This window comes from Corylus avellana, chromosome 4 (genome assembly GCF_965113065.1).
Source record: "Corylus avellana chromosome 4, dhCorAvel1.hap1.2, whole genome shotgun sequence".
NCBI lineage: Eukaryota > Viridiplantae > Streptophyta > Magnoliopsida > Fagales > Betulaceae > Corylus > Corylus avellana.
This window is the reverse complement of record NC_142493.1, coordinates 5,365,186-5,423,167: the sequence shown is the minus strand read 5'-3', so window position 1 is coordinate 5,423,167 and position 57,982 is coordinate 5,365,186. Positions and strand designations below refer to the sequence as shown.

The 57,982-nt window shown below is 35.1% G+C and overlaps 6 protein-coding genes, 1 long non-coding RNA gene and 1 other non-coding gene across 11 annotated transcripts; 5 read left to right on the top strand and 3 right to left on the bottom strand.

The window, feature by feature from the left end:
• Window positions 1-2,965: 2,965 nt before the first annotated feature.
• Window positions 2,966-4,308, top strand: LOC132177905 (aspartic proteinase CDR1-like). The gene is made up of 3 exons (XM_088515487.1): window positions 2,966-3,039; window positions 3,130-3,345; window positions 3,486-4,308. Exons 1-3 carry the CDS (start codon window positions 2,966-2,968, stop codon window positions 4,306-4,308), a joined length of 1,113 nt encoding a protein of 370 aa, XP_088371613.1.
• Window positions 4,309-6,829: 2,521 nt separating this feature from the next.
• LOC132179654 (dehydration-responsive element-binding protein 2A) lies at window positions 6,830-8,458 on the top strand. Its single transcript, XM_059592409.2, has 2 exons — window positions 6,830-6,948; window positions 7,386-8,458. The coding sequence occupies exons 1-2, from the start codon at window positions 6,923-6,925 to the stop codon at window positions 8,074-8,076; spliced, it is 717 nt and encodes a 238-aa protein (XP_059448392.1). The 5' UTR covers window positions 6,830-6,922; the 3' UTR covers window positions 8,077-8,458.
• A 4,642-nt stretch (window positions 8,459-13,100) lies between these two features.
• LOC132179545 (B3 domain-containing protein At3g25182) lies at window positions 13,101-14,433 on the top strand. Of its 2 annotated transcripts, none has more exons than XM_059592284.2 (3): window positions 13,101-13,323; window positions 13,422-13,696; window positions 13,835-14,433. In XM_059592284.2, the coding sequence occupies exons 2-3, from the start codon at window positions 13,440-13,442 to the stop codon at window positions 14,316-14,318; spliced, it is 741 nt and encodes a 246-aa protein (XP_059448267.2). In that variant the 5' UTR covers window positions 13,101-13,323; window positions 13,422-13,439; the 3' UTR covers window positions 14,319-14,433. The 2 variants fall into 2 exon arrangements, with proteins under 2 accessions (XP_059448267.2, XP_059448268.2); XM_059592285.2 differs by having other exon boundaries at window positions 13,101-13,327.
• A 1,607-nt stretch (window positions 14,434-16,040) lies between these two features.
• Window positions 16,041-19,153, top strand: LOC132179753 (uncharacterized). Of its 2 annotated transcripts, none has more exons than XR_015911988.1 (4): window positions 16,041-16,212; window positions 16,588-16,687; window positions 18,798-18,833; window positions 18,961-19,153. It is a non-coding gene; the product is annotated as an uncharacterized LOC132179753 (long non-coding RNA). The 2 variants fall into 2 exon arrangements; XR_015911989.1 differs by having other exon boundaries at window positions 18,944-19,153.
• Window positions 19,154-27,622: 8,469 nt separating this feature from the next.
• On the top strand, window positions 27,623-28,374 carry LOC132177904 (signal peptidase complex subunit 1). The gene is made up of 2 exons (XR_015911962.1): window positions 27,623-27,757; window positions 27,941-28,374. It is a non-coding gene; the product is annotated as a signal peptidase complex subunit 1 (transcript).
• A 2,940-nt stretch (window positions 28,375-31,314) lies between these two features.
• Window positions 31,315-49,503, bottom strand: KEA3 (K+ efflux antiporter 3). Of its 2 annotated transcripts, XM_059591138.2 has the most exons (20): window positions 49,143-49,503; window positions 48,036-48,161; window positions 47,772-47,922; window positions 46,892-46,993; window positions 45,895-45,975; window positions 41,488-41,589; window positions 40,071-40,148; window positions 38,357-38,425; window positions 38,128-38,178; window positions 36,557-36,670; window positions 36,380-36,481; window positions 36,140-36,274; window positions 35,220-35,401; window positions 34,990-35,125; window positions 34,449-34,520; window positions 34,235-34,336; window positions 33,225-33,386; window positions 32,997-33,086; window positions 32,671-32,832; window positions 31,315-31,873 (listed from the first exon to the last, which is right to left on the bottom strand). In XM_059591138.2, exons 2-20 carry the CDS (start codon window positions 48,155-48,157, stop codon window positions 31,580-31,582), a joined length of 2,307 nt encoding a protein of 768 aa, XP_059447121.2. In that variant the 5' UTR covers window positions 48,158-48,161; window positions 49,143-49,503; the 3' UTR covers window positions 31,315-31,579. The 2 variants fall into 2 exon arrangements, with proteins under 2 accessions (XP_059447121.2, XP_059447120.2); XM_059591137.2 differs by having other exon boundaries at window positions 47,772-48,161.
• Window positions 49,504-51,763: 2,260 nt separating this feature from the next.
• Window positions 51,764-54,184, bottom strand: LOC132177839 (peptide methionine sulfoxide reductase B5). Its single transcript, XM_059590308.2, has 3 exons — window positions 53,788-54,184; window positions 52,245-52,401; window positions 51,764-52,160 (listed from the first exon to the last, which is right to left on the bottom strand). Exons 1-3 carry the CDS (start codon window positions 54,111-54,113, stop codon window positions 51,996-51,998), a joined length of 648 nt encoding a protein of 215 aa, XP_059446291.2. The 5' UTR covers window positions 54,114-54,184; the 3' UTR covers window positions 51,764-51,995.
• A 1,023-nt stretch (window positions 54,185-55,207) lies between these two features.
• LOC132178651 (peptide methionine sulfoxide reductase B5) lies at window positions 55,208-56,849 on the bottom strand. Its single transcript, XM_059591131.2, has 3 exons — window positions 56,507-56,849; window positions 55,610-55,769; window positions 55,208-55,514 (listed from the first exon to the last, which is right to left on the bottom strand). The coding sequence occupies exons 1-3, from the start codon at window positions 56,842-56,844 to the stop codon at window positions 55,326-55,328; spliced, it is 687 nt and encodes a 228-aa protein (XP_059447114.2). The 5' UTR covers window positions 56,845-56,849; the 3' UTR covers window positions 55,208-55,325.
• Between the last annotated feature and the right edge of the window lie 1,133 nt (window positions 56,850-57,982).

The window sequence follows — 57,982 nt, the reverse complement described above, 5'->3', positions numbered from 1 at the left end:
AATGATAGAAACTAATGATAGAAAGATGCTTTCATCTGAATAATTGAAAATTTATAATTGTCATTCCATAATAAAAAATGGCAACAGGATTGATAATAACAGAAAAGGTCTTGGACTAGGAGGAGCATAAAGGCACACAGTAATACCAAAAAAGATACTAGGACTAGTAGGAGTATAAAGGCTCACAGTAATGTAGTTAATGAGGAATGAACATTCTGGTTGAAAACTATTTTGAAATTCATGCTTTTCAATTGACAGAACGATTATAAAAGATGAACATGAAACTTAGACCAACAAACTTATAACCTGCATATATGTCTCCCCAAATTGAAGCACATAAGGAGGTATTATGGGAGCTGTCATGCTGTTAAGCATAAGATCAAAGCATATGTTTCCAGTTAAAATCTCTACAAGAAACAAATATAATATGCAGGTCAAGCATGAGAATCAAATAAAGGTCAACCAGCAGACGAGTCAAATTATTACTTTTCTTGGTAAAAGTTAATGATTGTAGATATACATGTTATAAAGAGAATAATAGAACTCATCTGCAAGGGGTGCGAGGAACCTTTCTACAGTGATAACCTTTCACAAACAGTTTGAAGGCATTTCCTTTTAGTTCCAGACAAGGGGATGAGGGTCTGATCTAAGGCCGTGCAGCTGATCCCATTTCCCTGACAAACAAATACCAATTCTCAAAATAGCCACAACCTTGGAAGATAATATTTAGCAAAAGGGAGGGCAAAATAGTTATTTTAAATTGAGTTTGTGACAATTGGGTGATAAATTAAAGTAAAGTTCTTGGGAACCTCTTTCAAAAGTGAGTTTGGGAATAAACATCGTTGCATGCCTTTATTACTATCGTAACCTTATATGCGTCCTCATTAAAAAAATAAAAAAAGTTAACTATATTTATTATCATTGATGCTCTCACGATGTTTCAATTTTTGCAATCGCTCTTCAATCTATTATTGGAATTGTAATGTTTCCCTTTCATGACCTAAAAGAACAAAAATACTCTTGGATAAAAATTACTTACTTTTTTTTTTGGTTTAAAATACTTTTATTTTTAAGGGAATTTTCATTAATAAAAGTTGCAAGAATCTTTGCATTTGAACAAAAACTTGTTAATTACATGGGGTATTGCAGTGTGGGTGGCGGATCTCATGTAGTTCTGGGAAGTATTCACTGAAATATAATTTTTCTTAGAACTAGTACAGGATTGGGAGATGGAGTTGATTTCCTCTTTCTTTGAGACATTGTATTCTATTAGAGTAAGGCAATGAGACGCATATAGAATTTGTTGAATCTCTTCCAAAAGGCAACAGTTTGAAGTGAAGTCGTTTGATCATGTGTTAACCATAGGTACAGGTTCCCTGTTCCCTTGGACAAAAATATGGAGAATAAAGGCTATTTCGAGAGTACCATTCATTGTGTTGACGGTAGCGTTAGGAAAAAAATTAATGTTGAGTAATTAAAGCGGTATGTGTAAGAAAAATGTGGAATCTATTGAATACCTTCTTATTCATTGTGAAGTTGCAAGAGAATTATGGATCTTGCCCTTTAGTTTGTTTGATATTGTTTGGGTTATGCCTAAAAGGGTGAGAGAGTGATGAGTTTGGAGCGTTGTGACATTTTGGAAGTGTGGTGGCTCCTTTATGTTTAATGTGAAATATTTGGAGAGATTGGAATGCACCGAACGTTGAAAATAAAGAAACTTCAGTGGTAAAGCTGAAAAAGATTTTTCAGCAGCTCCCTTTTCATATGCATAGCATTGTTTACTTCTCTGTGGTTTTTCTAATTTTTTGAACCTTTGTTCTTCTTTATCTACTAAATAGGAATTTCTCTTGTATAATTATTGTGTATTAAGGTTGTAACCCTCTGCGCTTCTTAACGTAATTAAATTGCTTTCATATATATATATATATATATATATATATATATATATAAAGAATTAGGTTGCTAGATTACCCTGATTGCATTATGTTGCAATTTGCAGTTCTGTATACCATTGTTTGTCCTATTATTCTATTACTATGACTATATATGTAGCATTCAGTGTAGCTTATTTTAGCAGCTGGAGTTTTGCAAACAAATTGTGCCTTGTCATTCCTGCTCTAGAAATGCTCTATAGATTGCTCTAGAAATGCCATGTCTATATACCATTGTTTGCCAATTCTCTTCCTTCTCTTTTTTTTTTTTTTTTTCTCCCCTTTTTCTTTGTAAATACCAATCTATGGAAGCATCTTTACTACTCAATCTACAACATCTATACCACACTATTTAACATAAAATTATTATGATTTTATATTAAGAGTCATTGAATTGGTGATGTGATTTTTCCATTTTTCCAAATGGCTAAATCTTAAAGAAAAAGTAAAAAAGAAAACAATGGAATCCAAGGAGTCTAGTTGATGTAACCGTTTTCTTTTTAATCCAATGAACTTGTCATGTCTTTTTTCAGCGGAAGAAAATCTAAGTTGTTCAAAGAGGGTAGAGTCAAGTGGCATAAACAGGCAGATTGAATGTGTGGTCACTAAAAAGTTCATCCTTTGTAAGTAATCTATTATGGTGCCCTAACCATGTTTTTAGTGACTTTTCTTTAAAGCTCTGTGATGGCTTGTCTTGCAGTGGCAAGGGACCAACACCAACCCATTCAACCTATAATTTCATCTTTTCTTTCTACTCGTCTTTTCCTCTGTTCTGAAGACATTGAAATGGGTCTTGTTTCTTCTCACACTCACTCCTAATCATTCCTTTCCAGTGTGGTTTTCTCTAAAACGCTTTTGAAATTCAAAATCTTTCCTTTTTCTTGTTTCAGGACATGATCATCATCACTCTTGAGAATCTGAGGAGGGACTCTCTTGAGATATGTAAGGACTTCAATAAAATCAAAGAGAAGGTGATCAGACCTGTGGGTGAGGATCAAAACTAGGTAGACCAGCTGCTAACTACGAGGATCTTGATGGGCTTGGATGAATTCTACAAGAAGAGAAAGCAGTACCTGGAGGATAAGCCATTGGAGTCAAGAAAGTCCAGGTACTAGAATTCAACATATATGGGACTCATGTGTATAGTCTCTCACTCAATCGGTAGAGACCTCTCCATTCACATATATCATTGTTACAGGTTTTATAAACATCAACTACATACTCACTTTGATCTCTCACTGTATTACTACAAAGATAGTTTCAAGTACTGTAATTGTAGTAGGATTGGGACTCAAGTTATCTTGTGTGCTTACCAGGAAACCGAAGAAGCAGAGAAAGAACCTGACAGAGATCAAGCAAGCGATTCCGACCCAAATGCCAACCGAGTTCAAGGACAAAATCACAGGGTTGCAAGGTTCGAATATCAAGCTTAATCACTGATATGAACCCTATATCAGTGATGGTCAATTCACCAGTATCCCATATATGTATATTAGTAAGAATTGACCATCACTGATATAAACCCTATATCACTGATGGTCAACCCTATATCAGTGACATTTCTTGTCAATCCGAAACATCATGTGATCAATGTTCTCCTGAAAATCAGTGCATGTATGATTACAGGTATGTAGATGGTTCCTTCACCGAAAGTGTTTATGCCAAAGAAAGTGAAACCATGACTTCCACCTCAGGAGAAAAAGTTTCCTTTGACATTAGTTTTGGGTGTAGTCATAACAGCAGTGGGGAGTTCAAGGGTTTCAATGACCACGGGGTCATAGGAATCATTGGTTTAGGGCTAGGGGGTTCATCCTTTGTTACTCAAATAGCTTCCGTCTTTGGCAGTAGGAGCTTCTCCCATTGCTTCACCACATTTGGCAGTGATCCTAACCTTTCAAGCAAGATGAGTTTTGGGAATGAATGTAAAGTTTCGGGTGTTGGCGTGGTTTCAACACCTTTAATATCCACCATATCAGAGGAATCTTTCTATTATGTCACACTAAATGGAATTAGTGTTGGAAATAAATATTTGCCCTTTCACTCTTCTTCCGTTTCCACAAAAAAAATGATTCTTGATTCAGGAACTCCGCTCATGCTTTTCCCACAAGATATATATGACCGCTTGGTGGCCCAAGTAAAGAAGCAGATTCCATTGAATCCCATTGTGGATGACCAATACCTTTGCTATAAATTTAGTGAAAACAATTTGGAGGGACCAATATTGACTGTCCATTTTGACGGTGCAGATGTGGTGTTAACCCATATACACACCTTCATTCCCCATGAAGATGGGACTTCTTGCTTTGGAGTGTATGTTTCTGACACTAATACTGGTCAATTCAGGGATATATGTACATTGGTAAGAAAGTGCCATTGATAGAGCCAGGCCTTCAGGAATCAAGCATCTTCTTGAAGAAGTGGAAATTCGGTAACAGCAGCAGCTATGTGTTGAGCAACCCTTGGATGGATGCTGCAAAGAGAAATGGGCTCAAGCCAGGAAATAATGTACAACTTTGGTCCTTCAAAATCAACCAAAATCTCTGCTTCGCCCTCATTAAGCTAGGTAATTAGTTCTGTGCTTTTTGTTTCTTGTCAGGTCTTTTCATTTGGGCTTGTTGTAAAAGTATAAACACTACAACTTAACTCGTTTTCTGTATAATTAATTTTGTTGTTCAGTTTAATTTTTGAGGTTGTCTCAGTGATCATATCCATTGCATTCTGCATTAATATATTGGTTGAGGTAATAACAGAACAAATTTAGTTATATCTTTTGTTCCTAACTCTACAATGTCAATCACATGGCAACAGTTGTTAATGGACAATAACTTGAAGATAGTGAGGATAAAAAGATAGGAGAAAGGGCATGCCCCAAGCTTCCCATCTTAGGACAGAAAAAGTATCTAGTAGCAGCTTTTTCTAAGAAAGTTATCATGAATTTAGAGTATCTAGGTGACAAATTCATTTAGAAGGAAGCCAGACCACCAAAGTGAAGAATTTGATTTAGGCTCAAGAGAAAATAGGGACCAAAAAGCAAAATCATGGTTATATTTTTTGCTAACACTATCACACAGTGATCATTTGGAATTATATTAAAGGCAACCAGTGTCTAGCAATACCTCAATTGTCTCCAGCACGACATGATATGAATGTTAAGATCAACTTTTCAGGAATCTCCTGTCTGCTGAAATTTAGAAATCTACAAAGCCTTTTCTTTTCTATTTCTCCAATAGGTAATAATTCAGTAGAAAGCAACAGTGCATATAAACTAGAAACTAATAAAGCACCTTTTTGCTTGGAGTACCATGGAACATATAGAATTGATGGTTCTGTAACAAGGTTTTGGTCCAACTAGGTTGATATTTGCTTAATCTATGCATTTAGATTCGTGGCCCAAATATGTCCTGTATATCTAGAAAACAAAATGTAATGACAATAATGATATATAGCATCAAAAGAAAGTAAGAGAACTTATAATCTAGATTTTACTTCCTAAGACCACTTGATTTGATGGGAAATCTACGGATGAAACTTAAGGATCTATATCTCTAGCAATTATAGGTTGGACCCTCACCAAAAAAGGGCAGAATGTTTTTATCCATTAATAAAAAAAATTAAAGGAGAACCAAAATATCTCCACTCAAAATAGTATCTCATCACAATAATACAAAATTTATAACCAGTCATTCAGCCAACTTTTTTATTCCCCATGTTTGCTTTCCAGCTTCAGTTTTCCCATACCTCTGACTCTTGTTCTAAATCAAAATTAAAGGTTTTAACAAAAAGCTTCTTTTGAGCTCCTGAGATCTGCACTTTGAAGTAGTTGAAGGATTCAAGCAAACAGTTAAGGCTTGAATTATTATTAGTATGGCCAGTCCATCCAACACAATGCAGTGGCCAAAGTGAAGTGCAATTAGCCACACTTTTTTTTTGTTTTTTTGATAACTAAGGTATCCGGGGCTTTATCCCGTCTAGATTTGCGGGACACCGTGCATCGGCCACACCTTAATTAGTATGAAACTACTAAAAATAAAATAATTTCTGAACATTTATAATCTGATGATCCACCATTTTCAATCACATAACATGCACGTAAGGTTTTAAACTATCACATAACGACCTTCATATGCCGGTCATGCATGACAATCAAATAAAGGTCAACCAGCACACAAGTCAAATTAGTACTTTTCTTGGTAAAAGTTAATGATTGAAGATGTACATGTTATAAAGAGAACAATAGAACTCATCTGCAAGGGTTTCGAGGAACCTTTCTTCAGTGATAACCTTTCACAAACTGTTTGAGGGCATTTCCTTTTAGTTCCAGACAATGGGATGAGGGTCTGATCTAAGGCGGTGCAGCTGATCCCAATTCCCTGACAAACAAATACCAATTCTCAAAATAATGAAAATGCAATTCACAGCCACAAGACAACCTTGGAAGATAATATTTAACAAAATGGAGGGCAAAATAGTCATTTCAAATTGAGTTTGTGACAATTTGGGAGTGTATACGCTGACCGGGACCGTTGGTGGCAAAGCCAATGAAAACCCGCGCATGTGCCCTTATTTCGACCGTTAGCGCAAAACACGGTGAGCACCCGCTGCACCATTCCGACAAACACGGTGAGCACCCGCTGCACCATTCTGCCAAACACGGTGAGCGCCCGCTGCACCATAGATGGGGTAGTCATTATGATTTCGAAATGGGTTTATGTCCGTTGGCGGTATAACGCGCCTATCAGACCATTGATGGGGTAAAATAGTAATTATAATTTCAAAATGGGTTTGTACCATTGATGGGGGTAAAATAGTAATTATAATTTCAAATTTTGTTTGTGAACATAAGTAATGAGACGGAAGAAACGCAGTACTCACTTTCATCTCTTTTTTGCCATGTTCTCTTATGTTCTGAAGATATTGTGCTCTGTCTGTGTCTTACGCTTTGTGTTGTGGGTCTGGTTTCTTCTCACCAACCGAACTTTTCTTTCGCTGTCATGTCTTCGAAGACCACTACTACGAGGTACATTTTCTTTTCCCTTTCTTGTGGGTTGGGTTTTTTGGGGTTTTGAGGAGGAGTGGTGGGTCTGCTAGTGTTGTTTTTGTGTTGTTTTTCTGGGATTTTGCAGAGGAGTGGTGAGTCGGTGAGTGATATTTTTGTGTTTTTTTGGAGTGGTGAGTTTGGGGGTTTTGTGGAGGAATGGCGAGTCTGTGAGTGTTATTTTTTTGATGTTTTTATGGGGGTTTGCGGAGGAGTGGTGAGTCTGTGAGACTGAGTGCTATTTTTGCAATGTTTTTCTAGGGTTTTGCGGAGGAGTGGTGAGTCTGTTAGTGATATTTTGGTGTTGTTTTTCAGGGGTTCCGGGAAATTCTATTTTTGTCTTGTTTATCTCCGTGTTGTTGGTTAGGGTTTTCAAAGATGGCTACTTGTGAGTTAAATGTGTTCTTTTGCTTTTCCAGGAAGAGAAAGTCACGGAGTAGAATGTCCGTGGATGAGACTCTTGCCAAGTGGAAAGAGAATCAGATTCAGCTTGAGTCTAAACCAATTCTGAAAATTCAAGGGATTGGGTCTAAGAAAGGATGCATGAAAGGCAAGGGAGGGCCTGAGAATTCAAAATGTAAATACAGAGGAGTGAGACAGAGGACGTGGGGTAAATGGGTTGCAGAAATTCGGCGTCCAAATGGGGGAAACAGGCTCTGGCTTGGTACTTTCGCAACTGCTTATGAAGCTGCTCTTGCTTATGATGATGCCGCAAAGACTATGTTCGGTTCTCGTGCTCGCTTCAACTTTCCAGAAGGGTTCAATTCAACGACTGCATCAAACAACTCTGCGGTCTTTGCTGTTGACGAGAGCACACCTGTTTCCCCCAACTTGGGGAATGAGGATGTAGAAAGCATTGCATTTGCTGACAATGATGCTGCATCTGTTGAGGACAAGAATGAGGCTGGGAAAGGTACTAACATGGCCAGCTGTACGATACAAGAAGATCTGACATGCCATTTCATGGATGAGGATGGAATATTTGATTTGGGTGACATTCCCGATCTTTCCGGCGATGATTTCTTTAGCAACATCGAATCGCTATTTAACTTCGATTTTGATGCTGGTCATTTGGGATTTCTTGGTGATGACCAATGCGGAATGCCATAAGATCTTACAGACAGCTGCGAACTCCATATGACAAGTTGCTAGGGGTCTCAATCATATGGGTAGGCACCTTCCAGAGTTAATTAATGGAGTAGTATAAGAAGGATGATAGGTCTGAATCATGTCAATTTTGTTTGACATGCTGATTTTTATAGTTGATTCTTTAAATTTTTGTAATTTTTTTGTACGTGATTCTCTAAAGGTTTTAGATTGGGGAATTTAACTGCCTTTTTTCTCTGTAAGTGATTCTTTATAGGTTTTAGATTGGGGAATTTAACTGCTTTTTTTTTTTTCCTCTGTAAGTGATTCCTTATAGGTTTTAGATTGGGGATTTGGGGGTATATAAATTTACATGTTGTAAATGAACGACCTTTATGGGTCAGGATAATAAACGAAGTTTTAGTGGTGTATTTTTCTTATTGCTTGTCTTGCATACTAGACACTTTGTTCAACTCTCTTCTCTTCCTACATTGTTAATGTTTTTGGTTTGAAGTTTAATGATCTGTAATAAGAAAAAAGGAAAAAAGTTTTGAGTATATTTGTTTGTTCAATGAAATACATAGTTATATTAATGGTCCTCTATTTAATTGCTATCTCTTGTTTAAAGCTCTATTTTCTACCATATATGGATATGTACCCTTCATTTATGCTTGGAGTTTATATAATTCAGAGCATCTTAACTTTGTTTCTATCTAAATTAATTTTGTATACTTGCCTGGAATAGTTTCACTGTTCTGAACCTAGTGTGCCAAAACAGAATGCACTTTGAAAACCACAAACTAATTGCTAAAACATTAGATTGAAGTAAGGCTCCATTGCCTTCTTTTTCTAGCAGTTTGAACCCCTCACTACTGTATTTTGCTTTTGTCTGATTCTTACATGCTTGAGATTCCTTATTGAAATAATTAGAGAATGGGGCATTTACGTTATTTCTAAATGGAGACTTACTTCAATCTAATCTTTTCATATATGTAAGTACGTCAACTTGTTAATTCTATGCACCACCCAAAATCCACCCAGCAAAGTTTATTTACATAATACACTTAACTAATTCTTGTGCCTGGTTAATTCACATGAAACTATTTTGTGGATCCTTAGCTTTGTTACCTCAGCAACTGATGCGAAAGGAATTGTCCATGCATATTTTTAGATCATCTGTTGGCATTTATCTTCTGATTTTCTTCCAATGAGCTCTGGAACTTTCAATTGCAAAAGAATAGTTGACAACTAAGTAACTAGTACAACACATTCTTATGCTAATTGTTTTCAAATCTGATAAGCACATTCTTTTATTAGTAAAAGTCGTAGCATCAGAACTTGTTTCATTGTGGTTTTGTTTGATACTTATATTATTAGCCCAGTTATTTATTCAATTTGTCACTTTCTACTATTTTTATCTTATACATGCATAAATGCGTGTCCTTTGTGCTTTTGAATGAATTAATTATTTATCAAAAAAACATACATAAATGCGTGCGAATGTACGCAAGTATTTGCTATATTTGAGTGTGTGTTTATGTATGTAAATATAATTTTCTGTATCTTTATGATTTTATATTTTGCCATTGGTATAGTTCCTTTAACTTGATCTTGTGAGGTGTCACCTTAGAGCAGCTATGCGGAGACAGGGTGATTTCTACAGTATCTTTTTGTTTTCTAAACCTTGGTTTATGTTATAATAAAACCATTTGTTGCCTTCGAATTTGAAGGAATTCAAAAACTTTCATTTTATGGTACTCTCATTCTAGGTGTCTAGGGCATATAAATTTGACTTTGATGTTTTCTATATTGCTTTTGTGTCGTCGATTAAGTTCCTCTCAAAGCTTCATCCCCTAAGTGGTCACTTTAGAGCAGCTCTGCAGAGAGAAGGTGATCTTTATGGTTTGGTTCCTGTTCCTGTCATGGCTATTTTTGATTCAAAGCTAAGCAACCTCTGTAAATCCATTAATCCAAAGGTGGAGTCAAATCCATTCTTGGCAATACCATTGATTATGAGGGCTGCTACAAGATCATCTGGCCTTGTTGCTTTTTCTGAAGAGCAGCTTTGGATTCGGAGGCAAGATCCATACCCTCCTGAGATTATGGAGTGTAGATGTTTCTTCAACTGGCTAATACATGGATATTATTGCCAAAAAACTTGGTTTTACAGATGCTACTAGTGTTCTAGCCTCCAGGTAGGTGGAAGATATGTAATGGCAGGGCCTAGGAGGATGAAAGTTTTCATTTTATGAAGTGGATTCCACGTCTGAGTTTTCATTTTGACAGGACTGTTGGTAAAGCTTCTTCTGAGGCAAGAGTGTACTCTGCTGCCCACCAGTCATATCTTTTGGATATGTCATCAGATTCTCTTAATGTAAAAGAAGCTCTTCATTTTGAAGGATCCTTAAATGCAAGGGCAAGTTATTTCTGTGGTCAAGGTATACATGGTGATGCAATTTTGGCATCAATTGGATACACGTACGTGGAAGTCCAAAGACCTTTTCTATGAAGACATATCTGTGCAATCATATTACAGGTCTCTTCTAACTTCATGTATTTTATTGAGTTTATTTCACAATGTCCTTTCTTACAGTCTTCTCTATAACGATACTTGTGTGTCCAATGCTACCTTGTGTCATATCTTACCTCTTTATAATTAGCTCTTCTTTTTTGGAGTTACCATTTTGCTAATCTTTCCTTTGGGTTTTGTAGGGTCTAGGATTTAGCATTATGATGATTCTATTAATCATTTCATTGCTCCACTTTTGGTTCATGATAAAAGAATGAAAATTACGAAAGTGAAAATTCTTTGTTGTAAGTACTCCTTTAAAAAAACTGTCTGAATCACCAAAGTCACACAAGAAGTTGCAAGGTATAGATTCAACTGAAGAGGAGATAGAACTTGCAAATGGAGGTGCTATTATTGCTACGGGTGCTTGCGAATCAGCTGTCACCTATCAATGTGAAGTAAAAATATTTTCCAAGTGTCAAGTTTTGATTATAGAATGTTTCCCTAAAAAATATTTTAAGAAGCAAAATGATTCCATCCAGAATACTTTGAAACTTCTTTCGTGGTTAATATGCATATTTCTGGGACATAGATATGCCTTTAGAGAAGCTAAACAGCACTGCCAATATCCTCAACATTTGGATTTGTCATGAAATTTTTTTGAAGGAGTTTGCTTTGTATCGATCAATTCATAATGTTTACCACAGTGAGACTCAAGGCATAAAATTTCTGGAACCAAATAGTATGAGTATGCTAAATACTATGCCAGGACAAGGGGTTCTCTTTAAACGTTGAAGGTCCTGATTCTGGTGTCTGCCCATCCAATGGGTCCTTGTTATTGGAGAATATGGTGAGTACTTCCCGTTTTACTATAAAGAGTCAGTAAGAACAGTCTTTGTTATTGTTAGAAAAAGATTCATGACTGTCTGAATATGCAGTGCAACACATCAGACAATCTCATGCTGCTACTTTGGTATACAAGCATTTTCCACTAATATTTTTCAGTGTTGATATCTTAAATTGAGTTGATCTCTGTTTTCTTTTCAGGTTGACTTTTTGGATGTGGTTCTGGAAGTTTATTGGATGCTTTATTGAATCATCCGACTTCTCTAGAAAAATTTGTTGGCATTGATATTTCACAAAAGAGTCTAAGCCGTGCTGCAAATCTCTGAACTATTTACAGCTGCTGAGTTTTTCAAGTGGAGACTTTCTGTATTATATCCTAAAAGTTTTGTTTATGTTCACTCCTTGGTTAGATATTAGGTTTATTACCTTGAGGACTACATAATGGAAGGTTTTCTGCTAAAAACTTTGAATATATTCGAGGGTACTGGTTCCAATTTTTGATAGGTCTGACTAATCATTAGGAGCCTTGTGAAGAAGATGTGGTCATTGTTGTATGTCATGTTTATTGTATTTAATCAGTTTGTGGGAAGTAAAACAATATATATTAGGCATGCTGGAATGTGTACAGCTCGGTAGTTTTTGATTTCTCTTACCAGAATGATTTCCTTCATGTCATGCAAAACTCTTCTCCACTTGTTTAGGAATTCTTTTTTTACATTAAAGTAGAAATTATTTTCATCCTTTTTTAATAGTGAGGATAATGATCTCTGTATTTTCTTTCTACTATGATGTTTCTTTACTTTACAGTTTTTTGTTTTTTTTTTAAATGTTGTTAATGAAATTTTAGAATTTGGAATTTTTTTTTTAACATTGTAGGAGATCCTGATTTGTGTTCAGGCATATGAAGGTAGAGGTGGGTTTTTTCACCCATACTAGAATTGAGGGAGTGCTTTTTCTTGTTTTCATGAGAGGCGTGGGAATGATGGCAGGAGAGGATTCTGATGGTAAAGAGATTGGTGTAGGCAGTTTTGTAAAGGCAAGAAAAGCCATTGGTTAAACCCTCAAGAAGGGTGGGAAAGGTGGGGGATATATGGGGGAAATTAAAGAGCGCCAGAGTGAAAGTCTTGTGGGACTAATTAGATGTGAATGTGAACTGCTTGTAAATTCTACAATGCCTTGCTGTAGTTTGATCTCCTACAAGATATCCAACAATTTCAAAGAAATTGTAAATTTAAAATTACGTAAGTTCGTATGGTTTCTTGTATTGAACGGTTTGAAAAATGCTACTTATTAAAAAAACAGCACGTTAAGGTCAAAAAGACTTTTATTGCGAAAGATTTATTCTTCACTCTTAAGAACGCTCATTCTTTAAAAACTAAAAGACAATTTTTGAGTTAAAAATATTTTACAACATAAAGAGTCTGTTTGAGATTGCGCTAGGGAGCTTCAAAAGTATTTTTGAGTATCTAAAAAATTGTGTTTACCAAAAGGTTGGCATGTTTGGTATTTCTTTGAATTTTTTTACTCTAAAAATGGTCAAAACCCACTTTATTCCTGTAACACAATCCCGACGTGAATTTACATGGATTCTATCCATATTTCCCACCTTTCGCTCTCTGTAATTACCCCCACCTTTCCCATCATTGGCTGGGTTTGACCAATGGCTTTCCCTGTCTTTACAGAACTCCCATCAGCATCCTCTCCTGCCTTTCCCAAGCCTCTAATAAAAACAAGAGAAAAAGCATTCCCTCAATGAAAAATCCCACCTTTATCTTCATATGCCACGACCCAACTCAATCATCCTATAAATAAGTACCAGAGGAACAAACCCAATACTCACTTTCATCTCTCCTTTCTTCTGTTCTGTTTTTTGTCTGGAAACCTTGTGCTCTGTGTCTCTTGATCTGTCTTGAATTGTGGGTCATGGTTCTTCTCATTCCCAGTCATCCCTTTCCTTTGTGGTCTTCTCTAAAACGTTTTTGGAATTAAAAATCTTTCCTTTTTCTTGTTTCAGGTAGAAGAGGAAGAAGACATGGCCATCACTCTTGAGGGTCTGAGGGGTGACTCTCCTGCCATATTTGGGGACTTCAATAAAATCAAAGAGGAGGTGATCAGAGCTGCGGGTGGGAATCCAAACGAGGTAGAACGGCTTCTAACCGAGAGGATCTTGATGGACTTTCTTCAATTTCACATGAAAAAGAGAAAGCAGTACCTGGAGAAGCCTTTAGAGAAGAAGAAGAAGAGGAAGCCATTGGAGTTGGCAGCCAACAACTCTGGAAGAAAGTTCAGGTAATAGAATTCAATATGGGACACGTGTATAATCGGTAGAGAGGTCCACTGCAGTAAGAGATTAAACTACAAAGATAGCTTGGAGTACTGTAATTGTAGTAGGATTGGGACTCACGTTATCTTGTGTGCTTACACCAGGAAACCCAAGAGGCAGAGAAAGAACCCGACAGAGATCAAGCTGGCGGTTCCCGACCGACCACCCTACATGCCAACCGAGTTCATGGACAAAATCATGGGGCTGCAGGGTTCGAACATCAAGCTTGTGATTCAAAAAGTATTGACCGACACTGATATGAAACGTTCTCAGGACCGGCTTTCGATTCCAACGGGCCAAATGAGGTATGACTTTCTAAGCAGTGAGGAAAAAGTGAGTCTTGAGAAGAAAGAAGCAAATGGGATACATTTCAAAGGCATGGAAGTGCCATTGATAGAGCCAGGCCTTCAGGTATCGAGCATCTTCTTGAAGAAGTGGAAATTAGGTAGCCGCAGCTGCATCATGTTGAGCAAGCCTTGGATGGATGTTGCGAAGAGAAACGAGCTCAAGCCAGGCAATAATGTACAACTTTGGTCCTTCAGAGTCAACCAAAAGCCTCACTTGGCCCTCATTAAACTACCTAATTAGTTCTGTGCTTCTTGTTTCTCATCAGTTATATTATTCATTTGGGCTTGTTGTAAATGTATAATCATAGAAACTTAACTTGTTTTCTGTATAATTAATTGTTTTGTTTTGTTTAATATCTGCGTTTAAGAATTTCTGAGCTTGTCTCATTGATATCTCTTGCATTCTGCTCCTTATTATCCTGATACTTCTGTTTCTGCCCTTTCTTGTATGGATTCTTTAATGTCCTGAACTTGGTGTCCCATACCAATGGTTCGTCTATATTTTTAGTGACTTCATTGAAATTGTGATTTTAATCAATGTGAGAAAAAGGAAACATGGTAAATCAAGTGTGTTTTAGTTTATGATAGAACCATATCTTTAGTAACTTTATTAGCATGAGTCTCACACGAGTAATTCTATAAGTCATTATTGTGTTCCTCTTGTGTCACTCCATAAATGAGGTGGTTTTTAAAATCATTATTTGATCAAAAGTCAATAATAATCAATCATAAGCTCAATGATGATTTTATAAGACACATCATTTTTAGAACAATACAAGATGGACACAAGAGTAACTTCTAACATTACTCGTCCCACACCGTTCCCCAATGAGAGTAATCATAATACATTTATCAGTAATCTTTTGGAGTGCGAGTCCTTTTGAGTCTAAAACCAGAGCTATTGAGTGCTTCTTCTTTTAATTTTAAGAATAAGGTCTCTGGATTTTTCCCATATTTCAAATATGTCATTTTGTCACTTTACTTTTAAAGTTAACGTTTTGCCATATGCAATGCGTGTCTCATTTAACACGACAGTATCCACATCGGCCACTAATATTAATGCTATTTCAGCAAAACCTAATGTAAATGCCTTGTAAGCCAGTACCATTATATATTTTTTTTTTAAAAAAAATGTTTAGCTTTCCCCAATTGTAGATTATGGCCTCCACTGCACCATTGCTGAGCGACAAGAGTATGTACTATGTAGCCTTTCAGTTAAGCACCTAAGCTTAAACTCAAGCCATTAATTGTGAACATGCACTCCTCACATTCACATATATGTTGCTTCCGTATAAGATGGTAAGATTATACAAAAGATCACTTTTAGCATTTTCCATTGGAGGGTATATATATTTACATATTCCAAGCATTATTCTTAAAAAAAAAAAAAAAAAAATTGGGTAAATTCCAAGCAATGTTCCTATCCCCTCATTCCTTATGGATTTTGGGGAAGTTGCAATGCAACAAAGGAAATGTAAAGAACCGTATAATTACTTTGACTACGGCCCCAGTGGCGGAAAAAAATTATTTTCACCTATCCAAGACACGCTGACACGTCACCAAAGACTCTCTCTCTCTCTTTCTTTCTTTCTATCTCAGTTCTGACGCTAGTCAGTCTTTCTTTCATTTCCTTTTGTTTTTTACTCTTTCTTCCACGTTCTTGTTCCCCATATGGAGTCCGCACACATGCGTAAACAGTACGCACGCCAGTAACATAACATATGCCATGTGAATTGTGATTTACAGCACGCCGGCGTGCTAAGCACATTGGACTAATTTTATTTTATTTTTTAATTTTTAATATTAAAAAAAATAAAATTGGTCAGCGTGCATGTGTTTATCTTCACCCATGCCACGTTCGCCCAACTTAAAAAAAAAAAAAAAAAAAAAAAATTGAAAAGGACGTGCGTGTTTTCCCCAAAACCATTCCCTCCTACCACACAGTTCATTTCCCCCCAAAATTTTCCCCAAACCCATTCTCCCCCACCGGCACCGTGCGCCCCAAAACTTGTATGAGAGCTCTCCCTCTCTCACGCCTTTCTCTCTTTCTCTCTTGTCTCTCTTCTCTCTCACACGAGTTTCTGTACGTCTTTGCAAGAAAGGAATGGATTACGAAACAAAGGATGTGGTCTGAGGTAATTCTCTCTCACTCTCTCTTTCCTTGTTGTGATTTTCTGTAGATGTGAGGTTTTGTAGAGATGCTTGGGTTGGGTTATTACAAATTGATGTCTCGTGGTGACCGGTCTTTAGTGCATTTCTTGTTTGGTTGCTGAGAAATTGAAGGAAAAGAAAGGGCTTGTTCAGTGACTTTATCGAAAATCAAAATATTTGTGTAGGTTTTTAAAGTTTCTGCAATTTGAAATTCGTTGATTTGAGTGGCCTGGGAGGTTGTGATCGATCGGTTGCTTCATCATGGATTGTTTGTTTGTTTGTTTTTAAGGATTTAAAGTTTTAGTTTGTACAATACCGTTAATGTGGTGCAAAATAATACCCGGGCATTCATATTGCAGTTCCATGAAATGTGTGCTAAAGTAGGAGTAGATCCCTTGGCCTCCAGCAAGGGCTTCTGGGCGTCGGTCACTCCTCCATCAGTTGCTACCCCAAATTGTGGTAAGCTCACACTCCACAAAATTTTTCACTTTGAACACTAATCCTCATAAATTGTAATTGTAATGGGTGTGTTGAGGTTAATGTGCTGGAAATGCAGAATTTACTCTGCTCCTTATGGAACTTGTCTGAAAGTCTGTTTTGTTGATGATATGTTGCAGGTTTTTTGTGGTTTGTTTATGGTTTTGAGGATAATATGTTTCCTCTATAAGGGTGTTGCTGCAGATTTTATATGTGGCTTGTTTGAGGATAGGGTCTTTTTCCTTTGTTTTGTTGGTTTTTGTTTCTGATTTGAGGCTATTGTTTAGCCCTCTGTAAGGGTTTGGTTTAATTGTTTTGGGCTGTTGGCTAGAGGTTTTCTGCTGTTTGTTGTTTTTTGGCCTTTGTGTAGGCTGTTTTCAGTCTGTTAATCAGGCTTGTATTAGTTGTTGATGTGTTCTTGGTTTGTTTGTTAATGAAGTTGCTTATTTATCCAAAAAAAAAAAATTGCAGAATTTACTGTTCATAGCCTTGCGCATTTTATGTCTATAGAATTCTGAAAATAAAATTTGTTGCTGCCTTACAAGAAAATAGAAGCAATTACAAATTGTAAACAAGTAAAACTCTATGAGTTAAATAAAATAAGTACAAAGCAATTACAAATTGTAAACAAGTAAAACTCTATGAGCTAGATAAGATAAGTGTTGTTCACGATAATAAGTGATTGTAAGAATTATCTAATGCTTGAATTGTTGTGATCTTCATCTTTATCATTCTGATGAGAGGTTGAGTTGAGGATGTCTCTAGTTTGATCTTTATCTTTATCCTTATCACTCTTATGAGAGATTGAATTGGAGATTTCTTTAACAATGTTTAATTAAGTTCTATGTCTTTTGTTAACTTAATATGTTGTTAGTTAACTTTGTAATGTTGTGTTGAGTTGTGTGGCTGAAAGTTGTCCTTGTGTAAGCTTCCTATTCCTATTGGATGTACTCCCATGTATAAAAACTTGCTTGTAAAGAGAAAAACATGATTGAACTCCACTCATCTCATTAATTACGGAGTGGTGGAGCCTGGGAAATGTCTAGAATAGGTTCCTTATGTTAACTTCTAAATAAACAGAAAAATTAGATGTAGATTAAACTCTTCCGACCAAAGTAATACTTAGGAAGTTCTTGGATCTTAAATGGGGAAAGGATAATCTTGACAAATCAACAAATAGCTGCCATATCAATGAAGGAAAAACATGGAATCTCTCTAAAGCAGTGCCTTTTGGGTCCACTTCTATAAAGTAAACCCTAAATACCTGTAGTCACCCGCAAACCATTCATAAATGGAGGGCTATTAAAATGGAGGACATTGGTAATTGTTTCACACCCATGTGTTTGCTTTTGTTATCTTGTTGATGAATGATATATAAATATATACATATATTGAACTTGCATCGCTATAAATGCAAACAATTACAATATGATAGATGTGCAACCTTTTTTTTTCTTGAGTTTGGGGTTTCTTTTATTTATTTATTTATTTTTAATCAAATATTAAAAAATGAGGGATGTGGTCAATGATGAATGATATTAGAGAGTGGTGGTGATGATAGTAGTGATGCTGGGGGAGTTTCCCGAGTGAGAAGCGTGTGTGTGGTGGGGTCCAATCTTAAACCTAAAATGGCACATGTAACACTTCAATTATTGTCAATGTTTATATAGTGAGAGATAGAAGGTGGGGGTTGTTTGTGAACTTATAATAATAGGGCCTTACTCTATGTTTCTAGAGAGACAGAAAGTGGAGTTTCCATATATTTGTTTTATTCATTACTTTCGGGATAACATGTGTTTGATAGTAATAATATTTCTTTAGGACAGTAGGATTTGAATTTTTCTATACTAAATTCTTAATAATGTCAACATGATGGTTATCCTTCAGAGACAATGATAGTGTAGTTGTCTGATGATAGAGACAACTACATACAACCTTTTGAGTATGTAGTTGTCTAATGGTAGTGTATAGTTTTTGTAGTATCAATTAGTTGGAATGGTGTATAGTTTTTGTAAGTATGAAATAGTTGGAATGGTGTATGGTTTTTGTAAGTACTGAACTTGTGAAATTATTTTTGTATGGTTTTATTAAGCGTTGAATAGATGGACGCCACTTTCAACTACAAGAGGTACCTATCTATTTACTATTCCTACCATGTATTTCCAAATCAATTATTTTGCTCTAATTTTGGTTCAAATATAGATTTTTTTTTTTTTTTTTTCCATGATGTTGATGTAGGATAGTGGAACATGCAGGTTCTTCAAAGGCAACTGTATCCCATCCCCTAAGCTCCTCACAACCACCTGCATACCAAAGATTTGATGTTAGCAAGATCAAGAAGTGAAAAGATGTAATAGCTGGGATAATTCAATGCCGTGTTGACGTAATTGATTGGTTTAGCCAGATGTTAGTGAGAAATTTTTTGTAAAGCTGACAATTTTTACTTTTTTTTTTTGTATTCATTTTTATTATAGAATTTGTCTTGTTTCAAGCTTATGGGTTGTTGGTGTATTTCAATTCTGACTACATTATTGCACAATTTCAGATTCTCTTATGCCGTGTACACAAAATGGAAAAAAACCTAAATGAGCAGACATCAAGAAATTAGGTTTTTACTTCAACAAGAGCATATCTCACTCTATATATGGATGAAATTCTTTCAATAGAAAGAACAAAGCTTTAAGCAAATATTTTTTGCAATTAGGTCTCAGAGGTTTGTGACACAAACTTAATAAAATGTGAAACAAACTTGTATAATGCAACCATAAAATGTACATAAATTGTTCTTCTGTCATTATCCTCAAAGGTACAAAGTACAAACAACCAAAAACATTACAATTCAAGAGAATGCCGCAACAAACTTCAACGTCATTTAGGGGAACAATTCATGAGAAAGAGTAGCACAACCCATGTATGAACTAAGTTAGTTTACATCAATTTCTCAAGTCTACAAATTTCAGCTTGAGTTTGAACTTAATAAGTGTGGAGGGCACCAATAGATGGGATCATCTAATGTTGCAGCAGTCTCCCCTGCAGCTGAAAAATAAGGGATCGCCCTTCGTTTGGCAACTACAGGATGTAATAATTCAAACTCCAAGCTAAGTTCTTTTAGTGCTGATCTGACAAACTAATTTATAAGAAAGCTGAGATTTCCATGATACACATCAAATGACCAATTTAAGGTGGAAAAGGCAGATTTCAAGGAAGATGTGGATCTCTTGTCATCAACATCATGCTTCCGCCCAGCACACTTATCTGCAAAGAAGTTAAGATGGAATCAATTCTACCGAACTTACAGAGACTCAAAGTAGATGAGCTAAGACTTTGCTTAGTTGGGTTAACAAATTGGCAAACCAATAGAAGCTTTGCATTTATCTGCAGAAAGAAAAAGAAGCTCTGCATTTACCTGTCTTCTCTTTCTTTCTGCAGATAAATGCAGAGCTTCTAATGGTTTGCTAATTTGTTAAGCCTCGTTGGAAACAAGTTTAAGCTCAAAAAAAGTCTCTTTGGTAAAAAAAACCTCTTTGGAAACAAGTTTAAGGAAAAAAAAAAGAGGCAGAAATGCTTCACATTCTTCCTCCATATTTGCAGAACTCTGCCCTATCAATTGCTGAAAACTTTCTTGGATATTACAAACACTATTTTGTAAAAATATGTTGCTTAAACAAAATAATAATCATGGTAAGATTTGTAAGAGCATATATGTAAAAGACAGATAAGACTAATTACATCGTATAATATGGTACATCGATATGTGTGGGATAATGGCCATGGGCTAACTATACATGTTAACTCTATGATCAAAAGTGTGGGTATGTTATATGGGTTTTGAATCCAATGTTGTTTTGTGACTGGCGTGGCCATGTTTGATTGGCGGCCTACTACAGAACGTGCATCATTAGTAGCGTGGACCACCCGAGGTCAAACTCGGTCGGGCTACTAGTTATTAGACTTACCTTTGTATTATTTCCTCTCCATTATGTATAATTATGTGGTTTAGCTAGCTTAGCTGAGTATGGATCCGGGGAGGCGCCTAGTTGTTATGACGGATTTACTCATGATCGTTTTTGAGGACTTAGACCCTATATGGCTCAAGTCAATTTGGGATGCCGATGGGTCTGTTCGTTTGGAGTTGCTCGAGATTATTTTTATGCTTTATTTAGTTAAATGTAGGCCTTAGTATTTTCAGAACAATTCTCATGACATGTATTATTATTTTGATGACTGGTTTTTGAGCGATACATTTGGAGATCCAGTTATGTTATGATGCTTCGAGTTTAATCTCGTTATTATTATGATTGTGGTTTGTAAATTATTGTTATTTCTGTCCCTTAGTTAAAAGTCTTCCACTGCAGTTTCTCTTTGGAGAGAATGAGATCTCTGAGTCTTGTTCTGAAAGGAATAAGGTTAGAAGGCGAATTATAGAGTCAATTATCAGTTAATTAATTTTCACTGGGCATTACAGATATACTCTAACATTTCCTTTCAAACTTAAGGTGTAAACTTATGAAAACTTGAGTTTGTTCTTTGGTCAGTGATGGAGGTCGAGATGGTGGCCGGAAACTCATTGGAGTTGGAGGCGGTCGAGGGAGGTGAGTGGAGTTGATGGCGCTAGATTTGACATTGGCTACTCTTGAACTTGAACTTTGCCTACTATGGTCTAGATTTGAACTTCGGCAACTTTTGGCCGGCATGGGCCAACTGTGAGCTGATATGGACTTAGGTTTTAAAAAATACCACAAGTGCCAAATAAACTAGGCCAACAAATGGTGTATATATATTAGTGCAAAAACAATAAGATAGTGACAAAGTGATTTATGCGGTTAAGTCTATAACGTATGTCCACATGATAAGCTCAAAGGCTACATTAAGCTCTTATTTCTCTGAGTGAGTTTACAATATAACATACTCTTATTTATAAGAGAATCATGTTGGATACAAATAAACTTCTACTCTCTAACATTTGTCATTTCATCTATGCAACCCTACTATTCGACCCGCCTACTGAGCATCTTCCTGGCCAGAAAAAAATAAAATAAACTGATCATCACAAACTTAGTAAGTAATGATTCCAATACATAACCAAGATCTAGACACACATAACCAAAATTTTAACATAGTCCCAATCAACATATAATGCCATCTTTGTCACTTTGAAACTACCAATATAAATTCAAGTACTAGTAGTGAGACTAGCTTGGTGTATATAAATTAGATAACATAAGGAATGAGCAACAAGTCCTAAAGTGGTGGAGAACAAAAATAAAAATAAAAAATTACACTTGACCCTCTAAACTAACATCACTTTTGCAAAAAAAAAAAAAAAAAAATCCTCCAAACATCAATTTTCGACAATGGACCAATTTAAAACTACCATTTGTTGCTATTTACGCCCTCCTTTAGATTGTAGCATTAAAATGAATGGAAAGTCAGCATGAGATGGGCACATGAAAAATTTTAACTTGAAATGATCAAATTTTCCTTAAGTAAAAAAAATGTGAAGGTGATTGAAGAATAATTTAGGTATTTTAAGTAAAAAAATTGATCGTGCGAATCACGTGTGCAACTTTAAACCCACTTTAATAATAGGGTTAATAACTTTTTTGGTACCTGAGTTTTCACTTTTTTATTTTTTTCCCCTTGAGTTTTAAAACATGACAAATCTAGTACCCAACCTATGGGGAAAAGATAAAATCAATACCTCTGTTAGTTCCGTCAGTCCTACTTAACGGGTTTAGTAGGAAAATCAACAAGGAAAGCTTAGAACTAGTCTATGAAATTACCCGAAAGAACTTGGACATGTAATAGTGTCTGAAATAAAAATAAATTCTTGTTAACTCGGCAACACATTCTTTCCCTTGTTTTCTCTGCAACCAAACAGAGGCAGCTCGTTTTTTTTTTTTTTTTTTTTAATTATTTTTACTTTTTAGGACACGTGTCGTATTATGGGAGTGACACGTGAAAATTCCGTTAAGTAGGACTAACGGAACTAACGAAGGTATTAATTTTGTCTTTTCCCATAGGTTGGGTACTAGATTTGTCATGTTTTAAAACTCAGGGGGAAAAAAATAAAAAAGTGAAAACTCAGGTACCAAAAAAGTTATTAACCCTTAATAATATAAAAAAGTAACAGAATATGTAAATTGCAATGCAATGATAATTTGAAGCAGCTAAGTATCATAATTGATAATTTGGTGTTTTTACGAAAGAATGTGTTAGTTTAGGGAGATTAAATATAATTTTCTCAAGAAAAAAAAAAAAAAAAAAACTAACAATGAACCTTTTACTGCTATCCTAAAAATGTATAAAAATGCTAAAGTGTTCTTTTACAAAATATGAGAAAATATTTCCATATATATTATGGAACAATACCTTCTCCATAAGTGTGTATTCATATCCGTGAAGAGAGAGTTAAAGCAGTTACGAACCTTTTACCAAACTCAGAGCTCATCGATTCTAGACATGGATATTTAATGTTTCTTCATGTGCATTTCATAGCAATCTACCATACATGCTACAAGATATAGGCCCAAATGTTGACGCTTGACGATACAAGATCTATAGCACTTGTTTATAATATCGTTAAGCATGAAGGGATAATCTTTAGGATGCATTGGGTCCTCAAAAAGGCATAGAATAATATTTTCAGCAATACATAATTCATAATATTCTTCCTTTGCACACAATTTAAGTGTGCTTAGAATGCAACGGTGGATGTAAGTTATATTCTTATCATCAAGGTGGAATGGATGAAGGTTGGTTGGTGGTGGAGTGGGAGCTGAAGAAAGAAAGATAGGGTCATTAGCATGCACTACGAGTATTATGAGGATAACCAACTCCATAATCACCAACATAAGTTTTACCATATGTTTCATAGCCGTCATATTTCTCCCACTATATGAATTCACTTATTTGTACGTCAAATATATAAGCTATTTAGAGGGACTAAATCATTGATCATTACAATTATGAAGAGGCGTTTGAAAAAATGAATCTATATGTGACACTAGAAAATAACATACATAATAAAGAAAAAGGTAGAGGCAAAAGTTAGCAATAATCGGAAAGTTAGTGATGCAAAATAAAATTAAACACTTTTACATAAATTTACAAAGTACCTAATAACCTCTTTTCATTTGAGATAACAAAAGGAATGGGCTACAAGTCGTAATGTGATGGAGGATAAAATTACAAAGGAAAAAAATTGAACTTCACCCCCCCAAACTAGCAACTCTTTTGCAAAAACACCTCCAAACATCAATTTTAGACATTTGGCCAATTCAAAACTACCATTTGTTGCTGTTTGCACCTTCCTTTAGATTGTAGCATTAAAATGGATGGAAAGTTCAGCACGATATGGAAACATGCAAAATGTTAACTAAAGTACACTTTACCCCTCCACCCCCCCCCCCCCCCCCCCCGCGCCGCCGGGAAGTTTAGGATTTGACATCCAATGTTTCAATTTTTGCAATGCACCCCCAAACTTTCAATTTTTTGCAATTCGACCAATTTTATCCCAAAATTCCCATATTGCCCCCAATTTTTTTAATTTTTTAATTTTTTATAAAAAAAATTCGGTGGCCATCTGAAGATTTTTGCACCCCAATTTTTTTTTTTTAATAAAAAAAAAATTATGGGCAATAGGGGAATTTTGGGATAAAATTGGTCAAATTGCAAAAATTTGAAAGTTTGGGGGGATGCATTGCAAAATTGAAACTTTAGATGTCTAATTGAAAATTATCTCAAACTTGGAGGGAAGGTAAAGTGTAATTTTCTCATAATTTAGGTATTTTAAGTCAAAAAAATTGCTCATGCGAATCAAATGTACAACTTTTCATCAACTCCAATAAAAAAAATCTAACGTACTATGTCAATTACAATGAAATAGTAGTTTGAAAGAGTTAATAAATAATAATTTGGTCTTTTTGCAAGAGAAGGTGTAAGTTTAAGGAGATCAAATATAATTTATCAAGAAAATAATTAACAATGAACATTTTATTGTTATCATGAAAATATATAAAATGCTATATATATTGTTCTTTTATAACATATGAGAAAATCTTTTTGCATATATTATGGAACAATATTTTCCTACTCCACACTCTCTAAGTGTACTTTCAATGAAATGGTGAATATAAGTCATATCATCATTATCAAGGTGGAATGGATGAAGGTTGGTTGGTAGTGGAGCGGTAGCTTAAGAGAGAAGGGCATAGCCATTAACATGCAATTTGAGTATTATGAGGTTAATCAGCTCCGGTATCTCCAAAATAATCGAACATTTCCTAGTCATTATATTTCTCCCGGCCTAAAAATTATTTTATTTGAACGTCAAATACATAAACTATTTATTGGAATTAAATCCTAGAATTGTTATCGCAACTAAATAATTTGAGACCCTTGAAATACAAAATTCTTATTCAAAGAGACTTTTTTTAAGAATTATAGCTTTTGCAAATATGAAAATATTCTAGCAAAATAACTCTTTGTCAAATAATGTCCTTTGGGAGGAGAGTAAGGTTTTACAAGTGTTTTTTTATGCAATTAATATGTGACTCTGGAAAAATTTAACTATTTTTTTTTAAAAAAAAAAAATGACATAAAAGGTCATGTTAAGAGGTATTATCATCAAAGCTCTAGGACATTAAAAAAAAAAAAAAAAAAAAAAAGGTATCATCCAATATTAACTGCTGAAATAGCTCTGATACTATGATAAAATAATGAACATGCGGAAATATGAGCAGAAGCAAGATAGAGAAAGAACACAAAGAATTTTACGGGTGGTTCTGTGTTAGACACCTACGTCCACCACTTGGAATAACCCTAAGGATTACATTGTGTTCATTAACTTTTTTGTCTACAATACAAAAGTTCCTATTTATAGTATTTTGAAATAAAAGCATCCATTTAAATAGTATTTTGAAAGAAGTTATTGGTTTAAAAAAAGTGGTATGTATGTAATATTGAAGTACCAAATGTAAATCATCATGCTATTCATTTATTCAAAGAAATTATACACGGTGAAAGTTACAAATGGAAGTGACTTGTCGATGTCACATCTATAATAAAAGAGAAATAACAAAAAATAATCAAATGAATCATTATAATTATGAAGAGACATTTAAAAAAAATGATTAAATTTATTTTACTCTATGAAATTTTAAGAGTTTTTTAATTTAAACTTTAATATTTAAAAATTAGCAATGTATCCTCCTAATGTTTCAAAAAAATTCAATTCAGGCCCTCCATTACTAATTTCCGTCTAATTGGACGGAAATCATCTCACGTGCGTTTCACGTGGGATTTTGATGCACTATATTCCAATTTTGCCCTCATTAAAACTTATGAAATTACGTAATTAATCTCAATTTCATAAGTTTTAATGATGGTAATTGCGTAATTTCATAGGTTTTAGTAAGGGCAAAATTAGAATAGAGGGCATCAAAATCTCACGGGAAACGCATGTGGGATAATTTCCGTCAAATTAGACGTAAATTGGTAACGGAGGGTCTGAATTGAAATTTTTTGAAACATTAAGGGGTACATTGCCAATTTTTAAACATTAGGCTTCAAATTAAGAAACCTCTGAAACTTCAGGAGGGTAAAATAAAGTTTCCCCTAAGAAAATGAATCTATATGCGGACAAAAGAAATAACTAATATTAAAAAGAAAATATGTAGATGCAAAAGTTAGCAATAATCAAAAAGTTAGTTACTTAAAATAAAATTGATCATTTTTTACATAAATTTTCAAAGTACCTTAATAATGTCTCTATTCATTTGAATTGCACATGATCACAGTATAGAATTCATAATCCATAAAATAAAAGTTGCAACCTTCCTTTCAATTGTTTTTCCTTTACATCTACTAATGGTCGTTTTACTATTTAAAAAATCAAAGATTGTGAAACAAAAGATTTAACAAGTCAATGTTTGGCTCTATGATTAGCTTGCGCCACATTAACATATAAGATATATTAAATTTTCATTTCTTGTGACATGTGAGTGTGTGAATCCTGTGTGCTAAAATGGTATAGTGGTTCAACGAGCCGATTTTCTTTAAATAAATCTTATAGAGATTAAGGGTTACATTTAGGTGTAGGATCTTTCATGTCCCAAATTTCAGTGTGTTTGGGTGATCATGTATAGTATTGTGGGAACTAGGGGTGAAAAGGCGGGCAGTTATTAACCACCCGCTAACCACCTTTATTATATAATATATATTTTTGTAATAATAATAATAATACCTATAACATGATCAATTGACCATTAAAGACTTGTTCGAGATTGCGTTTCAGGGGTCTAAAAGTACTTTTAATACTCAAAAAGTCCGTTTAAAAAAAAATAATAATAACCATTTAGTAAAAAAAAATTAAAAGCGCTTTTAAGGGTTCAAAAAGCCTAAAAAATTGTCAAAACACACTTTTAGCAAAAACATAAAAATGACGTTTTTGCCCAAAAGCTCTTTTTGACTTAAAAACTCTATTTTTCAAACGCAATCACAAATATGCTCTAAGGGGCCTAAAAATGCTTTTAACACTCAAAAATCCGTTTGAAAAAAAAAAAAAAAAAAAAAAAAAAAGGGTACTTGTTTGATAAAAAAAATTAAAAACACTTTTAAGAGTCCAAAAAGCCTAAAAATAGTTAAAACGCACTTTTGAATAAGTTTTTGTCAAAAATTGCTTTTTGACTTAAAAACTATATTTTTTAAACGCAATCTCAAACAGGTTCTAAAGTGAGCACTTAAGTAACTCAACCCGCCCCGCCCATTTTCTCTAAAAAAAAAAGGGGATCCGGGTTGGTTTTTTAGTTACCCGCACGGGTCGGGTCGGATTGCAGGTTGTTTTTTAAAAAAAAACCACGGGTACCCGACCGGCCATGCCCCGCCCCGCGTTAATCTCCCTCAGTTTGTCTCACGCAGCCAGCCAGCCAGCCAGTCACGCCTCCTGCCTCCATCTCCCTCTCTCTCAGTTTCTCTCAGACTCTCGAGTAACTCCAAACTCCGGCTTCTCACCGAATCAACCTCTCTCTCTGTCTCAGCCATCGACCTCAGGTAACAAAGTTTGATTTAGGTTTTCTTCCTGGGAAACCAATCGGACACCTAGGGTTTCACTCGAAGCTTCTCCCTGCGTAAAGTTTTGTTCTTATATCAATTAGATTGATGATCTAGAGTTTTAAGACAGAATCGGGCAATTTATACAAAATATAATTTAACTTGTTCTTGGATTCTGGTTAGATGGATTGGCAAGGGCAAAAGCTAGCGGAGCAGCTGATGCAAATACTGCTATTGGCATTCGCGGTGGTGGCGTTCACAACGGGATATATATTAGGATCGTTCCAGATGATGATCCTAATATTCGCTGGGGGTTTGGTTCTGACCACATTGGTGACGGTCCCCAATTGGCCCTTCTTCAATCGCCACCCGCTCAATTGGTTGGACCCAAGCGAGGCCGAGAAGCATCCGAAGCCGCAGCAAGCCGTGAATTCCAAGAAGAAACCCGCCAAGAAGTAGGTCAGTTGGGATGATGATCTTAGTATTGGCGTTTGCTAGGATTAAAAAGTCAATGTTCTTGTGATGTGCTTTTCTAAAATTGGATAATACAGTGTACTCGATTGCCCTTGAATTTTGAACCTTTAGACAATGGGTAGAAAGAATTTTCTTTTGGTTTTGATCGGTTTTGATACTGTTTTACATTTACTGATTTTCTAGTTTCGAGAGTTTCGTCTCCATTCTTTTTGTTTTGTTTCTCTGGGTAAAAGAGGAAGTGAAGTTTTTGTGGCTTTTGCCTTCCACTTGGTCATAATTTTGAGAAAACCATAGATGTGCTCAATGTGATACATCTCTGTAAATAGATATGCTATGGTTGATTACCTATTGAAGACTTGATTCCCATGGTAGTTAGAAATATGACTTGGGGTATCGGTTTTATGTTTTAAGTTTTATACTGTTATACCCGTCAGGGTGCAGCCTACTGGTCAAAGGGCGGGCTTGCGTGACTGAGTTCGATTTTGCATTAGGAGTTTTCCTGTATTACATGATACACGGTTCTAGCGTGTGGGGTTTGGGGTTGTGTATCTGGGGAATAAACCCAAGGTAGGTCCGAAGGGCCTTGTCTTGGTGAGATTCCAAGTCATTTAGGGGGCAAAAAAAAAAAAAGATTTATACTGTTCTACTTATTTTTTGGTTTGGATGTTGCGGTTGGTTGTTTAGATTGTTGTTGAGATAAAGACTAGGTAGATAATTGATAGGGTGTCCAACTCACCAAATGGCTGTAGTTCGAGGGTTTGGAGGCTGAGGTTGTGGGGGTTAGATCTCCTGGTGTGGTGTGTTTAACTTACTGATCACAAAATTGATAGGTGTTTAACTCTCCAAAAGCAAATCTATCCCCAATCACTACAAAAATTCCTTAATTTTGTGATGTGTGAACAGTGCGTCATTAAAGAAAATGTCACTAAAATGCGTCTATAGTGACGTTTAAACGTCACTATTTTATAATAGTGACGTGTGAATAGTGTTTAGTGATGTGTGCACACGCCACTACTCACACGTGAGTAGTGACGTGTGAACAGTAATATGTGAAGAGAAATGATTAATTTTGCTTTCATTTCAGATTAAAAGGAAAAAAGAAAAGTTGTAGCTATCAACTTTTCTAACAATGTGAGCAAAAGTTGGTGATTCAGTAACAAGGTAAAGGCTCAAGTATATTTTATCTTCTGCCCAATATACGCAAAGGTTGAGCCTCTGCATATAACTAGTGAGTGATCCAATTATATCCTTATTCCCACACTACATATAACTAGTGGGTTACAGTAATAGTCTACATAGACAAGTGTCCTTTATGCATTGTGAAAATCTCTTACTTCTTGCCTGCTAAAAATATATGTACTTCAGCTTGGAGAAAAACTGTCCAAAATCTATTTGCATGCTGCTTTAACCTTTCGAAATCTTGAGACGGGGATGACTCTACTAGTGAAAAAGAGGCCAAAGAACTCGAATTTTTTTTTTCTCTTTATATATATATATATTTGAACATGACCTTAAATGCAATATTTTTATCCCAACTGAAGCATAGGTGCACTGTGTTCCATTTTACCCAAACCCCAATAGACCAGTATAAAAGTAGTTCCTGAACCGTGCCCATTATGCTCTTTCTCACTCGAACATCACATTTTCTTCTCTTCACATTCTCGACGGGCTTTTAGCTCAGTGGTAGAGCGCGCCCTTGATAATTGCATCGTTGGGTCAAGTACATCTCTCTCTGATTGCAAAAGATTAGGGAATTTGTCTTCTCTTCACATTCTCGACGGGCTTTTAGCTCAGTGGTAGAGCGCGCCCTTGATAATTGCATCGTTGGGTCAAGTACATCTCTCTCTGATTGCAAAAGATTAGGGAATTTGTCTTTGGTCTCTTTTCTAGTCCCGATCCCGAATTCCAATAGCACATAATCTGATGATATTTCTGAGTAATTGGACTTTCACATACTATTTGGTTGATTAGAAATCGAAGGAAAACTGCAACAAAAAGTGAGATTGTCTCACCATATATCCCATTTTTGGGTTCTGTTGAACTGAAAAAACAAAACTTAATTCGAAGTCTTCAGCTATTGAATCGACTTAACCGAAGCTTTAAGCTTCTAGGTTACCCTGGTAGAACGTAAATGGCTTCAATTTTCTTTTCTCTCTTCCTGGGAAACCAAACGGACACCTAGGGTTTCACTCCAAGCTTCTCCCTGCGTAAAGTTATGTTCTTATATCAATTAGATTGATGATCTAGAGTTTTAAGACAGAATCTGGCAATTTATACAAAGTATAATTTAACTTGTTCGCAACAAATGTCTCACGCGGCATAAAAATAAACCATGGAATAAGTCCTTATGAAAGTCTCAAAAAATGACTTCATAAATCAAAGTATGCTGATGATACACTAGTTTAATTTATACTTTACAAAATTAGAACATCTTCAAAATCTTTTTCTTCATCTATGTTCTACATTTTCAAGAAAAAACAAACTTTTAATTGGATGAATTTCTTCACGTATTTAACCTTAGCATCGAGTCATCCTAAATGAAAATGGTCATAATTATTAGAAGAAAAAAAATAGTCATAATGATAGTGTCAATCATTATGTCCTTTTCCAATTGAACAACCGTCGTTAGAAAATCACTCACATAAGCCTGATTAGTATTAACTATATTAAAAATTCTTTAATGCCCTGATGAAGCTAAATCGGGCTACTGCTTAATTGATCTGGAAGAAGCACTTGTAGTTCCTACCGTTTAGACCTCTTCAACGCAATTTCCAACAGGTGAGTGCTACCATGATAACGCCTATGTAGAGTAATTACAGTTGACCTATCCTTCTTGCCCTTTTAATTAGGAAAATTTAAAATAAAATAAAATAAAATAATTGAATAATCCCCATATCTATGCGTCGGTAGAAGGAAAAATTTGGAGTCACTCTAGTAGTAAAATCCAACCAGCAAGGACAAGGTGAAAATTTCTGTCTTTTGCTTTAGCATGAAATGTTTGATTTTTATCAAAGCAACATAAAGGAATAATAATAATAATAATAATAATAATAAAAGGCTTCAGAAAATGAAGATAGAGCAGGGAAGCAAAAAAATCAAAGCTTTTATTGCTCAATAATTGTCATCAGAATATACATGGTGTAGGTGGTTTAAAAAGAATTGAAACCAATTTTCTGTGCTATTAAAAGGGCCAACCCTACCCAGCCCCTCTTTTCTCTTTCCTGATAAATCCCTATCACCCTTCGAAAATATTTAGCCTGTGTTGTTAGAATCTAAAAAATTCATGAATTTCTGGCATCTTTGAGGGAGGAGCCAAAGTCTTGAAGAAGACTTTAAGCCTGCACTTCTCTAAGGTTCCTCAGCAGTTGCTATGCATGGGATTGATGGGTCCACCATATCTTTCTCCCCCTTGGCATCTTCAGATTTGACGGATAAACCTTTCTCTCCATCTAATTCACAATAAAAAACGCCTTTTCCTGAATTTTCAGACTGTTTGAGCTCAGTATTATAATTTGCTTTATCTTCTTCTCTACCAAACCCCAAGATAAGAGTTGCATCACTCAGCTTCGCCGCTGTTAATTTTTCATCAGCTGGCATTGAAGAAACCGGTACTCGGTCACCAATTAGGTCAGCGACTCTCACCTTATCAATCAAACCAATGAGTTAAATAAGTAAATGTTATGCCACTCATAAATGCTAAGAAAATAAAATGTGTAGCATAGAAACAATTGTAAAGCAATACAGTAATTTCTATAGTTAAAGCAGGGAACAGCTAGCAGTATGCAATTACAACAAACTTTAGGTCATCAAACTTGTCACAAATGGTAGTTCAAAAAGTTAAGAGTAGAAATCATTCATTATAATAAAATTTTTGTGAGTAAGATTACTCATGAACTGAAAAAGTTGGGAGCAAGTGAAATTCAAAACTTTTGCACAACTTTAAGATATCTCTTCACGCCAATGCTAACCATCTAGATTCTCATATCCACATGATAGCCAAATTAGACATATCAAGGAAAGAGTATATTATCTGAAAAAAAGGTAAAAACATAGAGAAATGATATTTAGTAAACTTTCATATGACTGTGATACGACTATGACGATGTGGCAGTGAATATCAGTCATTGATTTTTATTTTTACAAGCCCTTGTTAATTCAAAGGTTGATTTTCACTACCACATCATCATAACTGTATGGTAGTCGTATGAGAATCTATTAAATAGCATTACTCAATATATATATATATTTCAAGTGGACAAAAGAAAATTTGAGAAGAGTCGAAGGATACAATATTCGAAACCAGGTTTGGAACGCAAATACTAGAATAATTGGATGTATATTCAACGCAGATCATTTCCTTGTATTGGAAATTATTAGCACACTGACCACTTCAGTGTTCAATGGGACAAATTGTTCGATCTCCTATCAAATGTAAGTACCTGTAATGGCTTCATAATATCAAGTTCTCGATCTTCAGTTTTGTTGAGTGCGTCTTGAGCTTGTAGCTCCATGGAGTCACGAACAAGCTGGCTGAGAAAGTTCACATCATCAGACATGACACCAAGCCCTTTCAAAAGTTTAGAGCCCAGCTGTAAACTTGTCTGCATGAATAAAGTGAAAACTTTAGCCAGAACGTCCAGGGCATACTAATGATTTTTCAATATTTTTATCTAGAATATTGAGAGTCCAAGAATATTGGGAGAACTTTTGGGTTATATAAGTCCAAAAATAACAAAAGAGAAAATAAGACTCCATCTGTTAATACCTCTGCACTTTCCAAAATAGTGTCTGTTGCACCTGCTTTCTTCAAATCCAAGAGATGCATGAGGTCCTGAGCTCGGGCATAAATTGGGATCTGATGGATTGAATTTTTATCAAGAATCAAACTAGCAAAAATAAGACCATAAAGAAAATACTAAAATTGAAGTAATAATATTAATAAATATTCTATGTAATATTTATTAATAAGAGAGAGAGAGAGAGAGAGCATTACTGCAGGGAAAGCAAGTCGAAGCCTTTGAACAGCTTCAATTGTTCTGCTCTTCGCTGTGTACATAACCATGACAGCTTTTGGAGAAGAGATACCAGCAGACTGCAAAACTTCTGGACGTGATCCATCCCCATAAAGAATTGGAAAGCCAAGTTTTCTAGAAGCCTGTTGATTTGTTTTACAAAAAAACTATCATTACTTTGCACAATCTCTTATTTAACATAAAATAAAGAGGAATTATGTAGAATCGATACTACAAAATTACAACATAAGGACTTTTACTATTAGTATACCTCCTACACTATTGGGCATTCTCCTCCTATTAATGAAATCATTATTACTTATAAAAATAATATTTGAAATCAGAATTAATACTATTTGTGTGTAAAAAATAAAAAATAAAAAATAAAAACTTGATAAGAAGTAGGGATTTCAAATTGAAATCAACAAGATCATCTTTACATAAGACAAAAGGACCGCAGGAAAAACTATATTTAAACTTAAAAAAATAAAATAAAAAACGCCCATTTCAAAATACCCAAAATTCTCCAATAGGATGGGTTGAAAGACAGAGAGTTCTTAACTCTAATTTTCTGCATTATTAGAAACAAAACAAAAGGAAGAATGCATTACCATTTTTCAGTTTAATGTGGACATGTGATGTGGTTGGGCCATGGTTGCCCTCACATCAGGCTGAAAATCCCTTTAGAAAGTTTATTTAGTCTAAATAGAGTTTTTCCAATTAAAATTGGCATTTATCGCCACCCTTTAGCTCTCCATAAGTTGCATTTACAAACTCTTGCTTCATTGACATTCAAACCTCTAACCTAAGCCACTGAATGTGCATAGTTTGCAAGGGTTGACTCATTATCAAAAATAGGAGGCCTAGATCAGCAGATATCTAATTTTCTGAAACTTTAAGTACATTAAAATTGTTTTCCTTGGACTAATAAAATCATTCGGTTGAGTCAAATTAACAAATGCGTCTTTTAAATCTGACAGATCACACTCACCTTCACTATAGAAAGATCAAGATCAAAAGCAACATAATTCAGTCCCAAAGCATTGCCATCTATTCCAGAAGCCAACGGCGTGGACAAGAAATTGGCAAGGACCTGCATATCATTTTTTTAGGAAGAAGAAGAAAAGAACAAGACAATTGACCTTGAGATTATGAGCTATGGCTCAGTCAAAATTACAGTTCTTACTATATAATCGTTACTTTACCTGACCCATTTGCCCAAACCCAAGTATGACCACAGGCTCACTAGCATCAAAGTTTCCCATCTCAGCAGCTTTCTGTGAAATTTCATATTTCAATTTAAGCCTACCAAATTGTTACTGAAGAAATGGGAGTATATTGAATCTGTAGAATCATCTACTTAACAGAAATGGCATCTTGTATTATATATTGCACATTTATTTATAGTAAGGTCAAAGGGGCTAGAACTCAATGATAGTTAGTCATCGAATGATTTTAATTATTTGATAACTGTGTTTTGCAACTTTCACTAATTGTTACCGTTACTCGTTTACATCAAAAGAAAAACAAGTGAATAGTGTGAATAGTAGAATTAGGAAAATGCACAAGAATGAAAACAGTTCAGACCTTGAATTATCTAGATCAGATGCATGTATGGCATCGAAGTTACATTCTCTTTTACTTATCAGATGAAAACTTAATCCAACTAAATCAGTGCCAACCATGACTGCTATATTCAATTTATGATATCCAATTTCTGACAAAGAAACTTAAGGTAGGACATACATCGTCTACATCAAACTTGCGCTCAATAAATGCAGCAGCTCTCTTTCCAGCTTCATTGAGAAATGGGGTTAATGCCATTGACAAGACAACAACAATTATGAGCAGCTTGTTAAGCTCAAGTGGTAGCACACCGAGCCTGTTTTGAAGAAGGCAGAAAATTCTATAAGCAAAAAGAAACCTGGAATGGCGACTATGAGTATAGTGGTAAATTGAACTAACTTACGACTCACCTGTTTGCAAGAGAAAAAACTACAAATCCAAACTCGCCTCCTTGAGATAGAAGTAACCCTATTCTTACACTTTCTTGGATAGTCAATCCAACACGAGGACCTATTGCTGTTATGATCAGTGTCTTGATGGTGATCAAACCTGCCAAGAGTGAAAGTACATTTGGCCATTCTCGGAAAAGGAGCTGCATAGAAGAGAAAATTGACGTGTATAAAAAAATTAAGGCTAGACTTATTAGCAAACTAAAAAAGAACCAGTGCAATGTGCGGAACCCTAATAGATTTTGGATTTTTTTTTTTTTTTTTTTTTTTTTTAAATCTCAAAATAAATGAACACAAGAGAGACTCAAATTTGTTATTCCAAAATTATCCTCGCTCTCCTTTAGGTATATTTTAATGACAAATATTAAAACAAGAGTGATTAAAACTCAAGAGTTAATCATTGAGGTAAGGCAGGCATCACAACATGGTAAAAGTAAAACAAAAAAAGTCTATAAGTGGGAAAAAAAACATTGAGAGAATGTCATTTTCCTAGTTACATGTGTCAAATAAATTATCTGGTATATTCTATGTGTACTTGGGTTGTGCCTCTCTGCACTTCTAATAAAACTTGAATTACTTAAAAAAATTATTTGAGTTACTTCAAATAAACTCTTCCCATGTCCATTTTATCAAATTATCCACTATAAAAATGAATCTCATAAATGATTGTAGTATGAATAAAAATACACCCAAATCTAGGTCCGAGTGAACTATATTTGAGAGAACCTTTACTTCACTAGAGCCTTATATCATGTGTTACAAAAACCTTATGCATTTGTCCTTATCAGTTCTCATCATACTAATTTGCCAGTCAGATACACTAAAACTGTGACATATATAAGATCTAAGGAACAATGCATGATATTAAATATTTCTTGTACCTGTATATCAATGGTTGCCCCTGTAGTGACAAAAAACAAACCAAGAAGCAATCCTCTAAATGGCCTTATATCAGCTTCAATCTGTGTCCGGAAATTTGTTTCAGCTAATAGTGCCCCAGCCAAAAATGCTCCAAGCTGCAACTTGATCAAACTTCATTAGAATGGAAAATAATGATAATAATAATTTAAAAAAAAAAATCCAAACTCAACCATTATCCATGCATAGAAAAGATAACAGACCGTATCACTGAAGCCCAACTTCTGAGTGAGAAGTGAAGTCCCAGCAACTGTCAGAAGGCAGAGAGCAACAAAAGCCTCTGAGCTTCTCGCTTCTGCAACAACCTAGTTTGACAAACTAAATTAGCACATAAAAAATGCAAATGTTTGGGACCTTATTAAATAAACAGGACTGCATACCTCAAAAACTCGCCTAAGAAGGTACTTTCCTGCAAGAGAAAGCAGACCCAGTCCACCTAAAGCCTTTAAACTTTCTTGGGCAAGCATTGGCCAAATACTTTCCTCTACCAGGTTCTGCAAATAAAAAATGGAGAAATGCAGGAACATGCAGGGTCAATGAATGAGTTGTATGCGAGAAAACAAAATATTAGAGAATAAAGGAAAAGCATACATACAATACAATAAAAGGTAATTAGGGATGTGACTGTAAATATGATGAAAAACAAGTCATCAACACAGATCACTTATCAACTTTGATCTGCTATAAGATTTAGGAACTTTCCGAATAAAATAAAATAAAATACTATAGATTAAGAATTGGGATAGATTGCCTCCAACACATGGAATCATTGGTGACAAATTGTGCAGCAACTACCAAGTTCCACCTCTAGGTTAGCCAAAAAAAAAAAACCACAAACATTATTGTAGACAAGTTACAAAATCGATTCCCCACATAAGCTTGAGAAAATAGGAATCTAAGTTAGTGTCTTGTCATCTGAGCACAACACTCAGTCACACGCTTATCAGCTAGAAAAATGGAAACCAAAGTTTACAACTTAAAATGAAGCAACCATAGGCTAAATGCAATGTCTACTCTTCTTTCAAATTTGAGACTTCTGTAAAAAAAAAGTAAATCGAAATGCTTAATTGAGGTATCCATTAGATATCCACAGTGCCTTTTCACACAAATTGATTTGTTCACAAGGGGCCAAAAAAAGAAGAAAGAAACAATATTAAAGGCTTTATCACAAGAGTGAGATGACGGCAGAATAAATTCCATTCATCACAATGCATGTCTTATAAATAAGAGAGTTACACCATTTGATTAGGTTAATTCAGAATTATCATTAAACAATTTGCACTACATAAACCCTCTTCTAGTAAGTATCAAGAGCTTCTTCAATAAAATAAATCCCCAATCATTACAGACTAGTACATTTGTTAAAATATTAATTAAATAATTAAACTCACATTTCATATTAACTTAAGATTTTAAGATAACTAGCTATTTAAGGTGGTATCGGAGCAATGGACATGAGTTCGAAATATGACTTTGTAATTCACCTCCCATTTTAGCTAAACATGTCACATGTAGGGTCTCACATATTGACGGAGAGTTTAGGCCCACCTTCCCTTTTAGCTTAAGGATAACTGGTGATTTGACAGCATTTTGCCGACAGCAATTTTGTTCATTGAAATGACATTTCTGAACAGATCTAGGATCAAAAAGCAAAACTACTAAAATTCAAATTTTTTCAGTTGGGTTTTGATAGTGGTATTTAGGATTTCTTTCAGTCGCACTTTTTTTTTTTTTTCTTTTATTTTGCAGAAAGATATCTCACTATATATTGTAGGAGGTCACAAAAAGTTCTCTCTGTCTTAAAGAGAATCACCTCATAACCATATGATTACTGACTACTAGCTGATCTATAGAGTAGGCTGCATCATCTCAAACAGTAAAACTCTACCATCAATGAACACAAGAAAATTGTATTTATGAAATTAAAAAGCTCATGTAAGATCCAATCTACCTGGCTCTCTAGAACCGGAAGTATGACCAAGAGAGGGACAACAGCTATGTCCTGCAAATATCAACCAGTGGGGATTCCAAAAGTTATTGATACCATACTGTGATGTCTACTTTGCAAAGACGATCCTAGCAAAATCAGAAGGGGAAGTAAAAGGAACTAAAATAGCACAATTAATTACATATTCAATTAACAATAAAACGTAAGCCCAAGCATGAGCCTCAAGGAGAACCTGTAATAGAAGTATCCCCAAAGTTGCTGAGCCAAATCTTGTTGGGAGCTCACCTTTCTCTGCAAGAAGCTATATACTATGCTATGTAAGATCAAAAATGCTTTTTTCAGTATCATTAGCTGTATTACATATTTAATCAATAGAAAATACATCAACACATATTCACTACACCAAACAAAGGAGAGAATTATTTTTTCGGTTCTTCTTGAAATTTCTTTAAGGAATTTAACATTAAGACCTAGATACACTTCGTAAAAAATAAAAACATGAAACAAGAAGAATAAGGAGGAGAGAAAAAAAAAATGAGGAGAGGATGAGGAAGAGGAAGAGAAGGAGAATCTAAGTCAATGCATATATGAAATAGAGAGTAAAGCAAATTTACTATACAAGTCACTACTAACTACTTCTATTCAGCCTGAGAGGTTGCATAGTCTCTCTTTTAGTTGATCTCCAAAGAAAGTCAAGTTGTAATATTTGATAGTCTCAGTAGTCGTCCTACCTGCTGAATTCCCAAACTTCTATCTCTTATCTTTGCTAAATCAAACTAGGGGACCACCAAAAAATGCTTTATGTGAAGAGTGTCCAATGTAAGGGTGTAAACTGCACACAATATCCATTGTCCCTTATTCACTAGTGGGATGGGAATGCCCCAAATTGTGTTGCGAATAAATGAGAAGAAATAAAGACTTAGTCCCAATACTTTCAATAATGACAGCCCAAAATACCATATGACCAACAGAAACTTGTTTTCCACTAATAAAAGGCCAAATCATTAACGGACAAGATCACAAGTATGAGCAATTGCTACGAATTTTTTTTTCTTTTTCTTTTTTTTGAAGCAAGAAATATACCAACCTACGACTACAAGATCAAGCCTGTCTGGAAAACCTTGTCTAGAACCATGGTACATTAACATAGTAGGTTTAAAAATGAGGAACAGATAAAAAAATTTGTCCAGCTGGATGCTGGCTTCAATCTGGAGTAGCATAAATATTTATACGAGAAATTATCAAGAAGCATATCATCACACTTCTACAACAGCCAATCTACTACCCCAAGCTTTCAAGACAACCAGGTCAATCAACATTTTGAACTTGGAAAGATCATTGAGATTCAAATCTACTTCTTAAACTCCTGAAATTATTTACAAAAGAAAAAGAAAAAAAAAAAAAAAAAACACAAAATAAAAGTGTGAATCACCTTATCAAACCTAGAATCAGTTGATAGACTTTATTATATCATCCTCTACCTCCGATTTCAAATTTCCATGTTTGGAGAAAAGTTTGCATGGTCAGCTTAAGAATAGAACTAGAGTAAAGGCCTATGTCCAAGATGTGAGGTTGCTTTGGTTAAAATTCTTCAGCAAGAACTAAGTTTCCAATTATGAGTTCCTAAGAATTCAAAAACAGCATAAGAAGCTAGTGAACAGTCCAGCTCGCAATCAAATCATAGCATAAGAAGAAGCAACTCAACATAATCGCTCCATTGGACACTCATTGTTATTTATGACAATTCAAATAAATTTGTACTCTTTTGGAACTTTGAATTTCAACACAGAATTTAAATAGAAACATTGCCACAATATGAACTCAAGTTTCTCTATTTGTATTAATAACAGGTATAATAATTACACAAGTAAGTTCAAAGTTCCAATACCAGCTAATGGGAACATACTATATATAAGTTCATTTCTAGACACTCAAAATAAGAATACCTGCAGAACAAAAGCTGAAGAAGACAGAGAGAGAGCAGCACCGATCACTACAGCCTCATCAACACTTCTGATGTTGACCTGCAACATACAGTTATACTAGATACTAATAAAGAAACTTTTTGTTTGGAGTACCACAGAACATATAGAGAATGGTCCTGTAACAAGGCTTTGGCCCAACTAGGTCGATATGTATATTTAGCAAACTCACATGATTGCTTGATCTATGCATGTAAATTCATGGACTTGAACCTAAATATGTTCTGTATATCAAATGTAATGACAGTAATGATATATAGCATCAAAAGAAAGTAAGAGAACTTGTAACCTAGATTTGACTTCCTAACACCACTTGATTTGATGCGAAATCAATTGATAAAACTTACGGATCTATATCTCTAGCAAATATAGGTTGGACCCTCACCAAAAAATGCCAGAATATTTTTATCCATCAAAAGAAAAAGAAGAACCAGAATATCTCCATCCAAACAATAGTATCTCATCACAATAATACCAAATTTCAAAGAATCAAGCCAAAATACATCAAAATTATACAGAGTATATATGTCAAGTAGGTTTCATGTCAGTCTTTGAGGAACTGGAACCACTTCATGCATTTTAATGGAAAGGAAACAAAATTTACCTAAAGGGACAAATCATAAGACATAGGATAAAGGAAGCATTTAAGTGAATCTGCCTATCTATTTGTTCCTAGTATGCCAAGACAAAGCATGGCACAGAATTGGTCCAAAGGACTAGTGCACAAGTACTCATTGAGAAACAAAATTGGTGCTTTGAGTATCAAGCATTTTAGCAACAGAATTATTTACATTGATTATAGCATCTAGATCACAATATTTGATCCATTCTGTCTATATATCAAGAAACCAAAGCCCCCATTTGTGTGTCCACCCCAATTACCTCAACTAAGCCTTAAGAGGACAAGTGGTGGATCATTTTTAGATCCGAGATAAACTGACAAATGCAATTTATAACAAGCTGAGCAAATCATAGTGTTGTGAGAAATGTCTTGTATTCTTAGGGCTTATATTATGTGAAATCTGAGGGCCCAGCCCCCAAAGAGGAATGGAGTTATGTTAACATTACTCGTGTGGCTACCATCTAAATTGTCATTAGTCAGCAGCAAGTATAACCCTTGTCTCTCTTTTTTCTACCTCAAAGTGTGAGCTGTGGACTACCTCATGCTAAGAGAGCCATGTAAATTCTTGTGATCTAGTATGTAATTGATTTGTGTTATTTACTGTGAACGTGATTCATGGCAGAACACAATATGATGATTCCCTAGTTAATAGTCCATGTCATGAGATTCAAGTTCAAATAGTAAACAGGAGAACAATAGGGGTAAAGAAAGGTGATCACATGCAATGTATTAAAGATGCCTAGAAAAAAGAGTTCTCACCAAATCAGGCCTCGAGTGAAAAAGAAATTCCAAAATTTTTGTTCCAATAGCCCCATTAGGAGGAAGTTCAAATGCTGTGAAAGCAAGAGTAGATAACACAACCTTCAAGAGCACAAATTAAATAAATAAATAAAATTAAAATTAAAAATTAAAAAATTAAAAAAAAAAAAATTGTTAAAAGAAAAAAGATAAGGTAATTAATAAAGACTTGCTATGCATTCAAGGAATTGTTACTCATGTTTTGCCACACAACTTCAAGAACAACCATAAAGAGTAAATGCAAGCAATACATGTAAAATCACAATAAATTCCTAAATTACTATATGGAAATAAAAGTACATATATGGAATGCACCATAACAAAGTTAAGGGTCCGTTTGGGATTGTGGTTTCAATAAGTGCGATTTTAAAAATTGCATTTTTGAAATTGCTACTTTTTAAAATCGCAAAGGCGTTTGGTAAAACATGTTAAAAAGCACTTTTTTTTCAAATATTTGTTATACAAAATCGTGATTTTGGTTTAAATTCGCGCTTTTTCAAATAAGCACCCCCTAGCCTGCTTATAGAAATCAAGGATTTTTTTTCCTATTTTAGATTAAGTGTTTTTTAAATCACAATGTCAAACGCACATTTTGCGATATATTTTAAAAACGCAAATTATTCTTGCGAAATCGCAATCCCAAACACACCCTAAGTCAAGGGGATTCTCATTCCTAAGCAATAATTTACTAAATAAATTTCTAATGATATTTATATATAAATAATTCTATGAACTTTTTTTTTCCTTTTTTTTAAAGGAAATCCGTATTAGTCTCATTCATAGAAATTATTATGAGCATAAAACTCTTACAAGCAACCATAGCCAAAGCTACGAGGTTACAAGCATCATAAATGACGTATTACATTTCATACCCAAAACCAATCCACTAACCCATGACTAATCTACATATTAAAAAATAGATCTGTGCCAAACAAACCCAAACTAATGCATAGGTAGTGTTTATTTCTCGGAACTGAGGGTAGACAAACCTCCAACAAAAACTCTTCCTCTTCGACCCGAAAGCCAGGATAACGTTCACATCCACAACCCAAAGGTCTGGACCATAGCAAATAACCCAGAGGGCATCATGCATGCAGATCGAGGGGGGAAAAAACCTTATTACAAGCAAAAAACAGAAAATAAAAGCGTACAGGGAAATAAAGGGACTAAAACAGAAATACAAAAAGAATAGAAAAAAGGGGCAAACAACAAATGGAAACCAACAGAACAGGAAAAAACCGGAGAATCACACTAAGCGGGAAACAGCAGCTGGAAGGAACCCATTCGCGTGCTGGCCGAAAACTGACGCGAAAGGTGGCGTTGGATCTCATCGCGGGGGGACACGAGGAAAGACCCGAGAGCGGACGGTGGGTGGCAGAGCGGGCGCGGAGGAGATCGGCGTCACACATAAAACAAATTGGGGGGAGTTTGAGTGAATCCCCCAAGAGTATCACCCACAAAGTGTGACAAACAGGTAAGGCAACAAAAACAACACACCAAAATACACGGCAAAAGACAGACATAAAGGAAAGGAAATAAAACAACCAAAAACAAAAAAAACAGCCGGAGAGAACCAAAATCAAACCACATCCGGAGAGACAGATTCAGTGCCAAAGGTGTGATGGGCACTGGCAGATCCAGGTAGCAAGGTGGTGGAGCACGCATCAAGGTGGACCAGGTGACAGTTGGTCGATTGGGCAAGACACGAACCAGAGCCACACCCGACCCAGCAACAGGCGCGGCGGATGGAGAAGGGCGGAGGATCGGCCTCCAAAAAACCCTAAAATCATAAAAGGGGCGGAGAGAGAGGGATAGGAAGAAAATGCCCAAAGAGCAAAGGACATCAAGTAAATAGGCTAGCTCTAGGGCGGGGGGAGAAGAGGATGAGGGGGAGGAGGGAGGAGGGGGAGAACAGGGGTTCTCCCCCTTCGACAGCGCTCTCCCCCTCTGTGAGAGATGAAACCCTAGCAAAGAGCGCCTTGAGATCTTATGAGAGTTTTTGGGGGTGAAGTAAATTCTATGAACTAAAACAATATTTATATAAATAATTCTATGAACCAAATCAAGTCATCTTTAATGGGATTTTGGACCCAATGCAAAAGGAAAAGAATATAACTAAGGATGAAAACTATTATTTTTTCCATGAAAGTAGCTAATGAGAGTAACCAGGAAGCTGGATAGTTACGTCCCCACAAACATAGGAAATACAACTGAGCAAAATTTGATTACAGACCTTGGAATCTAGATATCAGGGTCAGAAACTACCATTCTAATTGGTTTGGTAACATAATCAATTCTAAAAGTGGATTGTCCTACCCAGCCAACCATTATTGGAAATATCCATCTGTCCAGTGTTGGACTTGAGAGAATTTTGGGTTGGTATTTTTTTTTTATATGAATAATTTTGGGTTGGCATTGATTAGGAAACTTATTTAATTCTTGATCAGATTTTATTCTCATTTTATAATCATTATTCTCATATTCTATTTCATTACTGCTGTAATCTGCACTAACTATATTATCAGAATAATTGGTATTAGTTCTTGTATTTAAGACATGTAGATACCGTATGGTTGTATAATCCAAGAACAATACAAGCTTTCTCCTTCCATCTTTGTTTTTACTTCTTTCTATTTTCTTCAACTTGGTATCAAAGCAATAGAATCCCAAGAGGAATTTTTTTTTTTTCTGGAGTCGTACAGATGTAGATCTCAGCATAGGGGAAGCAGCCAAGGGTTTTGATTGAAACCAGCTAGGCGGCTCACCCACCGTTGTTAAAGGCTGTTAGAGGCTGTTTTTGTTGGTAGAGGTGTTCTGGTTAGAGCTCAACCAGAGGTGGAAACAACATGCCATACAACAAGGAGGCAAACAACAAGTAAGGTCTGAACGACATGCCATTTTTCATCTCCAAAAAAAAAAGAAAGAAAGAAAGAAGAAAACGATGCTGCATTATTTACGTTGTTGTTTCTAATGTTTATTCCAGACCTTTGATATCTTGTTGAGTCCAATTGTTTTGTATTGGAGCTATTTGGTTGGATGTCTATTTAAAAATATCAGAGACAATTCAAACCCTAAGATATCACAAAAAGGGGTAAAGAGTCAGGTGACCTCCCATAGTGAAAATCCAACCTCCAAATCACAACAGTGAAATTGGATGGAAACAATTATCTTGCTTGGTCGCAACCACTCTTTTATACATTAAGAGGAGAGGAAAAATGGGATACCTACATGCTAAAATTCAGGAACCAAAGTTAGATTATCCTGCTTATGATAAATGGGAAGCAAAAAACCTCCACTATTATGTCGTGGCTGTTACACTCAATGAAACCAGACATTAACCAGGAATACTTGGTTCTCAATACTTCGAAAGAAACTTGAGATGCAGCGGCTGAAATTTATTCCAAAATAGGCAACTGTAGCAACCTACTTGCATCAACTTCGTGCATTATGGCCAGAACTAGATCACTGTCAAAACTTTCTGACTGCATGTGCAGCCGATGCTGTAAAATTTCATAAAAATTTGTAGAAAATGGTCGGATCTATGAATTTCTTGCAACTTGGAATTCCGAGTATGATCGTTCAAGTCCAAATCTTGGGAAATGAGCTTTCTCCCATATCTTCGAGATGTGTTTGCCTATATCCAAAATGAGGAGAGCCATGGAAGTGCCATGCTCCATTATTCCTCCTAACAGCGATTGGCCTTGGTGACTACATCCCAACATAATGGAAAAAAGGGATACTAGGAGTCATGATGGAGGAAAAACAACAAATGCTACCCCTGATGAGAAGGATAAACTACTTTTTGATACTCAAGAGACCTGTTGGCAACTTCATGGCCAGCCTACTTGAGGTAGAGGAGGTCATTCTGGGGGTGGTACCCAGCCTCGGGCTAATCATACTTCAACAGTTGATCCAACTTCTACACCAAACTCTTCCACTTCTGCCACCAGGACTATATCATCCAATCAAAGCGAGTTTTTGACCAAGCTAGAGAAAACTTAAGTTTAGACATTATCAAAAGGATATATTTATCTCTACAAACAAAACCCAGCATGGACCAGAATTTTTGACACCCCATTCATCTCACAAATGCAAACACAATAAGGTTTCAGTATTTGTCAAGACCAACTCAATAAAACTCCCAGATTATGATCAAATCAAATTCTATGTATCACTAAACTTTAAGAAATTGTGCAAAACCAAAATTTCCTAATGCATATTTCAGAATTTAATAAGTCATAGCCTGAACTGTCATGTTGGAGTTTCAACAAGAATGCTCAATTACAGAAGAAATATATTTACCATCTGATTTACACGAATATACAACCCCTAAGGACAGTAATATCTTATCTTTTGTCAACATCATACCTGAGTCAATCCCATGCCAAAGGCAAATTTTGCAAGAGCTTTTAGACGTGCAAATGAAAGCTCTAAACCCATCTCAAACAGCTGAAATTTTACATGTATTAGTCCAAAATTGATGATAACAATCTTAACAAGGTAGGCTGCACAAAATGTATCACAAGTGGACAGTGTGATTATTAATCAAATTCTATCATTTCATCTTCATTTTTTTTTTTTTTTCTTTTTTTTGTGGAGCAAAAAATCCCAAGCAAGTAATAAATATCCAAAAAAAAAATTATGCAAAGAAGACAAACATTCCTACTAAATACCTTCCAGATATCTTCCTGTTCGTATTAGCTCACAAAAATCAGCACATGAAACCAAAGAACTTCCATGCCCTAATTTTTTACATTACAGGTAGGTGCAAGCAATAATCTACTGATAAAAGGCATACTTTTAAGATAGAAATATTTTCAGAATCTAACAAGTATTCGACCTACATTTGCCAAAAATTAAAATAATTTCATATCACAGTTTGGAGCAAGAGCTGAACAATGTCAAATTCAGCATGCAAATTATTATAAATTTAAATGTCAGTCTCCATCTAGAAGAGGAATTAAATGGTTCATTCCCTGCCTTGAGATAAAGCAAGTTGCACGTTTAGATCCCAACTTTGAGGTATCAATAAAACACAGTTAACCGTATTGTAGAAAGGGCTATAGAATGATAAGCACTTCAGTATACAAGCACTGTCAGGAGATATGGGATGGACACATAATCGCAGACCATTAGTTTTGCTAATTGGTACAACCAGCATGCTTCAATGTATTGTAAATATTTTCTAAAGGTTATGAACATTTATTCTGTAATAATGACAATAATGATGATGATGATATCATCATCTTTATCATTAATAACAATAGCATTAGAAATGACAATGAAGGGGTGATAATAATTATCAGTTTCAACAGTATAACAGCAGCAATAGTGACAACCAAAGCGGATAAGTGATTAAGCTTACCAAAAACAGAATCCCCCATTCAGACAGAACTTTGACATCAGTAAGATTTCTGAACAAGCCAAGCTGATTGAGGATAATCCCCCCAAAGAAGAAACCAAGTATCTGCAAATGATTAGCACTAAAATTGTCAGCTGTGGAAATGAAATAATAAATTGATAAGAAGTATTGCACCTGTCTACTTCTACCATACTCTATTCAAATATGAAGCTTTGTCAAATAATTAGCAAAAAAATTGCCGTAGCAAGTATGCTGTACATTTGTAGCAGCTAATGTGTTTGTATTATTTTACATAACCATGTTCCAATAGAAGTGCAATATTAACTGATTAAGTAAAAATTAGAATAAATTTTTTTTTTTTTTTTTGATAATTAATGTGAATATTATTGAAAAACAGCAGAGGGGAGCAACCCTAGTGCAAAGATATATACAAGAGAAACCCCTACGGAATATACAAAGAGCACATATTCAAGAACTCTTCTATAGTAGGGACAACAATACGGTGGTGAGCCAACGTGAGCCAACAAAATTAGAATAAATATATACGGCGTATCATTAAGAATGCAATCATTGACAAGCAAAAACAAAATTCATATAGACAGTATCAATCATGTTCATTTTGTTGTATAATTTAGTACCCATAGTCACAACGGTTATCTAGCGTATCATTAAGAATGAATCATTCATCTGCTTGAGTGGGTGTCTTTCGGTTCTTTCCAAATGCAAGTCCTTACATTCTCAGATCTTTAGGAAAAAGACACAGGGACAAGTCTAAATCAACCATAGAGAATATATATACACATGTTTGTGCGTGTGTGTTTGAGAGAGAGAGAGAGAGTCAAAATGTAAAAGAAAAAGATGGAAGTGCCTATGTTATACTTACAGGGCTAGCTCTAATGATCTTAAAGGCTGGAACAACCAAGACAGTCACAGCTAAGAATGTCAACGTATCCAAACCTAAATCATTAATGACATCAATAGCACTGGCAACATCAAGTGCTGCATACACTCGTGATCTTTCCCAAGTAGCCAGTCTATTGTTAGAAAAACAGAATCCTCTCCAATTAGATACTGAGGAAAATAAAAAAGATGTGCCCTCAAAGAGATATCCTGAAACAAAAGAACTGTGACTCATCCTATAACTGACGGCATATGATGGCAGACACGCGTGCTGGTTTCGGGAATAAGGCATACGACTATATTGTCCACCAAGTCGTGAAATAGAATGAGAGGAGGGCCCAATAAGACTCTTTTGTTTGATAATGTCATATCCCTGCAAGTGACAGACAATTGAAATATATTAGTATTAAGAGCATGGTTTTAGCTTTAAGACTGCGAAACATCAGGTCAATGCACATACTGACAAAAATACACATTTAATAAACAAGCATGCACAAATATATCTTCTACTCAGATGGAGATACATGAATCATTAAAGAGTTAAATAGGCACCTAAATTTAGTATGTGAACATCATGATGTCATTGATGTGCCAATTACTCCAGAAAATTCCCAAAGACAAAACCGAATGCATGAGCATGCCAAGGAGCTAGGAGATATCTAATTTGATACTGTCCATTCAAAAAATTTAGCTTTAACTACAATCTAGAACTAGCCAACTTGTCAGACATATTGAATATCGATCTCTCTCCAATAACAAATTGCATATTAAATAGGATGACAAATTAATGCAACATTAGTTATCTAATTCTATTGTCAGGGAACTTAAGTTTCTGTGGAAAGTTCGGGGAATTTGGCAAATTAGACACCAGACAAAGCCAAAATAACATAGCTTGAAGAAGTGTGATGGATATTCAGCATTCTAACCACTTCACCCAATAATTTGCTACTTAGTTTGGATATACAACATCTAACTTTTAAGATTAGTTAGGGATCCCAATTAAACTTGAGCAAAATTTTCAAATCCCATATGCTTGTTGGGCAATTGAAGAAGTAGTCAAGGTCCAAATGTCATTGACAGTCCACCAATGCACACACCTTGAACAATAATTCAGTATCAACTAATAAAAACGCACCAATTTGTATACCACCAAAAGGCTCAGATATCATCTCATCCAGAAAACTAAGCTCAAATAAACAAACATGTAGTTGAGCAATCGCGTTTCTTTTTCTAACCTTTTTCTTTTCTTTTTCTTGTGGGGTAAGTGGAGTGAACAAAGTCAACAACTTTAAATTCAATAAAACCTCCATGAAACAACAAACAACAAATTAAAGCACTGGTGAAGGAATATAACCTTAGAGCTTTGGCAAAAAGCAATGGACTCCAACATAGTGGTCAGACTCATGAGGCAAGAATTCCCAACTCGAAGAAGTTAAAGTGCATTTGCTTGTTTTACTTACAAACCCAGATGAGGAAACTGCAAATATCTCAAAAGAAACAACGAAAGATTGAAGCTTTGGCTATATTTACACGGCCCCAGAAAGATTAACAGCCACCAAAACAAAAGGGTCAAATTTGAGGACGACAAGTGCACACGTTCAAACCCTGAGAGTTTGGAAGTCTCATAGAGAGAGAAAGAGAGAGAGAGAGAGAGGAGGAATTTCGTGGATTTTTATAAGACAGCGTCGTGTGTGTTTGTGGAGGAAATGGGTGTGCTCAAGCGATCGGGACATGAATTGGCTCCGGCTGATTTTTGAAGTTTTAGAAGCTAACGTAATGTCCACGTGGCGATTGGTATTATCTGAAAGGAGATTCGGATTTACCACGTGGGAATTGGTGGGGACATTTTATATATTCCTTTTGTTGGTTTCTAATTTTTTATTTTTTATTTTTAATAAATGAGTGGATGTTATTGACTATCTAGTCTCTACGTAATATTAGAATTTACATGCTCCTCGCATTTCTCAAGCTCATAACTTTAATTGGGAGCTCATAGGATGACAAAATTTCAACAAATTAAATACCAAAAAGATCAAGATTTATAAAAATCAATTATAATTGTTCTTATTCTAGTCCGAAGGTCAAAATTTTGGTTATATAATATCTCGTTAGGAAATCCTATATAATATCTAAAGTCTTTGGGTCAACACGCTAAAATTTTTATCCCCCTAAGTTTTTTTTTAAAAAAAAAAAAAAATTTACTCCATGTGTCAATTGAAATTCCAATAAAATTCCTACAGTCAAATTTTTTTTAACTATCATTATATTCTTTGAAACGCACTATTTTGTTACGTCAGCATAATAATTTTTTATTAATTTAATTTTATAATATTTTTTAAAAAAATTATTATTATGCTAACGTGGCAAAACGGTACATTTCAACCAATCTAACGGCGGTTAAAAAAATTTGACAGTAGAAATTTTCTTGGCATTTCGATTGACCTAAAAATTTTGACGTGTTGACCCAAAGACTTTAGATATATTTACCCTTTATTTATTTGATAAGCAAATTTTGGTTTTTTTCTTTAATAAGTCATTTTCTAATAAATTAAACCCTAAATTCTCTTACTTATTCAGCATAAATGCAGTATGGCAAGGGAAATAAGTGAAAACCGTCAGTGACTTTATGCAACATTTGGAGGTTGATCCTTTCAAAGTTATCAATTAGAAGTTTGATCCCCTCAAAATGGTCAATTTTATCTTCTTATTTTTTATTTTTTTTTTAAGGTTGCTAGGCATCTCAATATTTTTTCCCAAATTCCCTTTTCCCAAATGATCTGAGCCCCACATTCATTTAAGAAAAAAAATATAAATCTACTTATTTTTTGAATAGACCAGATCATTTGAAAAAATAAATTTGGAAAAAAGTGTTAAGAGTGTCTAGTATTATCCTAAGAGAAAATGTATCAAACATTGCTTTGGATCATTTAAATTTTAAGACCTGAGTTTTCAAAATTTTAAAGTTAAGACCTGAATTATAACTCATTTTTAATTTAGAACTTTTGTCAGATATTCCATCAATTTTTAAAATGATTTTTTTTTTTTTTTAAAAAAAACAATTCCCTCTCTAATCTCCTCTACCTTTCCTCCTCTCTCAAGTAATCTCTCTCCACTCTCCATGGAGGTGACTTCCATGGCTCTATGCCCATGAACCATTTGTGTCCAGATCTATGGAGGTCTGTGGCCCTTCATGATCACCTCAACTTTACTGATATTAAACAAAATCTTGGCCGCAAAATCCATTTTTGTCAGGCAATAAAAGGAAGGAAATAGAAATATCGATCCAATAACAGTTTGGGTCTTGTTATTCATTGAAATACTAATACCACGAGAGAAATTTTCCTTCTTGAAAGAATTTTTTATTTTTTATTTTTTTTTTTATTTTTCCTAATTCAGTCTATTAAATTAACATGTATTCAAAATACACTTGAAAATTACATACAATTTAAGTCAGTTTAATAGACTAGATTGAAAAAATTATTCCTGCCCAATTCGGACAAAAACATTCTCAAGAGTGATTCCTTTAGGTCGAAAAAACAGAGGGAAGAGACATCACAATATCATTATCTAGGATGCTCATGTAGCTTAGCATAACCAAAACAAAACTAAAAGGATCATTATCTAGGATGCTCATGTAGCTTAGCATAACCAAAACAAAACTAAAAGGAAGATCATTATAATGATCTGTGAGATAGCAGATTCCATACTATTTACTAGTAGTTTTCTCCAAAACGGAAGAGGGCATCCTAGTTTGCATCTGTTCTGAAGTTTGAGAAATTGAACATGCTGTGTGGTCTCAGTTATATGGAAATTTCTGCAACTAACTGAGAATTGGGACCCACAATTTTTGACACGACTCGCGAATCCGACACGAACGCAACACAAAATTAAATGATTAGAGTTGAAAAATCTGGCCCAATAACAAAAGAGGTTGCAACAGAAACCAAAAAAAAAAAAAAGAAATCTTCCCCCATAAAGCATGTAAAGCCTTCTCTATTTATATGGCAAGAACCTGAACAAAATATCTGCACGATCTACTTAAATACAATAAGGCACTTGAAACAGGACAACAAACGAACTCTAAGATGCATATGAAGGAACTATGGTGGCATTTAACTCAAAAATGGCAGTATCAGCCTTTTATTAACATCACATGATGACCAATTTTAACACAGATTATACTTAGGACATTACATTATAGTAGACTTCACTTGGAAGGATCAGAATTTGCTGGGCTGAATTTGAGTGAGATACTATTGACACAATGGCGCTCATCCGTGGGTGTTGGAAAACCTTCACCTTTAAAAACATGACCTAGATGCCCACCACAAGTTGCACATGTGATCTCCGTCCTCATCCCATCTGGGTCCGTCTGATTATATTAAGATCTTGTCAATAAATTGAACAAAATGAATATTTAGATTAACAAAAGAGAAAACTAGAGGATGGATGCTACATTGCGATTTATGGCTCCAGGGAGACCGTCATAGAAAGCCGGCCAACCACAGCCAGAATTGAATTTGGTTGTGGACCTATAGAGAGGGGTTCCACATCCTGCACATTGATAAACTCCCTCATCAAAGAACTTGTCATATTCTCCTGTGCCTGGATACCTGAATGGCACCCAAACATTATCAAACTGCGAAGAACTATGCATAAATTTTTAAAAAAAGGACGGCAGTCAGATTTCTTTCTAAGATATTCATCAGAAACCATCCTGGGATGCGTCTTATCTTTGTAACCAAAACACGTTCCCAAGTTGGAGCAGATTGCCAATGGTAAAAGGCAGATTTCGGTTTTTCAGGGATGATAGGGTGGATTATTGTTCTCTAATCCTCCACTGAATTCCTTCATAAAAGTAATCAGATGATAACGCTAGCAGCCTAACCAATTCAGAACATCTGAAGTGCCATAAAAAATCTGATTCTTCTCTTTCTTCTTTTTTTCTTTTTTACTTGAAATGACAATTTGCCTAGGCTTTTGTATCTGAACCAGAATTTACAATTAAGGACGCACCACCCATAGAAAATAGCCAGAGCCTTGAAAGGCTACATTCTCTAAGGCTCTCACTTTAGAGAGGCAAGTTTCCAATGTGGTGCAATGTGATTCACACCTCTACAACCATCAACCTTTCATTTTGCCTGAGGCATTAATCACATCCATAAACCAAAAGCTTAAGTGGTTATGCATGGGATGAGAAACCATCATCCTCAGCCTACCAAATGTCTTGGTGGATATAATTATTAAGTTGCATCTTTTAATAAAGCCATGCCTTCCTAAGGAGAATAACAGCTCCAAACAACAAATCTCTTATTCATTTATTCATATAAGGCGTGTATCAAAATTATGATTGCTTTTTTTCTGATAAGTAAAAAGTTATTGAAAAGCACAAAGTTACCAATAACAGAACAATTACACTAACATTCCAATATAATTTCCCAATTTGGTGTCCTCTGAATCCAACTAAAGGAACAACTACCTAGCAAACAGGCGCATCAAACCTTTTAAAGGGACAACAACAAAAGACATGTACGCATGACCAAGATACTGCAACCACATTCATCAACACCCCCAAGTCTACCGTGAAACTTTCTCACACATATCAACCCAAACGATTTCATTTCTCAAAGACCCCAACATTGTCACAAATATACTAAACAACTTCCAACCCCCAATCCCAATTTTTGCCACTAAGAGTCGGTTTGATTTGCAATTTGAAAACGCAATTTTAAAAAATGCAGTTAATTACTAGCTTTTAAAAATTGTCTGTGGTGCGTGTTTAAAAAACAACCATTTACTTTGAAAATGCAGATTTATTAGGTTTTAAAATGGCAAATTTTTTTAAAAACCACTCCTAATCCATACATAAATGATACATTAAGTCTTCAAATCGAAACACTACAGAGAAATCACCCAAAACCCATACTTTTCCAACATTCAATCAAATTACTAAGCCACTAATCTCTGCAAAAGCTTTTGAGTATAAGAATCTCACTTACTCTGTGCCCTTTTGGCGCAGAATCCGAAACTGCTCGGGCGAGAGGATGACCTGCCACTCCTCCTCCGATTTCTGGACCGACCCAGGTGCAGCCATGGCTACAACCCCACCACGAAAGCTGCGCTTACTCTGGTGAAATGATCCACCAAACCCAGTTGCAGAAATAGGAACAGTAATTATGGGTTTGGGAGCTAAGGGTCTGAAATGAGTCCTGAAGAGAGAGGTGGGTGGAGACAGGAGCTTCGAGAAACTGTATTTGGTCGTGGGGTTCAGGATTATGGTTTTGGAGGAAGACAGAGGGAATGTTCTTGGAATTTGAGACGCCATCCGAAAGAACTGGAGGCTCGGAGAAGTGTTTGTTTTTTTGGATAATGCGCAAGCTATTTTCCCTACGCAGCGCAAATCTGGATAACCGTTTATATATATATATATATATATATATATATAAACATGGTCAAATCGTTAACCCCTTGCAATGCAGTTAGTGATTTTAGAATTTAGAAAAATCGCATGAAAGAATGTTATTTTTGTATCTAAATATATTAAAAATATATATATAAAACTCTAAAAATGACGTCAGTAATGTATTATCGTAAAAACAACATCATTTTTATTTTTTTCCTCATTTCTTTCTTCTCTCTTTTCCTTTTAAAAATCAATTAGTGGTGCAATTAGTGCTTATCCGATTTTACTAACCGACGTCTCCAAGGGATAGCTCAATCGATTAAGGACTACACCTAACGAAGCGAAGATCACTAGTTCGAATCCTCCCTTTCCCTTCCCTTTTGTTGACATGTTACAAAAAAAAAAAAAAAAAAGATTTTACTGTCAGCCTAACTGATTGCGGTTAGTAATTATTGGCTATAACCGCCAATGGTAATCACCTTTTCACTCTTATGTTTGAGTGTGCAATTTTTTTTCGAAAAAATTGATTATTGTCAATTTTTTTTATATATTTTCTCAATTTCACATTAGATTTGTGGACTTATGTGAACCCCACAAATTTAATGATTAATCTATTGAATTTGTAAGAAAATATAGACAAATTATTAACACCAATTATTTTTCTTCTTCTTTTTTTTTTTTTTTTTTTTTGTATTTTTTTATTGCATTAAAAATTGTAAATATTAAGAAAAGAAAAAGATGTATATGGGACACCACCAGAAAACTTGGTCGAGACGCACCCGGAACCCCTCGGAACTCATAGGACCCGACCAAGTCCCTGCTAGGACCTGGTGGAAACATTTTAGTAATTTAAAGTTTAATATGATTGAATGAAAATAAAGTATGTATAACAATTTTCCATATGCGCCAAACACTAAAAAAATGTTTTACAAGAAATCGTTTTTTAAGAAAATGTTTTCCGCTATTTCCGTGAAAATTAAAAACATTTTCCATTGAAACTAACATAACTCTATTTCTTTTCTTTTTTTGGAAAAAGAAACTTGTCGAAATCTCATTAAGAAATATCAAACTGAAGGAGTTTAACAACATTTTCCGTTGAAACCAACGAACCTAAGATACATATGAAGGAACGTTCTATGGACTCCAATATGGGAACATTTCCTGGAAACGGTCAGGATTTGCTGGAATGAATTTGAGTGTGATACTACTGACACAATGGTGTTCATCCGTGGGTGTCTGAAAACCTTCACCTTTAAAAACATGGCCTAGATGCCCACCACAAGCTGCACATGCGATCTCCGTCCTCACCCCATCTGGGTCCATCTGATTATATCAAGATCTTGTCAATAAACTGAGCAAAATGAATATTTGGAAGATATTTAGATTAACAGAAGAGAAAACAAGAGGTTGGATGCTACATTGCGAGTTATGGCTCCAGGGAGACCTTCATAGAAAGCCGGCCAACCAGTTTTAGCAACGAATTTGGCTGTGGAACTATAGAGAGGGTTTCCACATCCTACACATTGATAAACTCCATCAAAACGGAACCAATCGGTATATTCTCCGCTGCGTGCAGTCCTGTATGGCACCCAAACATTATCAAACTATGTATAAATATTTGAAAAAATGACAGCACTCTGATTTCTTTGTGAGATATTCGACAGAAACCATCCTGGGATGCATGTTATCTTTGTAACCAGAACACGTTCCCAAGTTGTTGGAGCAGATTGCCAATGCATCAAAGGCAGATTTTGGTTTTTTTAAGGATGATAGGATGGATTCTTGTCCTCTAATCCTTTACTGAATTCCTTAGTAAAAGTAATCAGCTGATAATCCAAACAACAAATCTCTTATTCATATAAGGTGCATATCAAACTTTTGATTGCTTTTCTGATTAGTAACAAGTTACTGAAAAGTGCAAAATTACCGATAACAAAACAATTACACTCACATTCCAATATAGTTTCCCAATTTGGTGTCTTATGAATCCAACTAAAGGAACAACTACCTAGCAAACAGGCACATCAAACCTTAAAAGAACAACAACAAAAGACCCACCAAATTCATCAATACCCCCAAGTCTACCATGAACTTTCTCATACATATCAACCCAAATGATTTCATTTCTCAAAGACATCAATATTATCACAAATATAGTAAAGAATTTCAAACTCCCAATCCCGACTTTTGCCACTAAGTCTTCAAATTGAAACGCTACGGAGAAATTAACCAAAACCCATTCTAGACGAACATTCAATCAAATTACTAAACCACTAATCTCTGCAAAAGCTTTTGAGTATAAGAATCTCACTTACTCTCTGACCTTTTGCCGCAGAACCCGATACTGCCCGGGCGAGAGGATGATCTGCCACTCCTCGTCCGATTTCTGGACCGACCCAGGTGCAGCCATCGCTACATCCCCACCACAAAAGCTGCGGTTACTCTGGTGAAATAATCCACCAAACCCATTTGCAGAATTAGGAACAGTAATTATGGGTTTGGGTGCAAAGGGTCTGAAGAGAGTCCCGAAGAGATAGGTGGGTGCAGTGTTTGGTGGAGGCAGGAGCTTCGACAAAGTGTGTTTGGTTGTGGGGTTTAGGATTAGGGTTTTGGAGGGTGAGAAGAGCACTGCTCTTCGAATTTGGAGGGCCATCCGAAAGAATTTTTTTTTTTTTTTTTTTTTTTTTTTTTAGACTCGGAGAAGTGTATTTTTAGTGAATCAAAAATAAATAAATAAATATATATAGGGTTAAATACTTCTTACCCCATAAGGTTTCTCAACTTTATTTTTTTCTCCCTGTGGTTTCATTTTTATCACAGGAGGTCTCTGTGGTTTTGATAAGTGACCAAATTAGTCCATCTGTTAGTTGACCGTTAGGACTGACACGTGGACCAATCAGACGTCGACACGTGGCACATATTTAATTTTAAAAAAAAATGTATATTTTTTTTTTAAATAAAAAAAAATGTATTTTTTTTTTTATATTTTTTTTTTTAAAAAAAAAAAGGGAAAAAAAATTGGGGGTGGCCGAGCAAATGGCCAAGGAGGTGGCCCGAGCCACCCCCAACTTTTTTCCCCTTTTTTTTAATTTTTTTAAAAAAAGTACATTTTTAAAAAAATTTTAAAAAAAAAATTTAACAAATTAAATATGTGCCACGTGTCGACGTCTGATTGGTCCACATGTCAGTCCTAACGGTCAACTAACGAATGGACTAATTTGGTCACTTATCAAACCACATGGACCTCCTGTGATAAAAATGAAACCATAGGGGAGAAAAAATAAAGTTAGGAAATCCTAGGGGGTATAGAGTATTTAACCCATATATATAACAAACCTAATGGTTGATTTAAAAAAGAGAGAAACATATCTAGCCTTCAATTTTCATCTTTTTGAATTTAAGAAAAAATGTAAAATTAGTCATTGTTTTACCTAATTTATAATTAGCTTCATATGGTATCAAAATGAGCTCAAAGATATTTGAGGTATGCCAAAAAAATAATTTAGTCCATACAGTCAAATTTCATCCACTAATTTAACATATTCTGTTAGTGTGACAATTATTTAAATAGAAAAAGTATCACAATTTTATTGGCTCTAACGTTTCACGCTATCAAAATATATTAAGTCAATGAACAGAATTTGACTGTAGGGACTAAATTATTTTTTTGGCATACATCAAGGACCTTTAAGTTCATTTTGATGCCATAATAAGTTAATTGCAAATCGGGTAAATCACATGGACTGATTTTGCATTTTTTTCCTTGAATTTAATATGAGTTTTCAATTTTA

Coding starts and splice junctions, on each gene's coding strand:
- LOC132177905 (XM_088515487.1), top strand. CDS start 2,966: ATGGGCTTGGATGAATTCTACAAGAAGAGAAAGCAGTACCTGGAGGAT. Junction 3,040..3,129: donor TTGGAGTCAAGAAAGTCCAG/GTACTAGAATTC, acceptor TCATTGTTACAG/GTTTTATAAACATCAACTAC. Junction 3,346..3,485: donor CAAAATCACAGGGTTGCAAG/GTTCGAATATCA, acceptor ACCCTATATCAG/TGACATTTCTTGTCAATCCG.
- LOC132179654 (XM_059592409.2), top strand. CDS start 6,923: ATGTCTTCGAAGACCACTACTACGAG. Junction 6,949..7,385: donor TCGAAGACCACTACTACGAG/GTACATTTTCTT, acceptor TTGCTTTTCCAG/GAAGAGAAAGTCACGGAGTA.
- LOC132179545 (XM_059592284.2), top strand. CDS start 13,440: ATGGCCATCACTCTTGAGGGTCTGAGGGGTGACTCTCCTGCCATATTT. Junction 13,697..13,834: donor AACTCTGGAAGAAAGTTCAG/GTAATAGAATTC, acceptor TGCTTACACCAG/GAAACCCAAGAGGCAGAGAA.
- KEA3 (XM_059591137.2), bottom strand. CDS start 49,193: ATGAGTCTGACCACTATGTTGGAGTCCATTGCTTTTTGCCAAAGCTCT. Junction 36,671..38,127: donor TTCCGGTTCTAGAGAGCCAG/GTAGATTGGATC, acceptor TTTTATTTGCAG/AACCTGGTAGAGGAAAGTAT. Junction 34,337..34,448: donor GGTTTGGGCAAATGGGTCAG/GTAAAGTAACGA, acceptor AATGATATGCAG/GTCCTTGCCAATTTCTTGTC.
- LOC132177839 (XM_059590308.2), bottom strand. CDS start 54,113: ATGGCGTCTCAAATTCCAAGAACATTCCCTCTGTCTTCCTCCAAAACC. Junction 52,402..53,787: donor CTGCGCCAAAAGGGCACAGA/GTAAGTGAGATT, acceptor GGTGCCATTCAG/GTATCCAGGCACAGGAGAAT. Junction 52,161..52,244: donor CTGGAGCCATAAATCGCAAT/GTAGCATCCATC, acceptor TAATATAATCAG/ACGGACCCAGATGGGATGAG.
- LOC132178651 (XM_059591131.2), bottom strand. CDS start 56,844: ATGGCCCTCCAAATTCGAAGAGCAGTGCTCTTCTCACCCTCCAAAACC. Junction 55,770..56,506: donor CTGCGGCAAAAGGTCAGAGA/GTAAGTGAGATT, acceptor GGTGCCATACAG/GACTGCACGCAGCGGAGAAT. Junction 55,515..55,609: donor CTGGAGCCATAACTCGCAAT/GTAGCATCCAAC, acceptor TGATATAATCAG/ATGGACCCAGATGGGGTGAG.